General features: G+C 36.3%; 5 protein-coding genes across 9 annotated transcripts; 1 reads left to right on the top strand and 4 right to left on the bottom strand.

Moving 5' to 3' along the window:
* Positions 1-2,874: 2,874 nt before the first annotated feature.
* Positions 2,875-6,147, top strand: LOC116176061. The gene is made up of 5 exons (XM_031494528.1): positions 2,875-3,285; positions 3,340-3,581; positions 3,630-4,139; positions 4,959-5,142; positions 5,193-6,147. The coding sequence occupies exons 1-5, from the start codon at positions 3,015-3,017 to the stop codon at positions 5,429-5,431; spliced, it is 1,446 nt and encodes a 481-aa protein (XP_031350388.1). The 5' UTR covers positions 2,875-3,014; the 3' UTR covers positions 5,432-6,147.
* A 2,645-nt stretch (positions 6,148-8,792) lies between these two features.
* Positions 8,793-25,805, bottom strand: LOC116175394 (vigilin-like). The gene is made up of 13 exons (XM_031493494.1): positions 25,731-25,805; positions 25,593-25,671; positions 25,084-25,303; positions 24,825-25,032; positions 20,029-20,635; positions 18,893-19,207; positions 18,587-18,844; positions 14,896-15,446; positions 14,647-14,844; positions 14,239-14,593; positions 10,732-11,226; positions 10,370-10,680; positions 8,793-9,977 (listed from the first exon to the last, which is right to left on the bottom strand). Exons 3-13 carry the CDS (start codon positions 25,260-25,262, stop codon positions 9,735-9,737), a joined length of 3,720 nt encoding a protein of 1,239 aa, XP_031349354.1. The 5' UTR covers positions 25,263-25,303; positions 25,593-25,671; positions 25,731-25,805; the 3' UTR covers positions 8,793-9,734.
* A 1,424-nt stretch (positions 25,806-27,229) lies between these two features.
* LOC116176803 (succinate dehydrogenase [ubiquinone] iron-sulfur subunit, mitochondrial-like) lies at positions 27,230-28,945 on the bottom strand. 2 transcript variants are annotated; one of them, XM_031495572.1, is made up of 7 exons: positions 28,782-28,944; positions 28,470-28,722; positions 28,116-28,393; positions 27,931-28,065; positions 27,718-27,880; positions 27,491-27,613; positions 27,230-27,442 (listed from the first exon to the last, which is right to left on the bottom strand). In XM_031495572.1, exons 2-7 carry the CDS (start codon positions 28,518-28,520, stop codon positions 27,338-27,340), a joined length of 855 nt encoding a protein of 284 aa, XP_031351432.1. In that variant the 5' UTR covers positions 28,521-28,722; positions 28,782-28,944; the 3' UTR covers positions 27,230-27,337. The 2 variants fall into 2 exon arrangements, with proteins under 2 accessions (XP_031351432.1, XP_031351431.1); XM_031495571.1 differs by having other exon boundaries at positions 28,470-28,945.
* Positions 28,946-33,694: 4,749 nt separating this feature from the next.
* LOC116176802 (ABC transporter G family member 20-like) lies at positions 33,695-38,705 on the bottom strand. 2 transcript variants are annotated; one of them, XM_031495570.1, is made up of 9 exons: positions 38,535-38,705; positions 36,156-36,319; positions 35,751-36,101; positions 35,081-35,590; positions 34,858-35,035; positions 34,692-34,807; positions 34,497-34,567; positions 34,182-34,447; positions 33,695-34,132 (listed from the first exon to the last, which is right to left on the bottom strand). In XM_031495570.1, exons 3-9 carry the CDS (start codon positions 36,087-36,089, stop codon positions 33,828-33,830), a joined length of 1,785 nt encoding a protein of 594 aa, XP_031351430.1. In that variant the 5' UTR covers positions 36,090-36,101; positions 36,156-36,319; positions 38,535-38,705; the 3' UTR covers positions 33,695-33,827. The 2 variants fall into 2 exon arrangements, with proteins under 2 accessions (XP_031351430.1, XP_031351429.1); XM_031495569.1 differs by having other exon boundaries at positions 35,751-36,319.
* Positions 38,706-42,869: 4,164 nt separating this feature from the next.
* On the bottom strand, positions 42,870-59,027 carry LOC116175582 (6-phosphofructo-2-kinase/fructose-2,6-bisphosphatase). Of its 3 annotated transcripts, none has more exons than XM_031493764.1 (7): positions 53,082-53,446; positions 52,903-53,028; positions 48,643-49,196; positions 48,323-48,541; positions 48,036-48,270; positions 45,314-45,441; positions 42,870-43,229 (listed from the first exon to the last, which is right to left on the bottom strand). In XM_031493764.1, exons 1-7 carry the CDS (start codon positions 53,131-53,133, stop codon positions 43,188-43,190), a joined length of 1,356 nt encoding a protein of 451 aa, XP_031349624.1. In that variant the 5' UTR covers positions 53,134-53,446; the 3' UTR covers positions 42,870-43,187. The 3 variants fall into 3 exon arrangements, with proteins under 3 accessions (XP_031349624.1, XP_031349625.1, XP_031349622.1); XM_031493765.1 differs by lacking the exons at positions 42,870-43,229; positions 53,082-53,446 and adding exons at positions 43,236-45,202; positions 58,927-59,027; XM_031493762.1 differs by lacking the exon at positions 42,870-43,229 and adding an exon at positions 43,236-45,202 and having other exon boundaries at positions 53,082-53,455.
* Between the last annotated feature and the right edge of the window lie 4,230 nt (positions 59,028-63,257).

Below are 63,257 nucleotides of genomic sequence, written 5' to 3'. Positions count from 1 at the left end.
TTATCTTTACAATACAAGGGTGAACAACAACAAATATTGTATGTTTTTCATAAAAATGGTAGCTAACATTTAAAATTCTGTTACAAATGATTAAAAGTATAACATTTATACTGATTCTAAATAAATCCTTATCCTTTCAAAAATTAATAACAATTGTACATTTAGCGTATTACTTATTTATATCTATGCACGACCCATGGAGAATTTTTCCGAACATCTTTTGTGCGGTAAGATGACTTCACTTTTTTGCCCTGAATTCAATGGTAAAAATAAAATTTACTTGATCCTCCTATTTTTTGAGGGACAAATATTCCTGTTGATAAAGTTGATATCAGTCTATATTGAAAAAAGAAGTAGGTAGTTGTAAAAAATTTACCGGTTTCTGTCGCTACATAGTATTGGAAATTTGAAAAAAATTCGCCAAGTTGATGTGAAGTTTGTGGGACTCCATCAAAAGGTATTCTCAAACGGAAAGATAAATAGTCGAATTTTTTTAAAAGTGCAAGAATTTTTTTATATCCACCACTTTCACTAACTTGACTTTACATGAGCAAAACAGTGACACTTTGTTTTAAATAAAATTGTCAGTGTCGGCCATTAGTTGTCGTATCCCGCTTAGGAATTTAACTAAAAAGGGGAATTGTATTTATATCGGTAGCGTTTCTTTTATATAACATACCACGACGTTTCCTATGTTTATGTTCCGCTAATTACTCCGCTACTTACCTTATTGTAATTCTAATATTTTGAAGAATTCGCCATTTTATAGAATGTGTAAGTATTGTAACATGTTTTCTAAAAACTATGATATCTTGTATTTGCCAAAGGTTCAATTTTTAGATTTTCATTGTCAATAATTAATATTATTAGAAATGTTAAATATTTTTTGTCTTTGTTATGTAGTGTATTTTTAAATTTATTGTTATTCTACTCATATATTTAAATTTCTCTTTTGTTACTGTACTTGCTTGCGTATTTGTTATATGGATTTTGTCCGTTAATTGGATACTCATCTGTTGGGCAAAATATACATTATTATTATTATTATTATTATTAATAAGTGAAAAAACTTTATGGAAAGCAAAGGGCATGTGCATCTTTTGCTTTTGGTCGCATTTCTCGAAATAGATAATTTTCACGAAGACTAACTCTTAGTCCAGTATGCAGATAATTTTAACCTTCAAAAGGTGGTGTAAAAGATTTTATTATTTTAAATGGTCCATTTGGGTCCAAATAACATGTATTTGAAGAGTACGCACAAATTTTTTCCCGGCACAACTTTTGGCAGCCTAAAAACCTCAACATTTTTGGCATTTTTTTAGTTTTTCGCTTAAAACTCGAAAACGGTCCATATTTTATGAATAACACTTCTTTAGTAAAGTAAAGGAAACAAAATTATGCGTCGATAAAAAAAAACAAAATCGGTCCAATAGAAAAATTTTTACAAGCGATCAAAAAACGCCCATTTTTTCCAACGAATTTCAAAAATTGGTACAATTTTAAATTGTTGGTACTTTTTGAACTCTCTGATTGTTGTTCTACAATCTTTAGGGAAGGGGGGTAGTGGATTTTTTCGTTCCTTTAGGAGCCACAACGCATTAAAAAAAGGTTAACTCAGTTCTTTAGAAAAGTTGGAAAAAATGGGCGTTTTTTGATCGCTTGTAAAAATTTTTCTATTGGACCGATTTTGTTGGTTTTTTTTTATCGACGCAGAATTTTGTTTCCTTTAATTTACTAAAGAAGTGTTATTCATAAAATATGGACCGCTTTTGAGTTTTAAGCGAAAAACTGAAAAAAGTCCGAACGTTTTGAGGTTTTTTGGCTGCCAAAAGTTGTGCCGGGAAAAAATTGGTGTGCACTCTTCAAATACGTGTTATTTGGACCCAAATGGACCATTTAAAACGTTAAAATCGTTTACACCACATTTTGCATGAATCGACCCTCCTGACTGCTCCGCATACTGGACTATCTGAGGAAACTGATAATTTTAGATGGGAAATATAGACAAACGTGTAATTTAGTCATATTTGATTTGATCTAACTAAACAAAGTGCTACGCTTCTGGTAGTTTGAAAGCATTGTTATAAAACAGAGTTCATATTCAGCACTACTTATGATATAATATGTGAAGTACGGTACGTTTTTCTACCCTCATTACAACCGCTACAAAAAACGATTTTTCTATTCATTGATCTTCCTAAAAAACTAGACCGATATTTCAATTTTTTGTAAGTACCGCCGTTCTTTTCATCATTGCAACTACAAAAGCAGCATTTCATAAGAAAGTTTAGCTATTTTTCCAATATGGCGGATTGACTACAGAGGAGTTGTATTTTAATTTTATTTTGCCTTTATTTTTGAGTGGGCGGGGTTTCAGCCAAGACTGCTGTACCAACCCAGCCCTCTATACATTTACAAATATCCATGCCCGAACCCGGATTCGAACCGGACCCTTGGCACCACAGTTCACACGGGCCGGCTAAGTTGTTCTATACTACTCCGGTATATACCTTACAAATTAGGAACTGCAGGAAAACCTAATTCTGAGTAGCCAGCAGAATGCTCGAAACTGATCCAAGGAAATTCCCATCTCTGTCACAGATAAAAAATTCTTACCTCAGCCCAAGTTCGCACACCCGACCTCCAGCTATGTAACTCAACGCTCTACCCCTGAGACACATATACGGTTACAACACTCCCCCCCCCCTTATGCCCCAAATATTGCTTACTCCTTGAAACTAATCCATTTTGTTCCTGTCCTCCACATAAGCAAACCCCTCCAAAATAACTTAACTGCCCAACAGCTTGAGTGTACAATATTGATTTCAATGTATGTGTTTTTTATAGTGTCACCATGCCGTCTCGATAAAGGTTACCGCTTAACACCCGACGGTAAATGCGAGTGTCCACCCGGCACCGCCCTCAACGAGAACGACGAATGCATCTTCTGTCAAATCGAAAAAGGATTTAAGATCAACGAGCAGGGACGTTGCGTCTGCGCTCTCGAGCGCGGTATGATTGTGGACGAGCACGGAAATTGCATCTGTCCTGTGGAATACGGTTATCGTTTAGACCAGCGCGGAAATTGTACGCCCGTACCTGGCGCCGAATGCGAGAATAACCACCACTGTCCCGATCATAAATTCTGCAATCCGCAAACGAAGACCTGCGATAATCCTTGCGTGCCGACAAAGTGCGGAAAGTACGCCTTCTGTAACGCGGTCAATCACCAAGCCGTCTGCCAATGTCAGTCCGGTTACTCAGGAAACCCAGAGGTCGATTGCAGTAAGTACACTCACTTAATGCGTCGAGGAACATGCACTCATTTAATCATTACAGCCCCAAGTATATTACATCATCGAACTGATTTCCCTATACCCGATATGGAAGTCAGCTGCCTGTCAGATGGCGTCCAAATACAAATCGATATAACTGACCAAGGCTTTAACGGAGTTCTGTACGTAAAAGGACACAGCAAAGATGAACAGTGTCGTCGAGTTATTACTGTACCATCAAATGAACGTTCACGAACTGAAATATTCAAGGTACAATTTGGCAACTGCGGATTAATCCATGTTAATGTAAGTATAACTGTTGCTGGTAACATTATTTGACATGTTTTTAAACAGGGTCAAGCCAGCTTTGTGCTTGTGATACAGAAACATCCGAAACTTGTGACTTACAAGGCGCAAGCTTATCACATTAGATGTATATACCAAACTGGAGAACAAAATGTCACCCTGGGTTTTAACGTATCCATGCTGACCACGGCTGGAACCATAGCTAACACAGGTCCTCCTCCAACCTGCGTCATGAAGATCGTAACGCAAACTGGCCAAGAAGTGAACTCGGCGGAAATTGGCGATAACTTAATGCTCCAAGTTGAAGTACAACCAGGCTCGATATATGGAGGATTTGCCAGAAGTTGTATTGCAAAGACGATGGGCGATAACGTCGAAAACGAGTATATAGTAACTGACGAGAATGGTTGCGCGACCGACCCCACCATTTTCGGCGAGTGGGAATATAACCATGATACTCAAAGCTTACTGGCCAGTTTTAACGCTTTTAAATTCCCGAGCAGTGATAATATAAGATTCCAGTGCAACATTCGTGTCTGCTTTGGAAGATGTCAACCGGTAAGTACAAAACCCTTCAATCATGGCTAGCAAACGTGACGGTTCTAAATTATGCATAGCACAAACTTCATCTGGGGAAGAAAATAGACAAGTATCTTTTATGTTTCGTTATATTGGATTATTTCTAAAAATTTCACATCAAATTAACATTAAGGTCGCGCTCCAATATTTCAAAATGATACGGCTTTCAGGATTGTAAGATCCTAAGATCACTATTTCTTTCCTGAGTGGCCTTCTTGAGTCTTTCTCCAATGTGGTAGATTTTCGTTTTTTAAAATCTTTCTAATTTGCATATGTCAAACATGGCGGTTCATGGGATGGGGATCTACACAAGATCTTGTTGGCTTATTGTAGTCTATCTATAGGTTTAAAATATTCTGCAAGTAGCATCTTGTAGCAATTCCTGGTTTTTCTGTCCCTCAAGGAACCTGTGCCTTGACCTATTATAGGCTTCACAGTGACACAGTATATGCACCTATTGCAACAGATGGGTTGACTGTATAGTTCCGTTTTATAACATGTTGGAAATCCACTTGCAGACTGCCACATGGATTCATGTTTCGTACACTTCTTATGTCTTAGGCTTTGCCATACGCGCATGCGCTATTCGTGCACATACTATTTGCTTCCATATGTGTCCTCAAATCGTATTCACATACAATTTGCGTAATGCTTTAATATCAGTCTTGACAGAACGTCTTTGCACTTTGACCATTATAGAATGTATTTAAATGTATTCAAACTCAATTAAAGGTACAGCTGTACTGACTCCAAAGAAATGATTCCACCCAATACCATTTTTATATCTGTTGTTACTAGGTCAATTGTCGTGGATATAACGCATTTGGAAGACGAAAACGTGCCATAGATTCCGAAAACAATACAGATGTGTTAATACCCGGCGATTTGATGAGCGGACAAGTACGAGAAGAAATTACTCTACAGTCTAACGCCATTTTAACTTTCGAAAGACGCGAACAACGTTTCGTAGATCCGACTGAAGGTATGTCTCTAGATGTTTGGGAGAATTTGTGATAACTTCAACGTTTTCAGCTCCCAACGCTCAACGGGCGGAGGATATCTGCGTGTCGATGATTGGTTTTATAATAGCCTTGGTGATAACGGCACTCTTAGCCTTGGTGGCCGTCGCGGTTGCAGTTTCGTGCTGGTTAATGGCGTATCGGCGCAGACCAAAGGCGACGGGACCTCTTCCGCATCCACCTGAGTTCCCGAATCCTCTCTTTACGACGCCCGAACCAATGGCAGAGCCCAGTCCGGACTACCTCACATAATCAATCGTAAAACAATGTAGATATTAAATTTAGGTTTTTATATAGACAATGAAGAAGAGTGTAATATGTATATTAAGTCGACCAAGACCATCTTCCTCTACTCACTGTGCCTTCGACTTAATGTAAATATTGCGAAGATGAAGCAAAGAAAAGTAATGTTCCACGCCATTGAAACGGAAAAATGGTTGTCACATTTCTATTTGGCTTCCTTTTCCATTGGCTTACTCCTTTAAGTTTCAAAGTCAAGGGGATGTACCATTAGATGGGTGGCGGTCTTAACACTAAATTTCACTAAATTATTTTGATCTAATGCCCTTGTCTGTATTTCTTAACAGTTGTAGTTTTAGTGCCTGACATAAATTGTTGTTTTAAAGCCATTGGAAGACGTAAGCGTATACATAAGACTATATAAATTGTATAAAAAGTGTGCGTGAAGAAGTGTGAATGTTAATTATGCTCAACTTTAATTGGTGCTGACTGATTTTTATTAGTAATTTTTGAGCAGTCATATTTAGTCATTCTTGTAGTATAAACTATTAAAATTAAATAAAAATTACGATGATAAAGTCTCTAGGAGGCAATGAATAGTATAAATCAAATAAAATTTGTCTTACTATTTCAAAAAGAAATTGGCTTCCTATAAATGTATAGTATACTTAACTTTATTCCTTTATTTATGTATCAATTTTTATTTAATGTCATTGTTTAACATGATTCCTTTTAACTGTTACATTTGTGATAATTGCTTTTTTTAAATAAAGTTTGTTTAATAATAATAAAAAAATGTGCCAAATTCTTGACAGAACAGCTTCCTAGCTCAAACCAAAAATCGCACAGAGTGTCTTCTAAAAAGGGTAAGTGTATGGTAGTGACAACTAACTCACTAAAACTATTACTGCTACACCCACGGTTACACGCCAATTCGTCTCGCTAATGCAAGTGCAGTCAAACCCCAATAAATCATCCACATCTTTTTTAGGCAAAAATGCTTGTTTCAAAAGTGTCAACTGGGTTAGCACCCGCACAATCGGTATGAATTGAAGATTATTAGCAGAATAATTATTGGAATTTAATTTAAATAAAAAATATGCAAATTATACAGGGTGTAGCATCTAAAACCCCTCGGATCATAATTGCTGTACCGTAAAAGATAATAATAATAATGGTATATATTTTGTTAGTATAGCACCTACAATTGTCAAAATTAATGGTAAAACCATTTTCCAATTTAGTAACATGTCATGTAAATAAATATTTATGTGTCTATAAATAACAAATCTTTAAAATATAACAAACAGAAAAAACATATAGGTAAAACAATTAAACATTAAAAAAAATAGTTTAGCCCACCAACAGCAATTCACAAGACCAGATAGCTGCGTCTGTTAAAAACGATTTGATTGTATTCCTGAAATTCTTCGGGAGTAATGCTCTGATTGTCGTTGGAAGTTTATATCGATTTAAATGCAAGTTTGATAAAATAAAAAAATATTAGAAATATGACGACGGTTATTTGCGGTATCTTTTATGGTAAAGGAAATATGACTTGCGGCAAGAAACGCCAGGAACGGACGGACTCGGACGCCACCAAGCGAAAATCTCGCGCCTGGTGCGGGGTCGACGATAGCCACGGACTGGCGGGTCGGTCACGGAAGCGTCGGGTAAACGCAACTGGAGAAACGGTAGCCAGGAATGGGACGGGTCCAGTCACGGCGGTCACTCGGAAAAAAAAACAGAATTACGACAGACTCCCACGCCTATCACAAGTGAAAGCAACAAAACACAAATCGATGAAAACGGCGGAAAATCAATTGCAGGAAAATGAACAATAATCCCCATTCATTGTGCGTTTCCTATTTATCGAAACGTCTGTTTCGAGTAGGGAGTACTGGGACTCCCATTTCGTACGCGTAGGTATACCTTCGAGCTTCGACAAGTTAAACCAAATTTGAACTGTTTTTAATTAAGTACTCGGCCTGCAGTTATCAGAAAAATATGGGGCAACTTGCAAACATCTGAAAAATTTAGAGCGCATCCAATCCAATCGAATGCCTTAACAACATTGTTAGCTTGACAACATGCTTTATAATACCGGCCGTTAGTCTATATACATATTATTGTTACTTTTTACGTTCACTTTGAGCAAAAGTAACAAAATTGCCTTAGATAAGCACACGGTAAGCTCAGGCAAAGTAGAGGTGGGTTGTCGGGGGGAATATTGGGGTTCTTATAGCTACAAGCAAAAATAAAGCAGAAGGGAAGAATAGTAATAGTAGAGGTACCTACCTAATCTGAACTACTTAGTATTCAGTAAATGTGGAGAGAGGAGGAAATACTTGCCAAAAAGGGGAAACAAGGTAGACTAAAAGATCCTTGTTCTGGTCTGGGGTGTTAAAAGGGAATAAAACACTTGATAGGGATAGAACGTAAACAATATAGTTGACGTACCCAATCAATGGTGAATTAATCCAATGATCTTAATAATATTACAAATAAGATACTGTAATTTAAAGATCTGCTCCGTCAATCTTTGAATTTCAATTAACTTTGGAAGAAAAAAAGGGGGCCAACACGTGGTCGAAGAAAATATATTGATCCAAATACGCTTCCGCAAAAACAACGCTATAATCGTTAAGTGAATACTTATTACAATTTGATGGTATCGAAGACCAAAATGTAATCAAATGGTATATATTAGTAGGGGAAATCGACGAAAATAACAAAATTATTGGAATTTTCTAATCTCTAAATGGCGGTGGACCTTTACAAATTAATTTTTCTTGCGCAATATGAGAAAATCCAAATGAACGTTTTCACTTTAAAATATCGATGTCGAAAGCACAATCCTGTAGGAAATAATGAAGTAAATCGTAAATCAAAAGTAAGAAAAAAAAACGGCACGACCTTAAAACTTGTAAGATAAGTCCGTAAATAGCGTCAGCGAAACTTGGAAATAGAAAGAGAGAAAACTTCACTCAATTTAACACAGCGCCAGTATGTCCCAAAAATGGTCAACAAATTGTTAAGTAAGTAATGGCGTGAATCATCTTGCAAGTAATAATCGAGAATGCGTCTTGCACAATGATGGTGCGGAAGAAATTAAAGAAAGTTCTGTGCACCCTCGAACAACAACAGAATGAACGATTCAAAGAAATCAATCACAAGAGAATAAAGAAAAACTAAATCTAACTAATGAATTACAAAGAAGTTACCTAGGTGGCGTAAGGATTTAATAAAGGGTTGCATTCAAATGAAAGCACCGAGCAAGGGTAAACGAGCGAAATCCAGATTATCGTATTATTGTAATCTGCACGAGAGTTTTCTACCAGCGACACAAAGGGATTAAAAATAAAAAAATAAATGTCCTTTAAAATCTTATATTTCTCTCCCTCAGGTAGTCCTGGGCTAACAAAATCGACCACAAGGACTCATATGTATATATTATATACAAAAAATGATTCAAGTACTATATAAATCAACTCAAGATAATTGTACCGATTCAACAGTATGTTCAGTCATAATACAATAATTATCATTCATAATACAATATTTATACTTTGATAAGAATTAACTGCAAATTGTAAACGGAAGTGAATAAAAAATATATCCTACACCCCACTAACGGTATATTGTACAAGCTTCATTAGAGTACGGTCATATAAAAGAGGAAGGCACCGTGCACCGCCTCACAAAAACAGAGAGGTTATGACAAGTTTGCTTGACCATTTTACAACAAAACAGAATTATCTATATATATTAAATCTTCAAGAATGTAAATAAAAAACCAACAAAAATATGCTTATTTTCTAAAAATTTATGCACATATTAGTAACAAACATAATCAATTATATAAATACTCTTTAAATTAAAAATTAAACAATCATAACTTCTCCATCCGGATGATTAGAGCCATTATTAGGCCTTTAGGCAGCCAAGCATTCGTTGTCGACAAACTTGGCGGGAAGACCTAAAAGTAATAAAATCGTACGCGTCAATGTTGATTCAGTTCCATGTCAGAGTCCAGTGTCGTAGCCAGGCCTATTGTAATGCAGCAAACAGTGAGGGAAGAGGTCGCATAAATTGGCTAAATGATCTTATTCTAAATGTTAGTAAATATGTCGCATTATGCCCTCCATAAACGAAAAAGTAATCATTACGAATCAGTCCATTAACTATTACAATTTATTTAAATATTGGCAGTGATTTTGTATGTTCAGCAAAAATGGTACATTGGTACAGACAATTAAGTATTACACATGGTATGGACTGACCGCAAATTATTCGATGGTCTTTTGCAATGTTTTTAACGTCTGGATCCCCAGACACCCAGTACTTGACGAGATTGATGCGACGATTGGTCGACTTTGTGACCGCCAAACGATGGAAACTCGGTCACGCTGGCCGTGTTCGGTGCCGCGTTTGGCGACCTTTGCTCCCACGGTCCTCCCTGTACGACAAAACCGTTTCCTTCACCTCTGCGATCGCCAGAGTTATCCAATTTGGCAAACGGAGATGCATGTTCATGGCGTTCAATGACATCTTGCAACTGTTGACAAAGAAATGCTATTAAAGTAAACGATGAGCATCGTCTTGTAATTCTTAAATTCTCTTTTAAAAAAATATACAGTGGCATATGCGAAAGTTGAAGACGGTCTTTCCTTGGGATCGGTAATTCTGGAGTCCACGGTCGAGGGTGAGGATAAAAATTCATACAAATCTGAACTTCTCTCGATCGTGATTAATAAAACAGACAAAAAAAATCCGGCGCCACCAGAAGGTGTGGCCGTTGTATGGGGGCGGCAAAAAAACGTTTTCACACATTTCTGCGCAATTTGCGAATTAAACAATTTCGAAATTGTTATTAAACTTTTAGTTCTTGCGATAGCCACTAATTTCTATTGAAATCTAAAACAACAACTGTAATGTTTAGATACTTACGAATTCTTCTTCAAGCATGAGCAAGTGGTCCTTTGCTTCGAAAACGTTATCCTCCATTCCAGTTATGATGACGAGATTCGGATCAGGATCTTCGCTTCTTGGAAATTTAATGTCTACCTTGAAGTCATCCATGATTTTGCGAATATTCCTGCCTCGAGCGCCAATCAAACGCGAATGAACTTTTGAATCAATCGTAAGCTCTTCCTTAACAAACTCGTTCAATTCATTCACAATTTTCATTATGTCTTCTTTTGCTCTGTACACATTCTCCTCATAACCGGTAATGATGATCTTTTGCTCATCGGGATCACCTACAAAATGGCGGTTAAATATTTCGGAACTAAACTGAAAAAGTAACCTACCTCTTTTGGGAAACATGATTTGTACATCGTGATTTAGACGAATTTTCGAGATTACAGTTCCTTTTCTGCCAATAATTTTCGGATGATATTCGGGGTTGACATCGATATCAATTGAATACGATCTCAACTCGCGATCCTTGCGCTCCTTTTCCAATTCGAGAACGCGCTCTTCGACCGCTGCTTTTGCATCCTCCACGTTGGCAGGCGTTCCCGTAATTTTGATAATGTCTTGCTTATCTTCAGGCGGCGACAGAACGATATGGACGTCATACCTGTCCATGAGCTTCTTAACGTCTTGACCTTTCTGCCCAATAATGGACCGGTGCAGGTCGAATGGCACATTAACGTCAATGGTGATCGGAACAATATCGAGTAGGGCTTGTTTCGCTTTCTGGCAATTCTCATTTTTGCCTGTAATGCGGATGACGTCGCACGATCGGATGGGTTCGGCGTTTATGTCTCCGTTAATTTGACCCTCTTCGTTGTAATAGGGTTCTGCAAAAAGTTCCACTTTAACAAATACTGATTCAACAAAAATATGATGGTTGAACTAGTGCTGTGCAAAAAAACGATTAATCGATAACTTATCGATAATTATCGATTAATCGACAACCGATAAATTAAAAAAATGTATCGATTAATCCACAATTATCGATTAATCGATAAATTAGTCAATTAAAAGTAGTGCTTTCCACAATAACCGATAATTATCGATTTTAATAGATAGTGGATTAATTTTTAAAAAATGGTCGGCTAATCGATAATTTATTGAAAATTATGGAAAAATGTATCGATTGTGATTTTAAGGGATTGGTCGATAAATCGATAATCTACCAATTAATCTTACATCGATTTATCGCGAAAGCAATCACGTAAGAGCATTCCGGAATTGGCATGACACTTACAAAATATGATCACAATTCACAACTTACTTTAGGCTGGTTGAATTAGAAACTATTATGCTTAATTACAGTTTCTGTTAAAAAGTAATAATTTTGAGGTTATTGAAGGACGTACCAAAATTTTGAGGATTATTGTCTAGTTCTAGTTGATCACCTTTGATTTCAGAAAACTACAGAATTTAGTATTTTTAATATATTTAATATTTTTCAGAGCATCCTGTTTTTATTTAAATTATTAATATCAATACCAAATAACCAAAATTGTGAACGAGTGCATGCATTGAGAATATAGTTATATCGATAGGATTTACGAAAAGGTATCCACACTTTTCTCTCGATAAATATCGCTATTCGATTAATCAATGACAATCAGAGATCGACAATTTTCGACAGATGTCAATAATAATCTATTATTATCGACAATTAACGATTTTATTATCAGTTATCGATCATTATCGGACTAAACAGACTTATAACAATTTCATTTATCGCCCAGCACTAGGTTGAACAACATTATTGAAATATTATTTGGTGCTGATCTAGAAAATGCAGTTGGCGCCACTATCGTGGTTTAAATAAATCGTGAAGATTTACAATGAAAGATGCTGTAGCAGTACAGACATTTTAATAAATTACATTCATCAAGTTGGTTATGTCTAGATTGAAGGGTAGAGGATATGCATCCTTTTCAGTGAATGCACCTATTGTACGGTACGTGAAGGCAAGGTTAGTAAAGAGAGTAGGTTGCCTCGTAACTTTCAGTCAATAAACATTCAGTATTGAAATACGCGAGTGACGTCACCCAGAATCCCATTTTTTTCCAAAGTCCCTGTTTAGCATAGAAAGAAGCGAAATATTAAACGCACTTATTCAAAATAGCTTACATTTCATCTTCATAGGTACCCATGGGTAATGTGACGTTAATAAGCGCCCCCAGGTATGATCATGAAATTGATAGAAATGGATAGAGGGCACCTTAAACACGTTTAGAATAAAAAAAAATTTGCGGAAGAAGACCTAAATTTTCCACAATCTTAATTAAAAGTTCACTTCATTTTCTGGAAATTGATGTTATTTTACGTATATTTTGTCATTCTTAAGTTGGCGAAACTGAAAAATTTTATGTGACAGCTTTATTAATTTATATACAAAGGTGACAGTAAATTTTTGTAGGAGGTTATGTTAACTTCTTCTACTAAAATGAAATATGCTGGGTTTAACGTGTATATTAACAGATAATGTAATAAAAGTAGTATAACAGGTATAATATACAATACAATTTTAGGTTTTGTTCAACTTATACACCAAATAAGCAACACTTCCATGTTACTTGTGGATACACTTTAATAACACCACTTCTTGAAGCGTATATAGTCTAACCCCTTGAATGCATTACGGAAGAAGAATGTCGTAAAGAAGGTTATATATTGCATGTGGAAAAATCGATTTCTCTGTATCGATCACAGAAAGGGGAAACCCTGGCACTTCCTGCATGTTTCATATACCAATCGGTTCGTATTGACTACTGATCGAGTTGGAACGCCTTTTCGTATGAATCGCTGCTTAGCATCCACCGCCTAATACGGTCGAGAGGGCAAGGAATATCTCATGTAGAGAACTCCTCATTGCTATTATGGTATAATTAATGTATAATAGTTGTATATCATTGTTTAACATTTATTAAATAGTGAAGAAATAACATAACCTATTAAGAAATTAAAGTTGGCACTCACGAATGTTAAACACTACCAACTGAAAAACAATCTTGAAATTTGAAGTAATATAACCTCACTTTCGACGAAATGAACGGAACTTTTAATTAAGATTGTGAAAAATTTAGGCCTTCTTCCGCAAATTTTTTAATTGGAAACGTGTTATTAAGGTGCCCTCTATCCAATGCTATCAATTTCATAATCGTACCTGGGGGACTTATTAGCGTCACGTAAACCCCATTCTTTTTGTAATACAGTACTTACCTTTTGGAAAAGCGAAAAACTGAATCTGCGATCCATTTTCTTTCGATTTAACCGTTGGAGTTGCTATTACATATAGCAACGTTACAAAGAGTTCCATCCGGCATCTAATACTTTTAATTGATACTTAAGTATCCAACAGTAAGTAGGTATTCAATCAAATTATAATAAGTACACGTAATAGAGTCTTCAGCACTACCTGACAATTAAGTACTTACACAGTTCAAATAACTGTCAAAGTCAACGAAAATTAAACACCAATCAAATGGGACTTCCAGATCCTCGTTGACGCGTCTCTCTCTAAAGTTACGAGGCTACCTACTCTTTCTACTAACCATGACGCGAAGATACCCTCTCTTAATAGTAAGTAAATCAAAGTGAACAATGGTTTGTTACGAAAAACAAACAAGGAAGGAGCTGTCACCATTACTGAAGAAAAATACAAAACATGTTTCAAGCAGTGAAAACCCCTGAGGGAACAATGTATCAAGTGTGATGGAGAGTACTTTGAAGGAGATATATAATAAAACAGCTGAAATACAGTTGGTAGAATCTTTAGCACTTGTCACGCCTAAAGGGCAAATCAATGGGGTGAATGTCAAAATAACAGTGGGATGGAATTTACAACTTACCCATATTGTCACGATCGGGGAATTTAATTTGAACATCGAACTCGCTCGTAATCCCTTGCACCTTATGACCTTTAGCACCCATCACGGTACGATGATGTCTTTGCGGAATAATACATTCAATGGTCACCATCGACTCTAAATCGCTGATAATCTCCGTGATACGATTTTTAGCTGCATCGATGCAATCTTTAGCGCCCTTCAGAATGACCTTATCACTTTGAACACCAGAACGAGGAAATGATATCATGACACCACCGCAATCTTCACTGATACGATGCAGAACTTCTCCACGTCTGGCGACAAAATGTTTGTGATGTCGAGGATTTACAGTCATTTCACTTTCAATAATGTTATCCTGTAAACAACCACCGATTAAATTTATCAAGTGGGATGGGGAACAATACATACAATATCTTTAATGGCGTCTTCCAAGATTGCCTTCGCTTGTTCTACAGCATTTTTCTTTCCTATGATTGTAATCAGTTCGCGATCTTCATCAGAACTGTTGGGAAAGACGATTCTAGCCCCTGTGGAATCGCGAATTTTCTTAATGTTCGCCCCGTTTTTACCGATCAAAAACTTATGCTGTTGCGCTTTGGCACGTACCTATAAAAAACAGGTTAACAAAACAATGCAAAGCATGATAAGAAAACATACTTCCAAAGTGTAACTAGACAATTGTCGTTCATTTGTCAGTTCAGACAGCTGTTGTTTGGCACGCTCGACGTCCTCCTTCGGCCCGCGGATGGTAACCTTATCGCTCTTACTTTCCGCGCTGGGAAACTTAATAGCGACACCGCCGCAATCCTCCATAATGGAACGTATCAACTTCCCACCGGCACCAATAATGGAATTATAAAACTGCGGCGGTATGGTGATTTCGTCCGTAACGATGTTCTCAAGTTCGTCCTCGATTTTGCGGATTTTCTCCCTTGCCTCTTCGACGTTCTCCTTCTTGCCGGTTATGGTGATGACGTCGTTCTTGTCGCCCTCGGCGGGCAAATCGATTTTCGTCTGCGTCTCCTCTCTGATCTTGCGAATGTTGGCGCCGCCCTTACCGATTATAAACTTATGGAACTTCTTAAATATTGGCACATCGACTTGATACGAATTGTCGCATAGTTCTTTTACAAGCTTAACTAAATACTTATGACACTTATCTACGTCTTCTTTTGGACCACGAATTTTAACAACATCACGTTTATCACCTACAACATTTTTTCAGTTAGTGACATTTAAAAAAAAACAATTTATAATCCCAATGGCTGCAAAAATGCGCTCAATGTTTACCAACAAATGAATGTCGCAATTCGACCTTAAGTGTGACGTTTTGATAACTAATACTCCTCGATACGTTCAATATTTCGAGCTAAGGTTGTCTGTGCTTTAGAGATAGAAGATTTGATGACAATTATGTCACTGTACTTTTTTAGATAAAGTTGTAATTCAAGGGATAAATACATTCTTTGCACTATTATTATATCATGCAGTAATATTTATTAAGAAGTAAACAGAGTTTTACGTGTATTGCTTTTCCTCTGTCTAATTTTAAATGACAAAATCTCTTCCGAAGGGCGCCTAATTTTATGCAACTTCTTGAAACCGATAAATATCTGGCTGTCACATTACTCAATTTTTACGGATGTGATAAGATTTGTTCAATCTATGTCAACTGCGTCAAGTTTCTCACATTAAACTTACAAAATTGTTGCATGTTATCAATACAAATATTTAAAATTACAATAAAAAACTATATTCGCGTTTCCAAAGAAGGACGAGACATCTAGCGGCAATAAAAAAACTTAAAAGGCTGATTAAATTTCTGAAATAAGTATAGTAAGGGGTACGTTTACTGTTTCCTGGAATTTATTTTTAAATGCATCCAGTGCGATTATTAAACCAACATTAAAGAGGTCATCTTAATTTGTACTTTTTGTCACACAAGATTTCCAAGGATTTAAAATGTGTCCAGTGCAATATGTTGCAACAATAATTATAATTATAAATAGAGTTTCAAGAAGCTTTTCTTAATGCACAAAAGTTCCAAGGACTTAAAGTGTGCCCAATGTGACTATGCAACTAATAAATACAGTTTAAAAAAGCATATGTTAATGCACACAAGACTTCCACGGATTTAAAATGCGCCCAGTGTAATTACGCAAAATACTTCTCGCTTTAAATGCAGTTGCTAACTCACAATTCACTTAGCTGTGGTCTGTGTGAATACGCAATCACTATTATATCTAATTTTAACATGACTATGAAAATGTAGCCCATGTAATTTTGTAACCAATATTAAAAAACACTTTAGAGCACATCTATTACACATGACACTTCCAAGGATTGCCATCAAAGTTATTTATCCATCATTATTACACACTAATTGAGTAATTGCAATGGCACTTCTAATTCAAGTATGAAGCATGTGCCATTTTCAAACTTGACGGTGATTCTTGTGACGTCATTGGGATAAAAACGTCATCTGCGCAAACTTGACGAATTTGCGTTCAGTTATAGGCATACCTTGTCTTATTGTACCATGAGTATTTGCTATGTAAATCGGGGGGGTTTTAGCCCTATAGGCTGAAATAATGCTGACAATAAGGATATGCCTTGCTGGGTTGACGCGTAATTTTCGGTTAAAATTATGGAAATAGCAAGCGGGACACCCCGTATTTAACATTATTCAAAGTTTGATTAACAAATTGGTAGAATAGAAGAAGGATATCCCCCCCCCCCCCCCAGAGGAATTGATATCATCATAGCTAATTATGTATTTAGTAAATACTCCACTATCGCTCCGCCCATTTAAAATAAAGGACAATAATATATAGGTATATTATAGAGAGCAATTTTGGTTTTGGTTAAAGTCTAAAGTCACTAAAATCTAAATATTCTGTAGTATTCAGTATTCACTATTCAGTGAGTGATCAGTGTTGGTAGTCAACGATTTGGCTATTCGGCATCGATCGGCAATTCGCTACATTGATGCCCAAAATAACAAATAGGTGTCAGGTACGTAGTACTGCTACTGAAGTGAGGTACCTGCGTCCTGCCTTTCACGAAATGACGAAAATAGGAATTTTAAATTTTAAAAACAGGAATTTTTTTGCCCATAACTTTTGATTGAGACGTCTAATCGAAAAAGTACAAATCGTTTTGGATTCTACGCACCCAAATTAAAAGAAGAAAAAGTTTTTTCCCGAGAAATTTTGGTGCAGTCGATTTTTGGTAAAAAAGGAAGCCTGCCTTTTTTTTGCCCAGAAAAAAAAATTGTCTCAGATCGACCGGAAAAAAATATTTTCTTATAGAATGTGGCCTGTAGAATTCATAATTTCAAACAGTTCCAAGATCGGACTACTAGATCAAAAGTTACAGCCCTTTGAATTTTTTGTCGAAATTGGTTTTTTGCCCATAAATATACCTATTATTCAAAGTTTTCGTTGACTAATTAAAGCAAAAGCAAAAAGGGGCCTGTCAGCAGTAAGAAATAAAATACCGTTCTAATCTAATCTTTTTCGCCTGTACAATAATAAATAGATAAATGACTACCAGCATCAGCAACCTGCAACCCAATTTCTATTTCTTACCCCCCCCCCTCCCCTTCTAGTACGCACTGGGTGACTGTATGTGCCACGAACTTGTTTAATCCCCTCCCCCAGAATAAATTTCTACGTACGCCACTGTTGATGGCTACTTCCAGCATTTGCGGTCTGAGGAACTTCACCGGTAAGTTTGTTTGATCGTCAGAATGCGCAACAATGTTAAAAGCTGTTATTAGTAAAGTTGTGGACACTAACAATAGTTGAGGTATCCTTGTGGTCTGGTGAAATTGATGATAAAGAAAATTAAATTTAATACCACATTCATTTCCTTAGTGACACACCACAAAACAGTGAAGATAACAATTTTGCAAACCTGGTTTAAAACTAACATTAACAAAAATCTTATTTGGTTAACTGTGCGCCTTTTTAGATCCTCAAATATAAATTTATGTTATTCAAAATTTCTTTTTTGATATTTTGTGAAGTTCGTAATATCTAAATCTGCAGAACTGCATCTCAACTTTTACTTTTCATCTTTTTTTAGCTAATCCGATGTGCATATTGGTTTCTTTGTTAGGGTTAACATGAGAGTACGTAAAAAAGTTGGATGGTGGAAGGGGTCCAAATAAACCTTTTCAGAATTAAATAAATGGAGGGTTCAAAATGATTCCCTGGAAAACTATATACCAAAAAGTACCAAAATGCGGCTCAGTAACCAATGATACATGCAACCAAATATTTGCAACCAAAAGGAATTAAAAGTTTTGGCAATAACCTGGAAGTAACTGAAAAAAAAATATTACCTGCACCCGGAAAATTGATCTGTACTTGGTTGAACTGCTCGCGAATTTCTCGAATTTTGTCACCCTTTGTACCGATTATATTCTTATAATGGCGCTGATCGATGATTATTTCCTTTTCTTTCTCATTTTCCAACTTAAAAACCATCTCTTCCAATTCCTGCCTGACCTTTTGCACCTCCGGCTGATTGCCCTCCAAACGAATTAATCCGCTCTCATCGATGTTAATTTGCACGCCGGTTTCGTCCTTGAGACGGTTTACTAAAATGACGAATCAGAAACATCGGTCCAAGTTAGTACAACACCTACCGTTAGCACCACTTTTTCCAATGATGTGTTTGTAAAAACGAGGATCGACATTGATCTCTTCGAACACCAATTTCGATATCAACTCGCGAGCCTTCATTTCGATTTGCTCCTTCGCCTTTTCGACTTCCTCGGGTGGACCTTCGATTTTTATTTTGTTTTCCTTTTCAGTGAATTCGATGTGAACTTTGGGCAGATGTTGCGTTATTTCCTTTATGTTAGCACCCTTGCGACCGATTATGTACTTGTGAATCCAGGAAGGTGCTTCCACGTCGGTGGTACATACGGAATTGGCCTTCTCGCATACCTTACTTAAAGCTGAAAATAATAGTTAGATTTCGGTGTAATGAGGGCAGTTTTAATTTTTCTTATTTTGTATCAAGTGTCCCATGATTAATGACAATTTCAAAATTCAAATTTGTTAAAAATTTAGAAGGATATTTTTGAAAATTTCATTGATTATTGAAGACCGTTTTTCCAAAAATTTAAAAAAGGTATATGGTGCTATTTTTCCCACTGCACCAGAAATTTTTTGTGGGGTCCTTTATTTCAGAAACTTTACGAAATCTTATCATTATATTTAAAAAAATAAACAGTATTTAGAAGCTTTAAATCCTTCCAATTTTTTTAAGATTTCAAAAATGTCCACATTTTATTTTTTAATATTGTTGGAATTTTAAAAAACTTCTTTTCATAAAATTTTACTCCAATTTTGCAATGCTACAACTATAAAAAATTTCTAATTCTGAAAATTTTCAAAATTGTACCAATATCATCAACTAAACGGATAACAATCTTCCAATAGTCTTTAAGACATACATTTTTTTAATGTTCCAAAAATCAACATCAATTTTCGGATTCTGTCATTTCCATTTCTTGAACATTTTCTAAAGTTACCACTGCATTTTTCTAAATGAAGCTTTTAAAAATGTGCGAAAACATGCTGCATAATCTCTTTGCAAAACTTCCAACATTTATAAGAATTTTTGAAAACTCGCATTTTTTTAAAAATTGACAAATACCTATCTAAAAAGAGGCATTTCTTTAATAAAAAAATATTTGTGTTCAGATTTAAAAAATTTTAAATGACATCCTAGAAATCATGAGGTGCACTTGATAAAGACCAAATTGAAACTCACCGATTCCTAATTTATCATGGGGACCTCGAAGAGTAATCGTTCCTGTCGCCGAATCCGACGGAGGCATTTCCACACTGATACCGGTCTGTTGTAAAATTTCGGCGATATGTGATCCTCTTGGTCCGATAACGTATTTGTGTTGAGATTTCGGTACCTCAACCGAGACGGTCGTGCAGCGTTTCTCCATTTCCTTGTGAATGGCATCAATTTTCGCCTTAGCTGCTAGGACGCCGTCCTTCTCGCCTGCGATCGTAATTTCGTCTTGCATCACGGACGGAGGTGGAACGTTAATTCTTGCACCCGTTTCGTTAATCATGGCCGTTAGATTTTCATTGTAAGCACCGACGATAAAGGGATGGTAGATTTTGGGAACCGTTATGCGTTCGAACGCTTTTTTCGATTGCTCATCTGAAGTAATACGTATTTGGTGTTCGGCTTTTTCAATGCCTTCTTTTGTGCCCATTATGGTTATGATTTCGGAATTGTCATTCATGGAAGGTACGCTAATTTTCGTCGCAGTTACCTTTTCAAGTTCTTTCAATCGTTCTCCCTTCTTTCCCAAGATCCATCGGTGATGTTCTTTTGGTATCGATATTTGCTTGTTAGCCTAGGAGTTACATTTAAAAATAAATAAACGTTTAATCAAAAATGTAAGTATATTACAGATAGCTCATACCACATACTATCAATTGGCAAACTAAAGCAGGATGGATTAACCATCTGCTAAGTTAACACAAGGTTGATGTTAAGAGAACTGATTTCCTTTTTGAAACCCGCTATACAGTGTGTTCAAGATAAGAGGGTCACCTCAGAATATTTTAATTGGCGAGGTACAGCAAATTTGTCAAATATAATTTTATTATTTTATTCAAACTTCCGATATCACTTACGGTTTCACGCAAAATCGGTGCAACTTTTGTTTTTAAAATGCAATGCCTGTGTATTTTTTAAAGATATTTGAAAAGAGCATTGAATTTGCTGTATAACAACATAAAATATGCATATGATTGATATACAAAAAAATGGAGAAATTCAATATTTAAAATTTATGAAATCTAGCATGCTGTGTGCTGTCAGGATGCGTGGTGCGTGTTGCATTGTACGGGGAGATTCTGCTGTGCAAAAGTAAATCTTCAAAACGAAAAATTGAACAAGTTATTATACATGTTTTCTGTGTGATATGGCACATAGCATGCTAGATTTCATAAATTTTCCAAATATATTTTATTAGAATGTCACATACAAAATTATATTTGAAAAATTTTTCGTATCTCGCCAAATAAAAGAGATATTGAGGTGCCCCTATTACCTCGAACGCACTGTACATCCGCATACAGAAATATTATGATCTCAGTTACGGATCCTGTACCATAACAACATCTTAATAATAATAATAATTTATTCTGAAAAACAAAGAAAATTTTCACAAATGGAACAGAGGTCCACATGGGCGATTTTCCACTCTTCCAGTAAAATTGTAACATAAGCATAAATCAAAACAAAATCCTTTGACATGCGACGCGTAACTTAATAATCTAATTAAATTATTAAAAATAAAAAATAAACATAAATATACACGCTTGAAAAAGACGTCGTTGCTATATATTTTTTTCGCGCCCCCATTTAGGATAGCCCATTGTAGGTTAGAGATGAAGTATCTTTCAGACGTATGTACCGAATCGACATTGCTTTTATCAGAAGGATAAAATAGAATTTCATAAAAATCGTTCCACAAATAAGAAAGTTGGTTCTACACATGCGTTACTCCATTTCATAGGAGTACTGGATTCACTTTCATCAGAAGTATTTCGATTGCACAACGAGATAGACCGCAGTTTTGTTAGCAAACACCGTTTGTTATTGTTTTGCCATATAGAATTTCTTTTTTTGTTCTTAATTGTTGTGAGAATGTAGCTTGCGTTGTTTATAGGTAACGTTGGGAATTTCTAAAATACGAAAAAAGAGAAAAGATTCGGCTCAAAAAAGCACCAATATATCAATAATCTCTTTTTTAGTCAATCACATCATATAGGTTTGTAAAAATGTTTATTCAACATTCTTTTTAGGGCATTTTCAAACTCATGTTGGAAGGGGCTATTACAGCAACTTTCTCCATCCGTCCGTTCGAAGCCTTAACTACTCCCACAGTTTTCAATATGTTTAGTTCATCCTTTTTGCATTCGGCGGCTTTATAGCTCTGGTACTCGAGCCAAGAAAAACCTTGACGATTAATTTGCGCATGCAATAGCTGGCAATATCAACTTCCTTATTTAGATGTTTTTTTTTTAAATTTTAACCAAGATTCGTCTAGTAAACACAACCATATGGCAGATTGTAAAAATCAGATGTGCGCAATGTCATCTTTCTTATTTATGGAAATATTTTTTTAAAATTTTAACCAATGATTCTTCTAGTAAAGGCAAACATATCGCATATTTTACCACCTACACTGCACTGCACTTTGTACACATAAATAGTCTGTTACATGACCTTTCGGGAAGTAATGATCAATTCATGGAAAATGCGCTAAAGTTTCGTTCCAAAACTAAAAGATGATTGTGCAGGAACTCAAAACTGGTACGAATGCAAATGTACTATCTAAACACTACTATCTTAACATGTAAAATTTCAACCCCCTACGACCACGTATAAGGGTGGAGGATAAACATTTTTTGTTTAGAAAAAAGGGCGACTTCATAATTGTTAATGTCATTTTGCACGCGTGTACAAAATATCACAATTATGACGCCGCCCTTTTTTATAAATAAAAATTTCTAACCTCCACACTCTTATAAAAGTACCCTTATACGTGGTCGTAAGGAGTTGAGCCCATGTGGCACAGTTAAGTTGTCGCTTGACTGCGGTACTAAGAGTGCCTGGTTCGAATCCGGGTTCAGGCTTCGATATTTGCAAATGTACAGTGGGTTGCGTTGGCTGAAACCCCGCCCACTCAAAAATAAAAGCCAAAAATATAATACTAATAAAGTAAAAAATAAAAGTTTTACATATGATTTGTTAAAGGCCCGTAAGTATGTAAAATTTGAGACATATCTGATTATATCTACCATTGTAGACCCAAAATCCTCCAACGTTTCACCCATTACAGAGTTCAAATTTAGGGGTCTCATTAAAAATTTTGGAGTTGAAATTGGCTTGGAGGTCAATGTCAAGGTCATCTTCAAGCTCCCTTACAATTGTACAACTTTTGTATGAAACTTTTTTCCAAAAAATATCATCCCAACAAGTTATTAAATCATTTCAAGGTAAATAAATCACCTAATACATATATAAATAAGAAATACCTACAAGGCAATTAGATGTTCCGTTAATTATATAGTACCTTTTAGCATTGTAAATAAAGTACTGATCATTGCAACATTCTGATGCCATTAATAAAAAAATTTTGATAATATCGAATTCGTTTCGGGGGCCATGGCAGTACGCAAACAGTCTGGTAGTATCTAGCAGCACACATGCAGGACCGGGTAGCATCACAGTACATCGGCAGGACGTAGCAGTACCCGCCAGTATGTAGACAAAATTACTGGGAGTACGTGTACAAAAGTTTTACCAGTGAGATCCCCTCGGTTGTTCCTAATCAGAAGTAATTTTTTAGTTTAGCAACAAATTAGCACATTATTAGCACTAATTTTCTGAATATGTCAGATTTTTTTCCTGTTGGTGGAGGGATCATCCACGATTATCTCAAAATACTTTGATTTGCATATTCAAGACATCAGAAAAAATACTGTAAATATAGAATACAGAAATTACATAAAATACAAAAAAATTCTCATCTACATCACTGTTATTGCTGGTGGAATTGCAAACAAAGTTTCATTTGCATTAACACCTTCTATTGCACAAGCTTAGAATCCTTTTCTTTGCATAAGTATTCCAAATTTTGAATTATCCAATTCAATTTAAACTTAAGGCCCATTAAGGCTACTGCAATGCTTTCATTTATATTTGCATTTAACTTAAACTGCTTTATTACACTTTTATAATGGAGATTCTGGGTTTCAAATCTTCCAGTTTACTTGAATGAGAACGGAGTGCCAGTAAGTAAAGTAAAATCATATTTTGATTACATATTATATGTTAAATACTGTAAAGAACCTGCATTCAGTGGATGGGAAATTGTTTCACTTTCAGCTGCAATTGTAGGGCTGCCAACTCTAGGATTGAACAGCAATAACTGTAGCAGCAATTACTGCTGTGGCATAACTTATTTTTCCGTCTCCGAACACTTAATAACCACTGCATGGAAATAAAAGAGAGGAAAGTTATGAAAAGCATCGATCTAACCTATATTTTTTTTAGGTTGGTATTAGTGAAGAAACAGAGCTAGGAACTAATTGAAGTTTTTACTTTTAAGTATTTAAATACTTTTAAAAAGTATTTTGCCCAAGCCTGTAGTCTCCACCACAAGTCCATATAAAACCCAAAAGTGAGGTTAAGTTCTCCTTTAGTAGAAGTGACTTCTTTCACCATTTTGGTTTATTTCTCTAGAACAGGATTTATGCGAGGTTGTAAATTTTAATTGTACACCCTGTATAGCTAGATGCCTTGTTCGTTCTTTTATATTCTGTTTAATGGCGCTCGAATATTATGCGTCTTCTTTACTTTCATGATGTAGATCGCATCTTTTAAAATAAGCCAGCCACAAACCTAAACCGTGTAATGAAAGATAATTATGATCAATTCAATGTAAGATGGGTTAGATACAAATTTCCTGATTTCTCTGTCATGAGCTATCTGTAGTGGATTTATCTCTGTGGCTTAATTTATCGTACCTGTGTTTGGAAGTGGATTAGGATCTTTCGACGAGCTTCTAACACCTCATTCTGCTTTCCGGTTACAAGAAAAGTAAGCGATTGATCTTTGCTGGATGATATTTCAATATGTGCGCCCGTATCTTTCATGATGTTAAGACAGGCAGACATGGATTCGCCCTCTCCGAATTTCTCACTGTGATCAAGCTTGCGTTCTTCAAAAGGTACTCTAAGATTTAAGGTTAGAACGTTGCTTTTCACTCAGAATCTCGACAATTACCTAAAAACTTGCGTGACGACAGTCGAAGATACTCGCATTTTGACGTTATTCCACTGGCCCATAGCGTTGTTAACATTTTGCACTGCGGGGGCCGATTCTGGTAGTGCCGGAAAAAGATCATCATACCTGCAGTTGGAAGGCTCGTAGGCCGCACCCTCTTCGATCACTGGTTGCTGCATTTTTGAATTGTCCTTTGTCGCGCCAAGTCGTTACAGCAACACTAAAAAAGTTTCGAGAATGTGGAGTTGCACAAATCTTGATAACAGTGGCAAAGTGCAAACAGGAACTTTGAACATATGGACTCAAAAGACATTTTCATTTATAACCAAAAAATTTATTGCAAAAGTGAAAATGAAAATCAGTGATAGGTAGTCATTGCATTAATTAGGAATAAATTTACAAATAAATGGAGATGATAAATTTGCCCACAAGGCAGTCGACGTGTCACATATACATATATAATCCAGCATGCACATGCAATTTAATTTACCCTTTCAAATAATACTTACTGTACTGTAAATACAGATAATCCGTCCTAGAAAAATGTGGATATCCTTAATGCCTCCAGTTTCTTTTCTGGATGTCTCACTAAAACAAAGCAACTTTAAAAAAAAATTCATTCACACTCACCAGGCATCTTCACATACCGACTTCCAATAAGAAAATGTGTGAATGTGAATGTGAAACGAAATTTGCCTGCGTATTATCACGGAAATAATAAATTAATACAGTCTACTGTTTTAAAGGTGCATCCGTACGATGTGTTGCATTTCATTTATCCTAGAGGTCGCCAATTTACAGGCGAAAAATGTACTCTTTAGCTAGTAGGTGAATAATAATTGATATACCGGGTGATCATAAATGTTCGTGGATGATGTCCGAGTTGGCAATTACAACTTACGATGTGATAGTATTAAGAAACTGGTACCTGAGGGGTTAACCAGGTGGCAAATGATCTATGGGACGATAAGCCAACGTCAAATAGCGTTGCTCGTGGCTCATAAAACAACCAATGGAAGCAAGCAATAAATAAGGCTTCGTAGACCAGTTCACCAGATCACTACTATGGCGCCGGCACCTCGCAAGTTGAGGATGTGCATTCATCAAAACACGAATGTTATGCTTCCCGAGAAGGCGCATTAAGACTTGGATTCTCATCGGAATGATGAACTCTTAAGAGGGAGTAGTTTCACACCGCCTTGCTGATTCCGGAGACAGGGGAGCGGCCTTGCATACCATTTCCACCGAGCAAGCTACAGCAGAACCGCGAAAGGGGCGTGGATTCGGTTCCACGAAGCTTAAAACCTGTAAGGACAATGGTTTGGATTCCAGACCCGTAGAGATACCGTTGGTGAGAAGGGTTTTGGAGGTTGTTATGATCCTTATGAACGTTGTTGGTTGGTATGTAGTGCGGCAAAGAATTGGAGTAACTCGCTGCGCATGCGCGGACTCGACATGGTCAACTTCTTAGATTTCACATCAATATATATCTATGTTCTAAGCAAAGAAGTATTCTTTGGTTCTAAGTCTAAAACTAATTCATTCAAGGAAACTTAGCCCCCATGTTGAAATGCAGGGTTACCTTTCCCATTTATGACGATTTCCTAAGATATCTACCCACAGAGGCGTCCCTCAGGTGCTTCTAATAAAAACAAACTGGGCAACCATTCAAAAGTTAGTAGCGATCAAAACTCACAACCTCCCCATACACTTTATTACATTATTAACACATTAGTTTATAAGTAACGTTTTGATCACTTCCTTGCTGACTTTTGCATTATAACATCCCATTTTGAGATTTTCTACCATTTGCAATGAACTTGAGTGTCCATTGTTGAAACTCAAATTCAGGAGCACACAGATAATGCGCATAATAATAAATAAAAATACTTGTTTAATTTACATATTTTCGCTTACACATTCTTATTCCTAGAGCCTTTTTGGGAAGTACTGAAATACATTACAGCGGAAAATAACCTGTAGCATTGAATTTAGTTATAAATTCAATGCCTGTAGTAACGTAGGATTCAAAATTACCATAATCGACCCACAAGAGCCTCTCTAGTTTAGGGGGGGTTATATTACAATCAAATGCATTTCAACAATTTTGTTGTTTTTTTATTCAACATGAAATAAAACTCAAAAAGTGTGTACACTCAATGCCTTTCAAATAATATTCATAATTTAATTAAGACACCATATAATCTCCTCCAGTATTCACTATAAAAAATGAAAACAAAATGTTACAATTTATTTACTTATTATGAAGAGCAACCGGGTCCATTTCTGGATTAGGCTTTTTCTCCAGTCCAACGACTAGTCGCTTAAGGTGTGCAATTGCCAGACCAGGGTTTAATCCCTAAAGATTTAATAATTAATATCCAGCTGATATTGTTGAATGATATACCTTGGGACAGACACTAGTGCAATTCATAATAGTGTGACAGCGAAATACTGCATAACTATCTTTCAAACGTTCCAATCTTTCGGTGGTTGAAGTATCTCTCGAGTCAATAATCCATCTGTACGCCTTAAACACAAAAGAATTGTTTAACTACACTTCCCATTTTTGCTGATTAATTTAAACTGGTTGTAGTTCGTGCGAACCACCCAATGGCAGGTAGGTATACATACCTGCATTAAAACAGCAGGTCCTAAATACTTTTGACCATTCCACCAATAACTTGGACAGGAGGTAGAACAACAAGCACACAAAATGCACTCGTACAAACCATCTAACTTATCACGATCCTTCGTGCTTTGTAAATACTGATGCTTACCAACTTCTACCTCGTCACTGAAATGTGTCTAATTTGAATCAATTCGAACAACTACAAGTGCACTTACTGACGTTGTAGCCATGGCTGAATCGATTTATACTGATTATAAAAGTGTGTCATATCAGGCACTAAATCTTTCACTACATACATATGAGGTAGAGGATATATTTTCATGGGTTTACTTAAATTGGAGTCAATTTTCCTAAAAAGTTGCACTATCATAATAACCAAGGAAACTGCAACATGTATTACGTAATACATGCGAGGCCATTAAGCCCATCCATGTTCATCGCACACGATCCACAAATCCCTTCGCGACAGGACCGGCGGAAGGTTAAAGTTGGATCCATTTCATTCTTGACCTTAATGAGGGCATCCAACACCATGGGACCACACTTATTTAAATCGACGACATACTCTTTTTGGTAGGGTTTCTGACCGCTATGTTCCGGATCCCAGCGGTAAATTGAAAATTTCTTATTTTTAGGTTTATCGGCGAAAATTGGAGCGGTGCGATGAAAGTTGCGTATCTAAAAGGCATTGCAATATGTTATCGGAAATTCAAATACCTTTAAGTACATTGTTATGTAAGAATTCTAACCATACCTGAGCAAATCCGTTTTTACAAACTTTTAACAGTTTTAACTCGTTCGCCATTATTATTTGAATATTTGTAGCAATTAAATTTGGATCATTTATGAAGTAAAAGTGACAGAACGAGAAATCCCGTCCTATTATTATTTTTTTTTGGTAATTTTGTGATCCTTTATTCTTATTGGGCGCCCTGGTGGATCCACCGAATATCACTGCACTTTTGGCGCGAAATTTGAGTTGCAGAGGGTGGTTGCAACCAGTGTTTCTGATTGGTAGAAAAATGTTTCTTACTCCCAAAGCTCTGACAAATTTATTATAGCATACAAAACAAATGCCTTCAATTCCTTTTTTGAAGCCTTCTACATCTCCCCTAAACGATTATGGTCACCATAAAAAGTGGACGCATTACAGCATCCCGAATGGACATCAACAGATTGGATACCACAAAACAGTAATATTACTGTTCTGTGTTGGATACTACACTACCTTACTCCTGCGCAATCACATTATATTATATTATCCAACATTTACAACCGTTACATACAACTCCCATACCTCTGAACGCTGTGGAAATTCTTTACAGTAACTTTGATCGCAAAACCAACGCCGCAATCTCATTAGACTATTTTCCTACCGACCTATTTCTCTCCTAAGCTGCGTCGCATCCTTTCCGCGAAATAGGATTTGTTTATTCGAGAAAGTTCTATACTGCATTCATTATAAGAAGGTAGTAGATGGCGCTGTGTTTAAAGATAGACCATAGATATATAAATACATAGATACAGCCATACCCCAACATAGTTCAAAAGGACGTACCATCTATTACCATCACTTTCGGCACAATAATTACGTATAGCGCTATCCTTTATAGAGGTACCCTGAGTGTGGAAGACAAGATTCGCATTATTTATTATAACTGTCAATCAAATTGTTAGCACAAATCACACAGAAAATTATCAGATTTGAGACTTTACAACATAAATAAACCGCCTTTTTATTTATTGAAATCGCATAGCAGCAAGAAATGTTACCTTTAAAATGGAAGATGTTACTTAGAAAGCTGGCAAATGAAGAATTTGAAAAAATTACAGCTGACAACTGGAAGAAAGTGTGTGAACATGTGGAAAGTGATTAATTTAAAAGAGAAGTTATATTTGGTTGATGTGGCTGAACTTTATAATAAGTGTTAATAATGACAGTGATGATTCGAATTTGTCAATTTCATCTGACGATGATTCGGATTGTGAGCTTTTACAAACGTAATGAATGTTCACTAAATGAGTATTATCGCCAATTGGATATCATTGTTAAGGTGTTGTATTTATTTTTAATAAATGTACATGTGTAGCTTACTTACTACAATCAAAGAGTAACCATAATTTACTCTTTGCTACAATTAGCACTATAATTTCAAAAAGAAACCCCACCGAATGGACATATGCCGAAAGGTAGGCAAGACGCGTAGCGACCAAAATTTGATATTGCACGCACACACAGTCTAAAAACTCGTTTTCCTAAGAATATTGCACGGATCCTTCTTTGTGATCATGATACAAACGCACTGCATCAACATCATATAGGCCAAAATGATAATTGGAAACGAATTCACTTCCTGTCGCAACTTAATCTCCTTTACCATTACGCCTAAAACCATGCAATTAAAATTAAAATGTTGAACATAAACTTTACTTACTTACGGTTTTTTTGATATTCTGCAAGCCAGCAATGAATTCACTGCAGCACATCATGTCAAACAAGGTAAACATAATCACAAATTTGAATGGCGTAGCTCTATGTAATAAAACTATTTCAGGAATAACAATTATGGACGCGTCTATCATTATGGCAAGCACTAATGTTATTCGTATTCAATTGATAACGCAATAATTACATAATATTTAGTGAAAAAACCGCCCATCATGTTTAGGGCGAATATTTTTAGTTAGATTTGATTTCGCGCGATCGTGAAATGTGTCAACTGTCACATGACTTATGGGACGCGCTTAGTTTTAAGCGTCCGATTCACGTACGACATAGTGGTTAATGCAATAAAAAGAGATAGAACATGTTTAATCTTGATTAGAAAGTAATGGAGAGATGTACAAATTTCTTTGATATGTTTTTTAAAAACCGAGGTACGTTTGTTAAGGATGGCTGTATCTAGGTATTTATATATCTATGAGATAGACGCACACAGGATAAATATAAAACCGCACCAAATTTGAAAAATATGAATATAAATCAAAAGATTTCACGTTTGGATCATTGAAATTGTCATCTAATGTCAGTTCGACAGTTTAGTTCGTAACCGAAACTACTAACATAACAAGATTGGTCACACATTTTATTTTTCGGCGTAATACAGACTCGTGGTTTAACCAATCACAGTGAAGGTCAAAGCTTCCCTATGATTTCTACCACTACCTTCTTAAAATGAATAGAGTATAGAAGTGTTTGTTTGCTATTACAGCAAATTGAATCGTGTTTAAGTTAGTTCCAACATCGATGCCGAAGTGGTAAGTACTGACATTGGCGCTCGTGCGTTTTAAATCTACATGTCATAAATTTTAGTAACAAATAATATTTAACTGCTATAAATCAATCTATTTAAGGACTGTTATAAATGCAAATGCACATAAGTAAATAAATCACGTAATAAATTTAAATTACAATACTATCAATCTCTTACCTCCCTACCATATTGATTTTACATCCCTCAGGTGCACCAAAGTTAAGAGAAAAAGAAAATTACCAGATCAACGGCAACTGCACTCTCGCGGCCTTTCTCCAAATCAGACAAGCATTCGATTCAGTCTGGCACTCTTCCGGACTTAAAAGTTCTGGTCAACATTCCGATCCCTTCACACCTCCCTAATGTTCACTTCTCACACCCTACTCTACATCCTCCACAACCAGAAAAAAACGCCAAAATGAGTTGTACACTCTTCGGTCTCCGCAGAAAACACATATACACGATATAACCGTTTGGGAAAATCACTGGATAATCTTGCCAAGTTCCGAGAAACCACACGCGATACCTACTCTCCAGACACCCTTGGCCTTAAAGTCCACTCAAAACGACGCGGGAATGCGGGAACGGGAGTGGGACTGACGCGGGATATATTTGTACAGCGGCATATGCACGTATGCATACCGATGCAGCAGTTCGCATACGTTATACTTGCATAATCTCGCTGTACAAATGTATCCCGCGTCCGTCCCGCTGCCGTTCCCGTGTCAGGTTTGATCTTTACTACGGTAAAAACCTACGACAACCACCTGATCACGTTCACCTACACTTGAACAACACACCAGGGTTTACAACTTAGCAAACTATAACATTCAATTCTGACACCCAGGTCCGTTGATGACGTCACATTAGGGTGGGGATATAACTTAACGCGGGCAGCGTTACTAGATCCTTGAGTCATACTCAAGAATACGTGATTCATAGTATTGTGATAGTATACCGAGATTCAAAGGTGCCGCGAAACGTCCGTGGTTTCGAGTTGAAAGTTTAGTGTTGCCAACTGTAAGGAAGTATAGGGTAAGTCAAGCAATGCCGCCAAAGGTCATTACAAAAGTCAGTTCACGACTGCTCTATTTACAGGAAAAGAACTGACAAGGAACCTGTAATGATCTCCTTGAGATCGGCTCGCCAGTCAACTTCTCCTATCGCCAGTAAAAACTCACTTACCTGGCTAATAATATTGTATTTGTATTTATTTAGCATAATATAATTATTTATTGATATAATGAAAAAATTGGCAACAATCACATAAGCCAAGGCTCGTGCGTGATGGGTAATCGAGTATATTACATGTAAGTACACTAATACAAAAAAAAAGAACAAAACAAAAATATAGATCACGTTAGCTTGGAGTAAAAATCCAATTCTACACCTAATAGCCTAAGGGCTAGCGCATACATACAACTTTTAGTTGAACAACTGTTTTGTTGTGTATCATATGTATAAAAGAATATATTTAAGCGCACATACTGTCAACTCGATAGTTGCTCGACAAAAAAGTCAAAAAGCTTTATCGATTTGCTTTTGATTTAAAAGTTGGACAACTATCGATCAAGATCAAGCGCACAATTTGTAATGCATTGTATTGATGTGTACACAAACCATCGACTAAACAGTCGATCCGCGACTGAACTGCAATCACAGAACTGTAAACTGTTCTGTGACTGCAACTGCAATTGCCAGTCTCGTATAAGCATTGGAAGCGGCGTCATGTCTCTTGTCACCATGGCGGGAACTATTTCATTATTTATTTTTTCAATCGATCTCAAGAGTAATCTACCTCAAATAGACTAGATCCTGCATATCTACACTATAGCAGAAATCTTTAGTAAAAATAAGTTTTCTTCGCTCATTCTATAATTTTGAAAAACTTGTCTAGGTGCTCTTTTAGCTTAGAATGTAACGTATGAAATATTCCACTAGCTAGATAATCTATCAATGAGTATGGTATAACAAGTCTCTGCTGAGTATAGGATGTACACAGTATCTGGTCGATTTGAGGACATAAAAAAATCGATTGTATGCGCACCTCCATCAACTAAACTGTTTAGTTGAGTAGAAACATTGAATAATAAATCTTTATTATTCAATGGTAGAAATCACGAAAAGTACAAAACTCGACAAAACAGTTTAGTCGATGCAACAGTTGTATGTATGCGCTCGGCCTAATAGTAAAATACTATTACCTGAAACCGTCAAGAAAATTTAAATTTCAGGGCTATTTTGACATTAGAAAGTTGATCTTTACCTGACTAAGTAGGTACCAAAGAGATGGTTACTCTTTGCTAGTACTGTAATATTTTTGCCTGACTCCCATTTACAGTGCTAGTACATGCAAAATAACAATTAGATCATTCATTGAATAAGTTATTCAATGACTGTATAGTTGAAAAGTACAAAGCATAAACTGCAAACTGCATTAAAAATGACACTGATTGTTTTAATTATTTTGAAGTCTCTATGGAAACAATTAAATAAAGTGATTTTACCATGCGTGATTAGGTATCAAAATTTCACACATATGAATAATTTAATTTGGAAAAGTTTTCTATATACATGTTGCGGTTTCAGGTAAATAACTATTATTTTACTAGTGGCGTAGAGGTAAAATGCAAAATCTTTTGAAATAGTAAATATACCGTCACACTAGATGTATCCGAATGATTTTTAGGGATAAATACGGAATAAATACACTTTATTGGGTGAAACAACTTCTATAATGTTTAGGTACCTCTAAGTTTAACACTGTGTTATTTGCGATAATTCAGGAACTGTTATGGCATTTTTGCACCTAGACTTTGCGTCAACACATTTACTACTAAGCTAAACCCTCTGACACTTTAAGCCCGATTGCGAACCCTCATCAAAATCATTGAAGTTATCAATAATAATGTAATCCAAATCACTAGTGATATAAATCCTTTATAAACAGCTGGACGATTCAGTCCCCATCCTTTAATCATTATACACCGTAGGCTTTCAATTGCGCTAGTTAATGGTATAATTGAAGAAACCCCTTGTAATACGGGACTTATACACTGAGTTGGCCAAATCGTTCCACTAATAAATAGACAAGGCACTATCGATCCCAGCGCCATTGTCGTCGCTGAAAATTCCTTTATGCAGACCGAGGCAATGGTTAATCCTATACAAATAAATCGTATGCAAAGTAACACAAACGTCACATGTATTACCGTAAGCCATTCCGCATAAGCCCACCAAAATTCCTAAGTTGATTATAAGAAGAGAAGATCCATTTTGTGTGATCCCAAATGCGATATATGGAATTCCAAAAACAATAAATACTTCGATGAGCATGCATGTCAATTGCGTAATTAGGTATGATACTGTGAGTTCGGTTAAAGTAGCTCCAGAAAGTAACACTCGGTCCATATCTCCGCCCTTGCGGTCAATTATTAGATATAAAGAGGTCAACGTTATGGACATAAAAAATAATACGCTGAAATTAGTCGTTCAGAACGTTTTTTTTTAAATTTATAAGTACGTACGTGATTGTAACTCCGGGTATATAAAACTCTGTAAAATTTAATTGGGCTGAACCATGCACTGGTTGTTCTACCTGCAAAATTTCTGAATGAATAAGCGTTTTTATTCACAGTTCATGCGAGAGAATAAATAAATATGAGTGATTTCCAACTCAAATATACCCGAGAATATACCTATAACATGCCCGAAAAACATACCCGCACAGGTAGAGTCAGAACCTTTTTCTTTATACCACATTTTTCCAAAAAATTTTGAACAAACAATTGATACCAGTTGTATAAATACATTTTAATGAAGTTGGAAATGGCTGCATCTACAATAGTTTTTGTTAAAATATGGTACGGTGCAACTTGTGGTTATTACTTGTGGTGTCCCATACGACTACAATTTCGCCCTGCTCAAAATCCCACGAGCTTGCAAAATTCCACTGCTTAATTCGGTGTCTTAATCCTGTCGAATAATTCGCTTTTATTATTATTGCAGCATACAGTTTGCCTTTATTAACCGATGTAGTAATCGCCTCTTCGGAGAAATAATCAATCTACAAATGCACTTATTTCACAAATTGAAGCATCCGGAAGATTACCAATGTTAGTCCGTTTTCTTTGAGGTATTGCAAATAGATGCAGCTTAAATGTGTAGCGTTGCAGGTTAAAGTGTAATTGCAATCCGATTGCTTGACTTCGTAATTCAAAAGACCCACGGGTATATCTTTGGGATTATGTCCAATCGCCAAACAAAATGTAGCAATTTGCACAATAGTTACCGAAAAGAATATGAAAACAGTGTCCCAGTTTCGTCTCATCCATGTGAAATGTTTCCATAAAAGTGCATTCACGCGCTGTTTGCTTAAATTTTTTTTAGTGCCTACTGTGTAAACAAGGTTCCCCGTAGTACTACTATCGTGCACTTTATTCAAAGCAGGCTGAACATCATTTACAATAAAATCATCTTCTTCAGGGTCATGTGTATCGTCTGTATTCTGTTTTAGACTCACTTTAAGAAACACTTGTTCAAGAGAATCAACATTAAAACGTAACATCAAATCACGTGGGGAATCTTCACCAAGCAAACATCCCTTTCGAAGGAATCCTACCTGTGAAGGAGACAGAAGATATCAAAATGTATAGACTTGGAATAACGTGCGTAAAGGATAATGACTCGGGAGGGAGCGTAAGTAGTTTCTTCAAAAAATGTAAGAAAAGTCGTGATCTTGAAAAACATTACCATATTAGAGTCCTTTCACATTAACTTACTACATCTGCCTGAGAAGTTTCTTCTATATAATGGGTTGTGATTATAATTGTCGATTTCCTACGTATTTTTAATAAATGATCCCAAATCTCTTTACGTAAAATGGAATCCAAACCAACTGTAGGTTCATCGAGGACTAACAGTTCTGGTTCATGTACCAAGGCACACGCCAATGAGACTCTCCGCTGCTGACCACCGCTAAGATTGTTTATCACCATTTTGTAATCAGGTAAAGCCAATAGGGTACTTAGAAACTGGATTCTCGATACTATCCTGTCCTGTTCTAATCCATTTAACCAACCAAAATACCTTATTGCTTCTTCGATTGTAAAAAACGGCATTAATCCAAGTTCCTATAATTACACAGTGCTATAGGTTTGTTTTCTCAATAGGTAGGCGCAAAAGACTTGCTTGTGGCATGTAACCAACTCTGGGTCCCGGTATTCCAGTTTCCTTCGAACCGGATATGGCGCCGAAGACTAGTATTGTCCCAGAATCAACTTTTTTGAGGCCTAAAATGCAATTCAGAAGTGTTGTTTTGCCGCAGCCACTCGAACCTAATAGTCCATATCTGTAACAATAAAGATGGTTGTTGGTTTGTGCAGTACCGTACCACAGTAACCGTACCACGTAATAACAATGGGAATATTCGGCCGACAGAGATCAGTTAGGTGACAACGTTTTGTGTCTCTTGAGACCACTGAATCAAGTTTTGCAGTTCACCCCGCTGTTGCAGCATTGGAATACCATTATTAGGCTAGAAATACCTCCCGCACCGAACCAAGTACCTATTGGAGTACCGATACTTATAATCCGAAAACAAAGGCCACTTTTGATGTTGTAGCCACCAGACGCGAGATGTTCGCACAGTAATGCTACAAAAGGTAGCGGCTTTATCAACACTCGACAAAAATCTCTCTCCCCGTCTGCAAGAAGGAGGTAGGGAACGTTTTCCGTTATCCGCGATTCTTGACGAAAAGTGTCGTGCGAAAGTATTTATGTTGGTTTTAGGAGTCGAAGAGATAACGTAAACGTAATTGATTTAATGTCTAGAGTTGTGCTTCAGCCGCCGTTATCGTAAACAAAAGCTGTAATTAATTCGTCGTTTGCAACCGTTCACGTCAACATATTTCAATTATCTTTGTTGCGGCCTAAAGCTCTTGTCATTTAGAAGACGAGAGCAAATTCATATTTTAGAATTTCAGTTAAATAATATTATTAGATGATTTAGTTTCCCTATGCTAATTTAAAAACGCGCATTAAAACTGCAAGGCCATGCAGTTTTATGCACGCATCAGTTGATAAAGGGTCTTTTGGGCTGACCTGGGAAATTCCAAGAGACAATAGGTGTTCATATTAGAATGATGAATTTAGAAATATTATCCGGCAAGTTAAGTGTAATTTATTATCGGTAGCTAATTAAATGAGATGCAGTAAACAGCATCCGATTAGGTCGTGATGGATCTTAAAAGAAGCGCTTTTAATTAATTTAAATCGGACGTAAGCAGGCTCCACAATGAATTAAGGAAGTTTTAATTTTTAGATGTAGATAACCGAATACGCTGTGTGTCGGCTGGTGAACTGTCGATCCCTTCATGAAATAGCCGAATTTTTTAAAAGGTAAAGTGTTGTTTAGAAAGGATCTTTTGCATCCTCGTAAGCTACGCTTCCTTCTATTATTATAAAGGGGGATATCGTTTCACTTTCCTGCATTTGATTTCTCGTAGACACTGTTAATTGTTAATTAATTCGTGCTTGCATTCCCGTTAGTCGCTGCTGTATCCGTGTACCGTAATTCTGCTTTCAGTTCCTTCGCATCCCTTGGTGGCGTTCGAGTCCAACAGTTCTTCCCGTTCCGTCAGCTTCCGTTTGAGTTGAAAGTGATTTATACTTAATTTAATTGTAAATGTAAGCAAATACCTTAATATATTAATACAGGAAACTCGCTACTATTTGCATTTGCGTACGTGTGACACGTGAATGAGCGCCATCTTTACGGCGCGGTGTGCAATGACGAAAAAATAAGAAGAGAATTATTTATATTCCCAAGAGTATTTAACATCATAGGGGTATGATATTATCAAATACCATCATATTATCAGTTTATCCATAAAGAATTTTGCAAAATAATCTGTAAAAATAATAAATACCCTAAAAAAGCGAGTTAATATTCATCTGCTCATTTCTGTACCTTGGTAGATAATTTCTTTTGCCTTTTCAGGTTTCTAATAAGGTAAGGTGGGGTAAGTTTATTTGGAGGAAGTGGAATAATGAAGAAATAATACGAAAACCATTGCGAATACTAGAGGTTTCATATAATAAACTACTAAAGGAAGTCTCTCAGCTAACTGTTAGTGTAGCAGTACCTACAGTTAAATCTTTATTTTGCCTTAAGAGCTTATATATTTTGTAAACAACCTGTTTATGTTTTTAAAAGTCTTTCCTTTGTGTTCTTAAAAAGTTTGTATTTTTTTTATTTAACAGGTAATTAAAAAATTCGAAAAACTGCTCTGAATCCTCAAATTTTGTAGATTTCCACACATCACTACATGCATTTATATGGAAAATCCAGCACGATTGTAATATCGACACCAAAAAAGAAAACACAGACATAAAGGTAAAGATGCATTGGTAAAAATTGGTAACTGTGGCCACTGACCACCCACTGCTTGCACCTAAAATGAAAACAATAGTATAAGCTAGGCCCTACATAACATAAAACTTCATAGAAATTTGTGGAAAAATATAAAACTTACAATTTGGGTATATACAATAAAGTTACTTACACTTCTGTATTTAAAGGAAATCGAAAGAATGCTTTTGAACAATTTTTCACAGTGGCATTGCAACAACCATACACAGCACAGACCCCACCAGACATGCTGTTTTACGACTTTTTCTCTTCAAAAATCCAAATCAAAAGTTGCAAAAATTTCAAATCAAATATGACATTTGATTGTGAACACACCCTACCGCACGGTGGCGCTGCAGTCACTTGCGACAGGTTGTCAACGTGAGTTTCCTGTATTATTATATTATGTAAGTGCCTCTACACTATATTAAATTTAATTTAACTAATTACAGCGGATAATTTTAAAAGCTCACCGATTGTCGTAAGGTCGCGCACCCCAATCCCAATTCAATTTTCCTATCGCTCTTTCGCTTAGTTCTCCTCCGCTCAGGTTTACTCTCAAAAACGGAACGAACGCAGCTGAAGACCGCACCTGCACTTAACGCCCTAACTAATGCGGCCCAACAGCTTTTCAGGGTCCTACTCTGCCAACTCTCCATAGAAATTATTCGATTTATTAAACCCGTGGCACTATTTTTCAACTTACGTGCGTATTCTCACCGAAATATCATTAGCTCGTCTAAATGCCACCTTCCCACCACGGTTCCATAGGTAATGAGTGCCTCCCCATTAACATATCCCGGTTATGGGCCTTTTATCGGGCAAGAGTTAAGACTCAAAAGGCATATGTCGGACTAATCATTGAATAAAAAATCTATTTTCAACGACTAGGCGCTGGAGGTTTCGTCATCTGCGCTCGCGTCTAAGCTTGTTGGCAGTGCAAGATGGTGGTCTAGTTATATAACTAAGAATCAATATACCTAGGTACCTTTATATTTTAACAAAATCGGAGATAGCGTTAGATTGCCAAAACGGCAACGTATACTCTTAAAAAATGACAAATTATTCATTTCAATTTGGCCAATGAAGAAAAGAAGATTCTTACGCGAGATTCATGTTTGGTTAAAATCGGGTCTTCCCTTGGTGAAGTAAAGTGGATTTTTGTCTTGAACTTGTTTTGCGGTGCGGGGGTGTGACTGAGATTAAAAAGTTAAAAAAAACTCTTCTTCAGCTATAGAGCACACAGGGCAGTTTAAATGGGTAGTATCTGTTCATACTTACATGCAACCTTTAGGAATGGTCATATTTAAGCCATTTAAAACAGTAAGTGGTTTTGCTTTGGTACCATATTGTTTATAAGCTCGCCGAACAGACACCGCTGCAACACCTTGCTGAGAGTGCTGTGCCATATTCAAAAGTGAGCAATTATATTAACTCCTACAACTCACACAATGGAATAGCTACTGGGAATTTAGCTTGAAATCGTTTATTGATTTACTGAGAGTTTACCTTTCTGATAATGTTCTGTGCTTATTAAAAATTAATCCACTTACTGCATTAATATAGATTATTTCAGATACCTCTACTTTTAACCAATGTTTAATGTACCTACATCGACAGTCAAACAGTCATTAAAACAAGAGAAACGTCGAGTGATTGAAAACAAATGATCTAAATCATAATTTTGTATTATACTATGCCTAAATAAATAAATAAATGTTGTTTCGAAAAATGATCAATTTCACTTTTCTTTTAGAATGTATCGTAATTACACACAGTGGCCTGTAAATGAATTTCGGAAATCGTCTGTCCGGCATCTGGATTAGATTCGGTTATCTTAATTAGTGATTTAAAATTGCGAATTAAGCATGAGGTCATCTTTGGATTGTGTAAAATGAAACGTACGTGGGATTAATTTATTACAGTAGTTTTCATTTAATTCGTAGGGCAGGAACGAACGAGATGAATCTGTGATTAAAGATGCCCGTTGTTATTAATAAGGCGCTATTTTTGTAGGCATTTTCGTGGGACGAGAGTTCGCGAAATTTACCTTGAGGAGAACTAATCCGGGGGAGAAGAATTCGGTCTTTAGGTCGCGAGAGCATGAATTTCGCAGATCCAATTTACCAGTTACATAAAGTAATATCTAGAATTGATAGTTAACTGAATGTGTCATTTATCACACCACAATAAATAATGCTTGTTCAAACGGGCGAAATAAAGACTATAGTAAAATACGCGCCGAAATTAGAATAGGGAAGTCAAAGCGATAATATTTAAATTAATTAATATAACAGGCAGATCCTCGTTTGTTGTAGGTAGTTACTTTGGTTGCATAAAATTAGGCGTCTTTCATGAGACTTTTTATCATGTAAAAGCAGACATAGAGGAAATTCCTATAGGAAATCCCTATGTCTACTTCTACATGAATATCACTGTATGATCTAAGCCTACCACCCTTAGACTATGGAACAAAGGGGACTGATTATACGAGGGCTATTTTTTTTTCAACCTCCGGTGGGCTATAAATAAAAGACAAGTAAAGAGAAAAAAATTGTTTTATTACCAAAATGTACGTAAACTTATGCTTATTGCTCAACATAATCACCATGAAGATTATATATATTTCCAATACCCTCTTCATAAAATGTTACCGCCAGTGAATTGAAATGAGTCTTTTTGTAGCCTAAATGTTCGGTAACAATAGAGTGCAGAGAAGCTCTTGACACTTCTGGAAATTCCACAGACAAAGGACTTATTGTGAATCTACGGTTTTCTTTGACCACCTTGTCAACTCATTCAACAAGGTCGTCTGTAAGACAGACTTGCGTCCTTGACCTCCTTCATCATGCACGTCAGTTCGGCCATCTAAACTTAGGGCATCATTCCCGTACAACACCATCACTCATAATGTTTTCTGCGTAAACGCGGCATATTCTCCGATGGATTTCTGCTGCACTATTTCCTTCTGCTTGCAAGAAACGAATAACACTTCTCAACTTGGCGGGAGAATCAATAGACGCGGCAATGTTTATGCGACTGCAGCTCAGCACAAGCTGGCTACTTGAACTCGGCAGTGACATATGTTGTGGTGCGGAAGATCCGCGATCGACTACTGCGCACACCGCGGGCCTGCGACTTGTCTACCCGTCACCGCATGAGATCGGAGGTTGAAAAAAAAACGGCCCTCGTATCAAGAACAATATTGCGCGTTGAAGCAAATTTTCGTTCAGCGACCATATTCTCGGTGCACAAAACTGGATAATTATGTATTATAATTAATAGAATGGATATGCATAAATTTCTAACGCATCACTTACTTCATTTGTGGTGTCGTACAGAAGAGTTGTGCACAATGACTACTTGTCACTACGTTTGTATTTAAATTTTGTTCCTACAGTTGTTGCTTTAACCATTGTTTAAAAGTATTTAAACAACGTTTAACCTGACGCCATGTAGGGGGCCATGTTTTGGACGTGTAAAGAAATTACATTTGCCTCACTTTAGGAACATTATCATTCCTCTCTCTTCCCTTTCCTAAGGTACCACTAATAGCATAGTGTTCTATTCTTTACACTAAGCTAATAGTAATTACAATGTGCTGCCACCAGAGGGCTCACGTGTCACAGTTAATCTGAATCGCGAATACAATATTGAAACAAAACTGAAGAAAGGAGATGTGGACTGCTGCGCGTCCATGATTTTCTGCGCACAGAAATTTTGTCTACAAAACAGACCGATGACGGAGTTCACATATTATTTCCAACATTTAAAAACATTAACTGCTTCCCTCAATCAAAGGAAATGGTAACCAGCAAAATGTAGAGGGGTTAGTTGAGCAATTTTTTTTCAAATTTTCGACAAACCCGTAAATTCTGAGTATTTTTTGGAAATTCAGACTTCAATTATAAAGTCGCAAATGTTCGAATTTAAGTATGAAATTACAAGTGTTAAGTACAAATGTCCAAGTGAGACTATGAAATATAAAAAGTAACTTAATTGTGACCTTTCTATGGCTATCTGTATTCTATATAAAGTTTTATACATGAGTAAGTGTTAGGGGCACTTATGTATCAGGAACAAGTTCCAGGAAGCCTATTATTATCCCAGTGATAACCTCCAAGTATTCATTTTATAGACGCTCTAAATAGATACCGCGGATTAAAAATTACCAAAAGATGGTTTGGCAGTACTGTGAATCAAACCAGCCTCTTTCTGATTCTAATCTAATACCCGCTTGTGAACCAACTTTCCCATAATAAAATGTTTACAAAGGTTATAGATAACAATTTCCTACCTTTCTCATTCAGCAAATTGTTTACATAGTTTAATTATTACTCCATTGGTCGGTAATTCTGACTTTTGTGTGTACACTTACCGCATTATTGAAAAATACTCACAAATAAAAAGAATCAAAATATGTTTATTTTGAAAAATTCCATTAGAATGTTACAGCTGTATTTACAAATACATAAATAATTACGTAAAGTTCAATAGTGAACATTAATTTACTTATATTTACATCATATACAACATAATATCTCAAATATAAACTACCCCATAAATAAATGATCCTCCTTTAATAAGTAGGTAGATTTTAAAATGATCTCAAAAAATGTATGAGAACCCACTACAACTAGAAATGTATTTGGTTCCGTTTTAAACGGTGTTCTAAACGTAATATTTTTTCTTGTTACACCCACTTTTATATACTTGGTAATACATCACAAGAACAGGAAGAAAGTAATATATTAGTAAATAGGCACCCTGTATTCAGTCGAATCAAAATTCGTTACGGCATGCATCATCATTTTTTTTTTCTGAATCTTTCCTCGAGTTCACCGGGAACCTTAAATCAAAATAACTAACATGTAAAATTGTGCAAATACAATTCGAACTTATAGTCAAGCATGCTAAATATCTTAATCTAGCCATTATCTGAAATATTAACAAATACATAAAACAGGGCTAAAGTAATATTAATACACGTATTATTAACAGTTAAAAACTAGTAAGAATAGGTACAACAAGCGGTGGTAACCATAAATTAGTGAACGTTAGATACAATTTAAAAATCAGTTTTCAATGAATACTATGTTATTCATACAAAAATAAGAACTGTGTGAAGTAGCAACACAAAATCAAGCTCGATTGCACAAGTTAATTACCATGGTATTGCATTAATACTGTGTACAATCGGCCCTTAGACAAAGAATAACTATTGTATCTGACTAAGAAGTGAAAACCACAACCGAATTACGTTATTCTAGTACACTAATTATTCTTTGCCTTAGACTTACAGAACAAGCTGTTAAGTACTATCTACTACATACTTTTTTAATAATCTGAAAAAATCAGCTGTACTTCGTACTGCGAAGTATTAATTTGAATGCAAGAGAGCACTACTAGAAGTACAGCCAATCACAGCCATGTTACATTTTAAATGGGCTCAAATTTGAAACAGGCTCAGTCCAATTTGCCCAATTTTGATTAGACACGATTAGGAAGCAATTCTTCACATACAGTGCGTTTGCGCAGAATGTAAATAAATTAATGAAAAGATTGAGAAACATAGTCATTTTGTTTTAGATAAAAACTGAAACGTTCTAAATTTGAAATAATAACCGCGTCGACTAAATAAAACATTGGAAACTTTCTACACTGTATAACGATCTAAAGTTTTGAACCCAACATGATTGTAGATTATGAAACTTGGTTGTCTTAAGGACCACTTGTGATCTTTGGAATATACATACTCATAGCAATGGATGAGCTTGTTGCAATTGATCTTTTTTTGATTTGTCCTCAAAATTTGATACTTTTACCGAAGTAATGGGGTATGGATTTCATATGTGTTCATGGGATTCGTACCTTCTTTTTTTCTCACTAGTCTTGAAATTTTGAAAAATCTGAATGTGTTGGTAACAATAAGTACAGACCACTTGTCAAATTTTATTGTACAGTTACGAAACAAAAAGATTAGCTAAGCAGTTACTGAATAAGAGCTGCCCAAAATAAATTATATGAGATTTTATACCATGAAACTGCAAATATAAAGAAGGTACATTTAAAAATAGAGTAATTACCACCCTCTGAATTAGTAGAATTCCAAAGCTTTGATCAAAAAATTTTTACCCTGTGTTTCCTATGCGAGATTGTAAAATTAAATAATTTGATCGTCAGTCAAAACAGCACACAAGAGATTTTTAAGATCACATTTGCTGCAACTTTAGAAATAATAATTTTAAAGAACTCAGTTCGTGTCTCTGTACGCTTACTTATATTTAATATAAGATTTATAAAAGTGTTGAACACAGACAATACTTACGGAATTTCCATCATTAATTAACTATAGGTACATTAAGCTTTTGTACTTTCAACTGAATTCTTAAATCTTACATAACACCAACAAAATTCAGAATTATGAAGAAAAATGAGAAAGTGCATTAAGAACTATGCACGTTCTCATTAAAGAATAACATCTTGGAATTAAGAATCTCTAGTATATTACAAATAAAATATTACTAAAGACATATCACAGATCAAAAACAAATACCATCCCAATTTGCTGCTTAATACAAACAAAAACTGTTTAATGCTCACAGCAAATTTGAGTAATATGTATTGCTAAAAATTATAATGATATTGCCATAAGTGATAAATTTGTGCTTGACGACTGGTCCCTACCACTTGAGCATAGACTATATTTGAGGTATTACTAAATTAGTGCAGCAAAAACGATTAAGACATTGTTATTAAGTTAACATTAGTAATTTAGTCAGTAGTAACGTCAGAGATCACATCGCATACTTTCCCGGGTTCCTGAAACAGTAATTAGCGTGCAAAAGGAAGTACAAAAATGGCAATATGACAGATAATGGCGGTTAGTTCAAACTAATGCCTTAAGTATAGTTAATAGTCAATCATATTTACCTTAGGTTTGGGACGGTGCGTATCGACGGCCTCGATGTTCAGCTTGATCTTTTCCATTCTACAACCGTAGGCGACTGGCGTCAGTTTTATGATGGTGTGCAGCGGAACTTTCAAATAGGGCAGCTCATCTGGAATAAGACACAGGAATGTCAATTTTGTTAACAGAAATCAATGGGACATGTTTCCAAGATTTACTATAGTCTCCTGGAACTGGAATGTTAGAAGTGCAAAATTTTAGTCTTGTTTAAAAACTTAATGGTTTTTTTAGAAAGACTTAGTCAAGCCTCAGATGGTTTCGTCCTTGATTAGAATAATGTAGACTCAAATCGACGCCCAAGATTAATTATTTAATTTGATAAGACATTTAAATGGTATGAAATTTGCAGTTGTGTTCTTTTGTTAAATTTTATTACCTATCTTTTAAGATTTTGTATGAAGTTGGATTTGTGCAATAAATATGGCTTTAGATAATAATTGATACGAACGCGTTCGCCAATGTCAAATTTCGTTTTCATTTCCCTAGCTCAAACTTCTATGGGCACTTTTTTCAGAGGATCTCAATTGGTTATCAGAATTTTCATAGCATGCTAGATGTAGAAGCTACAGGCTATTACTTCCTTATTTCTTATAGACGCCATATTGGATTTTTACGAAGTGAGATAGAGAAGACAAAAGACGAAAAACAACGACGGATCACAGTTTATACCTACATAAATTTACAAGAAAAATTTTAAAATCAAAAGTTTTACATTCATTTGTCAACAAAACATCCAAAGGGAACTAGATCTTGTTGAATCAACATCGCTATGGCGATGCAATTAGAGCTGTTGTCTTGCGATGCAGGAGTTTACGCTAGAGGCAAATTGAGACATGCACGTGGGATACGACACAGCACAGCGCGTGTTTTTGTAACCTATAGGATTCAATCAGACAACGCACATTGATGACGCGAGGTGGCGTGACCTGACAGTTCCATCGAACGTGCGGCACAGTGGTCGAGGACGAGACTCAGTTTTGTATGTCAAACGTTCCACCTGTTTCTACATTCTTCATTATAATTCTTCTATTTTTTTAACGAAAAATTATATTTTCCAATATGACGTTTGTGAGTAGTTAACTTAAAAATGCGTGTCAATATACGGATCCCCGCGCAGCACGTGTAGCGCGTACGGCTCGTCTCGAGTGTCATGTCACCTCACACGTGCTACACGTGACTCAATTTGCGCCTAGCCTAAAGCGGTTTATCTTTAGCGACGGCGACTTTTGCATTTCGTTCAAATTGCATTTTGTATTGCATCGAGAGAAGCCGTATCATTTTGAATCCGATTTTAAGGTCGCGTTGCGCGTTCAGTGCTAGATTTTAACGCAAGGAGTAATATGAATCTACCAATAGTATTGACAGCCGAGCACTTTCAAGTTCTTTTAAGGCTAATTGGTAGGTTGTACAACGCAACCTGTTGAAAATGAACACAAGACATGGTTTATATATGGATATTGGTTACGCAGGGAGAAGATACCTAGGACAGATTTGAGTTTTGACCCCATTACCGGTATTTTTACAGAAGATACGTGATGACGAACTGTTACTGCTGTAAAAGAAGAACCTTTCGATCGAACAAGAACAGCCTCGGGTAGTAGTCGCAAAATTGTGTGCTACGGATGTGGTGCACCAAGCGTAATCCGGTGCAAATGCCCAAAATGACAACCCAGATCATCAGGCACAGCCGAACGGAATTCCCTCCAGTTTTTTTCTACTGATCGTACTGTTGGTGTGGCTGCCGCCGCACATTTTAACCAAATGGAGTAGGATTTTAGACACGACGAAGGTGAGGACCTTACCCTTGATCAGAATGAAAAGGTCAACGAACACTTGTTACTATGTGAAGTCTTCAGGATGCAGGAGCGAGAGCCCCAACCGAATTCGCGGAGCACCACATCGAGACTGCCACCAAAGAACCGATTGCTGTTCTATAGTAGATTTTCGTCGTTAAATCAGGATACCGCGAAAGTGATCGCGAGAAAACCTGTTTTGTAATGCCATTTGAAACTTACTGTTTTACTAGGATGCCGTTTGGGTAGAAAAATGCGCCCGCGACGTTCGTACGACTGATTGACCTGCCGGGTTGGGCGATTGTGGCGTCTACGGTATCTAGACGATAATTTAGTGGTATTAGAGACTTTCGAGCCTGGATGATCTACGCGCGGTGTTACGATATTGGACTTGTTTTGGTGTGTGATTTTATTTTTTGACGATGACAGTGGTGCTTGTATAATTTTACTTTTGTATTTCGTTTCAAATAAAGAATGCTTAACAGTCTTCTGTAACGGAACAAAACTGAAATCCCCGAAATATGCACTTCCAACTACTGAAATAGCCGAAATATAAACAAGCGCTGACTAACCGCAAATAACATTTGGTTAATCACAATTAGTCGATTCATCGCGATTAGCCGGTTAACATGAATTAGTCGATCAATCGCTGATATGGATAACCGTCGATAATAGTAACTATCAATTAATAACTATTGCAGTGTGAAATCAACATTTGACACACAAAACAGTATTTATTTTGAGACCTTGCACCTAATGTTTGATAAAAATTACCTGATTAACCAGATGTCTGTGATTAACTGATCATTTGTGATTTTCAACATACCAAATTAATCAGACATTGATTATCCTTAGCCAGCACTAACACTGAATATCAAAATATATGACTTACCTGCCGATTTATCTAAAAAGTATGCAAGAAGACATCTTAAGACAGCCTGATGCGAAACGACTAGCACATTTTCTTGTCTTTCCAACTCCATTATCACAGGTTCAAGCCTGGCTACCAAGTCTTCGTAGCTTTCTCCTCTCGGATAACGGTAAGCAAACTTATTGCAATCCCTAGCTGCAAAATCGTCGGGGTATTGATCTTTGATTTCTTCGTACGTCATTTCCTCGCAGATGCCCTACCCAATAAGTACAGTTACAAGATAAAGAATAAGTTATGTTTTAACTTACGGCATCGATTTCGTTTAACGCCTTCCACCGTTCTTGTGGCGCTTGAACATCGCTAACAGTCTGAATTGTTCGTTTCAACCATGACGTCCACACTCGCAACCCCTCAATTTGTTGTTCTTTAATAAACTTGGAAAGCGCAGTTGAGTATTGTTTGCCCCTGGCACTTAAGTTTGAATCCCCACCTATCCTGCCCTCAAGATTCTGTTCACTTTCTCCATGCTAAAAATTTGCTGTTAAGAGGCTTGTTTAGGGACAAAATTGATATCAGAAATGAAATGCGATGTTTCTGATATCCTACTGGAGGTTTAGATGAAACTTACTCTGGTCAGATAAATTGTCCTAGGCGTGATATGAATGTTCATTAGGTAATATACAATTCGAGATTGAATGTGTCCCTCATGTTTATGAACGAGCACCTTTTCTCCCGTATTGTATATTTTCATAAACGACAAGTCCCCCTCATAAATTTCGTCCATGGGTTCGTACTTCTCCTGGTAATGCTCGATACGTTTCAAAAAGTCGATAAGTACCGCGTCCTTATTCATGTTCGCATAATCCGGACTACTTATTTTTACTTCTTTGATATTCTGCTCGATAATTCTGGGATCGTCGCAAAATGACTCGACGAAAAAAAGCTTATATCCCATACGGTCAACGACGGTTTCCTGTATCATCCGTCTTCTCTCCAACGTCGAGTTGGTGGCATCAAATACGGCCACCTCGCCGCCGTTTTCGAGCCACTGACAGACGTCTTCGAGCGCCTCCACCGCGCACCTATTACGAATTGCCATCGCTTCGGCATTGTCTTGACGGAAGAATTCGTGACTTTGGTAGGCTGTAGTTGCGTGACGACGGTATTCTCCCAAGTTGAATACTAAAAATAAAAATGAAGATTCAAGTTAAGAATCATCTGGATCATACTAAGAGCGCCTGACAATTTGTTAAACTATAATTATACGGTGACGTAAATGAGGTGCGAATTTGAGTTAATGGAATGCAAAGCAGTGAAGGCAATATTCTATTGCGGGTGAGCAATCTTGAAGTAGGATTTTACAAAAATGTTTACATCACAGGGGGAAAGGTTACAATCCCTGGGGGAGATTATGTTGTTTGATCTGTGACAATTAAGAGCCTGTTCAGGAATTAAAATACGATTTCAAGATATGTTAAAACGTTGAAGGAAAATTACAGGGCGTGGCGTCAAGGTGCCTACCTTGAATAAGTTTGAATTTCTCATGGGAATTGCGCTGCCGGCGTCTTGTATAACAAGTAGCATTGAGGTAACGATGAATGAAAGAAACATGTCCATCATCGACAAAAGTAATGATAATCAGAAGCTTACGGCCACTTAGGCAAGCAAACAACCACACACTCTCTAAAATGGCAACGTTTAGGTATATATTCTCCGGCGAGGATCCGTGTGGCATACGAGTGTATGCGCACATCGTGCATAGGCCTAAGACCATTTTTCTCTAATTCATGAAATATTAATGTGTTCTTGACACTGGAATAATTTGAAACCTTCTATATGCATTTTTCATTAAATTGTTCTCAACGGCAGGAAAGAAGGAAAAAAAACCGCCTCACCTGCGATTTTGAGTATGGTCTTTGGAAGAGGTATACAAAAACGAATTGGACGATTTTTTGCCACTTACGTAAAAGGTTGGTAATAACGATTCGTTACAAATACCGAACAACAACGAATCGCCGCCGTATCAACGGGAGTTATGCGGATTTTATGGTCGGAAACCTCTGAAAGAGGTCGTGCATGAGCATGTCGAATGCAAGCTTATCGCATTTTTTACTACCCGCATGTTAGTAAGCGAGGTATTGCAGTGTGGTAAAAAATGACCCCCTCCCCACTTTTTTTACGCAAATACACGTATTGAAGCACCAGGAATGCGAATCAAACAAAATCTCCAAGATGTCGGTCTGTTTGTCGGTCCGTCTAAACTCTTATTTCCGGTCTAAAAGGCTGAATTCATTGGAACCAAATGTGGTACGCATATTCCTAAGACATAAAAGGACAGAATCGCGCATGCGCAGCTATGCGGGAGGTATCTATGCTAGCCACAGCAAATTTTTTTAAAAGCTGTATTAAGTACGTTTCTCTGGAAGTTTATGGACTGGAATCATTTTCTTATTAGCGGTGTCCCACGCCTCGGATAACTTGAAATCTTGCATCTATAATCTTGGAAATTTTGGACGGAGTTAAAGTAGTTTACACTACATTAGAAGGGCATTTAAAATACTGTGGGGGGGGGGGCTGTACTACAAGCATCTGTAGCATGGAGACTGCAACACGTTCCACAAAATTTCAGTTTTAAACCGTCACTTATAACATCAGTTTGGTTAAATGGGGAAAAAAAAAACTTGATGCTGAAATGCGCTGTTTGTGAATCGTTTATGACTCAGTTTATGATCTCTGTTATAACTTGTTACATTTTTTTCCCCGAGACCCATAAAATGTATCAAGAATAAAGAATTACTGGCGATAATATGATGCGCATTGTACATTTCTCAAGAATGTAAATTTTGTATCGGTTTAGTCTCAGTCTTAACATCGTCATCGATATTGAAGTGATAAATAATGCAACTTGGTTCGTGTTATAAATGGAAGTAAGTGTAATAATTGAAGTAAATTGAGTTTATCGTTAATAGCATGACAGTATTAAAAGGGGACACAGTCCTAGCTAGGACTAGGTAGCTATTGCGGCCCCTATTTTTTGAACATGCTAAAATTTCATCAAATGTCGATGTCTTAGACAATTTTAATAAACTTTTAAATAATAAAATTGTTCGTCTGTATGTACGTACGTGCGTTGGCAAAACCTGAGAAAAATTTAAAAAACACAATATTTTTTGTTTGCAAAATGGCTACTATGATTTCGTTAACATTTTGCATTAAGCATGAAGGATGTAAGCCCGTTAGAACCGTTTTTTTGTACCTATCTGAGTTTTTAGCGCCGTGACGTCATACAACTTTTTTTTCAAATAACGCAACATTTTCAGTAAACTATTAGAAAGACTTTCTGTTTCTGTGTAGAATCTACAAAAATTATGCTAGTATTTTTTTTGGCAAAACGGTTATTAGGATTTCGGTAAAATTTTTGGCAGTGTATATTTTACATAAAGTATGTAAAACTGTCAAAAACTTTTTTAAATATAAGTTTTTAACGACGTGACGTCATACTACTGTTTTTTCAAAAAGTAATCCATCTTTTTTTTGTTAATGAGCGAAGTTTTCATATCATTTCAAACACGACTACTACCGGAAGCAACGTTGCTTGACTGTAGATAATAAATGAAGTATGAGTAATAAACACAAAAAAGTTAAAAAAGTCGCAATAACGTGAGGCCCGACCATCAGAGTATCATTCCGTAATCTTATATTTGAATGTCACAGTGTGTCCCATTTATCTTAAAACAGTCAATTATTGCAGGAACTTGCGGAATCTCAAAAAAGATTTAGGTATATAAAATACTCTTGGTATGGAGGGGCTCATTTTCACTTAACTATCCAACTAATTTTTTTGAAATAGAAAGCTATACTTTTTATTGAATATTTTTGTTATACAATGGAAAATATCGTAGGAAACGTTTTTTCCCTACACTTACCGTTTTTTGGACACTTTTCTAAAAGCGCGAATTCTTAAACGCCAACCTGCGTAGCTCAGATGAGTTTTACGTTAGCTCTAGCTCTGGCTACAAGGGTCCTGGGTTCGAATCCCAGGTAAGGCATGGCTGTTTGTGATTGTATAGTGGGTTGAGTGGGGAGAATAGCTAATTAGCTAACACTCCGCCCACTATAAAATAAAGGCAATAAAAAAAAAATCGATATCGAAATGATAAATAATGAGATTCGCGCTTGTATTATAAATGTGAGTGATAATGATAAATAATAATTATCTGATTCATCCTATTACAGGACATTTATTAAAGCTACGTTATTAAAAGAAAGCTGATAAGGATAGCTTTTATAGGTATAATTTAAAGAAAAATGTGGAAATCCGCACCCCAAAAAGTTGTAAATGATAAGAGCTTGATATGGTTAAAAATTAAGATTGTGTTATAATCTTCTTTGGTGGTATTATTAATTGAAAATTAATTTTCAGATCTTCGTGGATTAGGGGTTTGTAGCCCTCCTGCATTTATACTGTACGACAGACTTCGACCTAAAAATTGAATTTGATGTCACAACCTTGAAATACATTTCTAATTTTAAACTTTTTTATTACTACAGAGACAGCTGTAAATGTCGCCTATACATATGTACAGAAATTTTAATCGATTTCCAGTTTTTCTTGTACATTAAAAATCCCGTCGAGCAAATCGGAAAACCTAAGCAATGTAGGTACAATGTTAAAACACTTGACAACTATTTATAATGGTCATATTCATTATAGGTATTTATTTAAAAGTTTATGCGAATCAAATACGTAAATCATCATTTAAAATACACTCATTTTCACTCACATGTAAATTAAAGGAGCGGATGATTTTAATTAGTGCAAAGTTAATGATAAGGACAATAAAGAAAACTCAAAGGGCACACTCTATTTAAAAACTATCTTACCTACCTCTTGTGTTGATGCCAATCCAATTGAGATAGCGCGATAACTTTTTGGAAATGTACGTTTTACCCCTCGCTGGCAATCCGACCATGGCAATGACATGCGGACTGTTGACATAATTCGCCCTTTCACCTGAAACAAAACGATACCTAATTAATTCTTTTTCGTTTAACTCGAATATTTACCAATTCGGATCGATACGCAACGTTGAAATTGCGACCTGCGCCGTTTTAACATTTTCGGGGCGAATTTTTAACTTATTCCTTTTTTAGTGAATACATTTTCTACATAATTTGTGCTCGCGACAAGGATGAATGGGGCCTTCGAACGCGTGCACCTACGTACTACACGAAAGTTACCTAACGCTAACCAACGCGACTAACAATGAAAACTAAAAATAAATTTTTAACAGCGGCGTTCGGAATCGGTTAGTTTATGTGCCACAACTACGTTAGTCACATGGAACTTGTAATTAAAACAAATTTTTAGCGTTTCTTCATTATCTTATCTTAATTGTCGAATTGTGGTTGCGCCATAAGGTACAACAGGAATTTTTCGAAGGTGTCGCGAACGGTAAAGTGAGGCTCTTGCGACACAGCTCAATAATTTTACGCAATGTACTTATTTGCTTAAAGAATTTCTAATTAGCACACTTGCAAATTACGTTACGCTCTTTTTATTTTTTTGAAATGCGCGTAGAAACTATTTGCAGGCAACCCGCACACCGCTGCACTTAATATGGTTGCTTGTCGCATATAGGGATATTTCAGTGCGAACTTTTGCCACCTCCATTTTAAAAATGAAAACTTGATGCTGACATTTTCAAAATAATAGACGAGATCGTTGATAATCCCAAAGGATATAGCAGACGACGGACTTTTATCTACGTCGTTGACACGCAAATGAATCTTTATCGTCAGCGTCTGGTGGAATTTTCCTAAAAGATTTCCAGGCAGCCCCAACAAAGTAACTTAAGACAATCCGAAAAGGGTGGAGGTGGAAATCAAAAGGCGATCAATTTATTAGGATTTGCAAAAATAAAAATCTCGACACACTGCTTCGAAAGGAATAAAGTAGCATTTGAATTTATACTAAATTCAATGAAAGTAACTGGACCACATAATGAGTAGTACTCTATATTCTGGAACTGGGCTACGAAAAGTCATTGCCTCAAGTTCTACATACGCACATATTCAGGCTTGGACTGAGCCAAATTGCCCTATCTACCATTTATTTATTTTTTGAGAAAAAACAAAAAGCCATTCTTTATCAAAAGTCCTGCTTGTTCCAAAACTCTAAATACACCTCGAAATGCAGCATTTTGTTTTCCTTTAAAATGCAGAGTTTTCAAGTACATTGAAATAAACCTCTATTGACAGATAAAATCAAGTAATCACAATCCAATAGCACGTAACGAGATCAATTATCTGCTTAAAGGTGAGTTGACACGATGCAAGTACGCTGACGCCCATGATACCTACTACAGTCCTGTAGTATCTCTATTTATGGCTTGACGCCAGTAAAGTGAATGTAAACCGAGTTGTACTGCCCGCGCATTCAGGTCAGTTTACTGGCGCCAGCGTACTTCATGTAAACGCGCCTTTAAGCTTAACATTCTATGCACAGATATAGTCGGGGACACATTTCAAAAAAAGGCATCCCTATGAATTCAAGAAGTAAATCGGGTAACAATTGAGCAAACGGCTGATATCCCCTATTTCGATCCCGCTGAATCCGAATCTGCCATTTGCCAAACCGTATTTTGCACCGGAAGCCGTGTATTCAAGATGGCGTCTGAAACCGAATACGCATGGTTTTTTCGCCTCTGTGGACCAATTAACGCACTTTAAACGTCGGGATGAGCGTTTTCGATGATGAGGAGGTCGGCCAAACACTTAAAATAGAATAGAACAGTTTAATGAAGCAAAAATGTTGAAAATACTTTATTTATAAATTTTAGTAGAAATTATGAAAATTTTGAAGAAGAAATGACATAGCGTATTGAAATACTTCTCAAGTCACACCACCACGACAATTCATAAAATAGACTCTCCCCCCTCCCCCAGCGCCTGTCTCCCAAGGCTCACACCCCTCGCCTGGGTGGCTTTTGAGCACGACAAATCCTCCTCTGGAACGCCTAAAGGAGATCGCCTCTTTAATACCACATCAACACAGGCGTGCCATGCAACTCTACCACTTCAATTTAATCATGTCAGTTTGGCATCATTACTGTGAAGAACAAGGATAGCGTTATCGAAGAATGACGCACATTAATAAGAGAGGCATTATTTAGTCCATAAGACCCCATGATACTACAACTTAACAAAGACCCCATACAGCATACTGCATCTGGAGGTTTTTTGCGATGCCTGTCCGTTAGCACAATGGCCCGTATGAATAAAAGTAAGCAAATGCTTATACTTGCAAAATTCAAAGTAAATACTCGTAACTGCCCCTTCATACTGGTCTGTTTAGCATGGTTTAGCAGCGCTGCACTGCGTCCTGCCCTTCTGCTTAGAAGCGCTGCTAAGTCGCCCAGTGCGAAGGAGCACTTACGAGTATTTACTTTGAATTTTGCAAGTATAAGCATTTGCTTACTTTTATTCATACGGGCCTATAATCTCGAAAACGAATGAACCGATTACGATGAAATTTTGCAGGTGGATTCTTTATCAAATTTGTAGATCGGAGTTCGTAATTTGGCAATGTAGGCCAAAAGATAAAGAAGGGTCGATAAAGTTAAACAAATGATGCGTATAAATAACGATTTTGGCAACTTTTGATCTTTTTTAGGGAATAGATAAAATAAATAAATTTACATATTTGCAAACTCATTAATATTGTAACGGACAAAACTTTGGCAATGACTCTACAAATTTGAAATGTAAAAACATTGGAAATATTCAACCATATTCTGCTTTAAACATGAGTTCACATTTGATTTTAAAAATAACTTGGTGCCTGTTTGCAAACCTAATTAATTTTTTTATCGTTACATAATAATTAACATACATCAAAATATTTACACTACGAGCTCTTATAGATAAATAAATAAATCAGTTAGATAGAAAGTAAAAATTAGAAAAAGGCCATACGTGCATATTGTGAAATAGGCAACACATCATACATGTACATAAATTTAGTTGCAAAGGATGAATCGATCTATGCCCGCCTTCCTACTTTTAGCACCGGATTAGCGATAAGCAGTGAATGATACCGAAATTAACTACGAAGAAGCATTATCAGGATGACGTAATGAACTGTAGATAGATACAAAGTAAAAATTCCACGTACCAGTCTGTTCTTCAAAAGTCATTGCAAAGCGATATAAATCAATTGGTGTCACTTGAAAAAAACAAAGCAGTAATGATAATGAAATTTATCTTGCAAATGATTCGCCACCACGTGACTAAATAGTCGGTTGCCGTTGGCTGCGCTTAATTTGGTAGTAAAATTACAGATTATCAAGCGAGGTTGCTTAATTATTTTTTTTCTAGTACATTTAATCACTATTTAATTATCCGACCTAACGAGGGAATGATTTTCGAAAATACAGTTTTTTTTAGTATTTTTTGTAAATATCAAAATGGCGCCGATTTAGGAAATTTGTCCGATAGGTATTCTCGCACCATCAGAAAAAAATAAAAACGGGCTTTTCTATCATATCTTCGGAAGCTATCGGAATTTTCCGGTTTCCTTAAACTTAAAGAATGATAATAAAATTACTCTTTAATTGCGCATCTTTTCTCTAATGTGATCAGCGTCATTATCTTCTATGGTTTCAGAGATCTCCATGATGGACATGCTTATCTTGGAGAGGGAAAAAATCGTTTTGTTTTGAGAATAAAAATTCGAACATGTAACCTCCATATTGAATTTTAGTTTGATATTATTTTTTTAGCTTATCCTACCGTAAGTAATTTGATATAGGTGACCATACCATACCACTCACCCTGTACCAAAGAAAAAATGTTTAAGCTGAAGCGGGGCCAATGAACAACCTACATGTCCAACTCTTCAGAAATGTATTCCCATTCATATCCCATATAGCAATTGACTGAGCTCATTGTTAAACAACATGTGTATTATTATTATTATATAGGACATTATAGAATATTAAGAGCAACATTTAGATAGATTCTACATCTACAAATATGAAAAAAAAATACAGATCACGAGTGCTTCCGTTTTCATGATACGGGGTGTTTTAATTTCTGCCGTCTTTAATAGTTTATCTTAATTATTCTACTGATTAATAAATTAATTTTTATCCCGGAAACTGTGAGGAAGTCCAAGGCCAGAGGCACTTCTTAACCAAAATTGAAAATATATCCAGTACTAAGACGCTAATTTTTGCAAAAACCAGTAGCGTACGCATTTCCCTTACGAAACACCACTTATGTAAGTACTAACCAATGTTGTACAGGGTGTCTCATTTTCAGCACTTTGATAGGGAACGCCGTAATTGTTAGTGGGCAAACTTAAAATGGTAAAATCAATATTGGAAAATATTCATCGACTTGTGATACGGGGGAAAATTAAACAATTGTCATCCTTAGAATGACCTTATATGTTCTTAGTTAAAAGGGAAAGTTATAGAAAAATGTTTCTTTATATTAATTGTCGCTTTCAAAAAAGTATAGTAGGCCATGTAAAAAGTCGGACCTAACCTCATTTTTTTAAATAGAGCACCCTGCACATTTTAATAACAAAAGATTCTCTTTTCAAAAATTAACATTGAAAAAATTCAATATTGGTTCAAAGATTTTTAAAAATTCAAAAATCTGTTTGAAATTTTTAAAATCTTTTTTAAATTTTTTGAATCACCTGAATCTTTTTGAATATCATCCCACCTTTAAATTTTTGAAATGAGAATTTAATATACATACTATTATTTTCGATTAAAACATACATGGTTGTCAGTTTAAAGAAATGAGGTTAAGTCCGATAACTTTTTTACCTAACCCCGTACACTTATTTTGAACTGCAAATTGTTCAACATTCTTTATAAAGAAACTTTTGTATAAAACAATTTTCTGTATCTCTTTGAACAAAGAAAATATATAGTAATTCTGTGACAATATTTTCATATGTCGATTTTACCATTTTATCACTACTTTTTTGATAGTTCTAACAATTACGGATATATCCTATAAAAGTATCGAAAATAAAACACCCTGTAAATGTTAATGCGACCAAAATACGATATTTATAAAACGTAAATTTTAGAATATTACGCTTCTTTTCATAAAAACACAAACTTAAAATAACAAATTATTGTTTAGGATTAGTTATCTAAATGTGGCATGGTACATCAAACGACGAGGTACGGTTTGATTAGTCAGTGTATGATGTGTTGCCTACTTTTTAGGGTTGATGTTTGTATTAAAATTCGAGTCAAAATTGCGTGTGAACGTTGCAAAAATAGTTACGCACATTTTCAATTTTCAAGTATCCACCCCCTAAATTTAAATGTATTACGAATGAAGTTGGTGTACATTTGGCTGCCTACCTTCCCATCTTGGTTTGCATTCAAAGGAAGCAAATATTCAGTTTTCCGCGTATATCGTTTGTCTCAAAACGGCATAGGTACAAGAAAACTAGTTTTTGATACCTCTTAAGGTGAAATCGCAAAAACCGCAGGAGGATCATTTAGGGAGTCTATAAAAATTGTAATAAAGTAAAGAGAGGTCAAAAAACTACCATGAGTAAGTGTGCATCTCACGATGTCGTGCAAATCACGACACAATGAGGCAAACGTATTAAGCACATGTCACTCGACGCGCTCAGAAGATAAAGATAACACTAATCTCTATTTTTAAATATAATCTACCTAATTTAGAAATACCGAAATTTCGCAATCCGGAAATTCTTATCGGCGCGGGCGCCTTTTAGCAAGTTGAATGGACTGGTAAAAGAACCATGCACCATGCATTAGAAGATAACAAGAAGAACTAGTTTAGTAAAGAGAGTGATGCCTATAACGAGAAGATGGGCGAAAACGCGTGTTAATAGTAAAAACGCAATTACCTTTGGTGTCCTGTTCCGGCGGAAAATCTAAAAGCTTCATTGTACAATAATAGCACACCCACTTGTGGTGGTAATCCGCAAACAACTAATATTCGATTTGTAATCTAAAACTCATTTTGAAACCGAGACCTATATAGCAATAGCTTGCTGGTGTTGCCAAATTCTCCTGTTACCACTTCGATTGCAATGGAAAAAGGATTTTTAACACTTTCGTATTGTGTGCCGGTCGGCCAGTGGCACGATTCCAAAATTTTAAAAAAAGCGAAAGGTATTTTTACTATGTCAGTCATTTGATGGGTGTGAGCGAAAACGGTGCAAAAATAGATGACGAGATTCGCGCTTATTTACGATTCAAGGCAAACAGAGACACGGTCAAGGTTTTGTGTCATTCATCCTCTAGTGGACTTCAAAGCGGCTTATTCGTGCTCAAACGCAATAGGCATGCGAAAAGGCAACTGGCAAATTATCACTTCAGAATATCTTGGTTCTGTAAAGCCGGCTACTCACTACGCGGTACTTGTCAAGTGACTTGACTCTGCATTTACATTAGGAAGTTACATTTCACGTGGTTGAGGGTTCCCTCAAGATCAAAATTGAGACAGATACAGAATAATATTTGACTGGTCTCCATTGCCACTGATAATTTGAAATTGTTGTACAAGATTACTTATAATAATGGCTCTACTTTGCCACAAAATCTGTTCATGTATACAGGGTGTCTTAAATTGAGTAGGATAACATGGCTATCTTTGTGTTATTATTATACTTACAGATTCGGCCAAATTGGCAAAGTTGTGTAGTTTTGGATGCTAATGGATATTCCGATGCCATATTTTGAAAAAATAAATCGTTTCCCTGATAATTGGAAAAAAGTGAAAATCGCCATTTTCAAAAAGTTCAGATATTTTAGTACAAAGAGAGTTATCGAAAAAAGCATTCATATCCCGCTGTACAAATATATCCCTCGTCCGTCCCGCTCCCGCATTCCCGCCTTGGTTTGAGTGGACCTTAAAATCTTATCTTAATCTATATCTTATCTTAATTTCACGCGCTTTCTTGAACATTTTCATATAGTACAGTAAAATTAGACCAACTTTGCTCCAAACCCAGACATTTACAATTACTAAGCGCCAAACGGGACCTTTTGGAATATGTTCAGACCTCGGTTCAGACCCCTTCCACGACTTCCCAGAGCTGGGAGATCCTGTAAACAGTGGAATTTCACGAAAATGTCTGGAGCGGGCCGATAATCGTTCCTCCTCGGAAATTAAAGTACTCGGTCCCAAAGAGGCCTCCCACTTCAATCTTTCCTCGTCTTGTCTCAGATTTTGCATGTACATGCCTCTAGTGATGCCATGTTAAACTTTTACCAATCCTTGACTCCTTATCGTGATCGATTATAATTACTTATATCTCAAGAGCGGATTGTCGCGAAAGGTACTCCAAAAGGCGATTACGACGTCTGGGAGGAATATATTCATTGGTGATGGCATAACTTTAAGAGCAAATATCCCGAAAACGGTTAGTCGGAGGAGAGTACTCACAAGGGCAAAATAAACCATCTGAACGAGACGAGCAGCTATCAGGCTGCGTCCTTTTCTTACACACAGAACAATACACATGTTTCTGTCTCGCGCGCAACTTAGAATTGCGACAACCTCGGCGACAACCGTACTGTTCCGTATGATAGAAGCAGACAGAAATATTAATTACAGTAATTGCATTAAGGGTAAGTACTCTTGACTAAATTTTTTTACCCAAAATTGTCCTGAAACCTTCATTTTCATGCCTACTTTCTGTCAGGAAATTTGAGTTAGGTACCGTGACAGAGGCAGAGTTTCCTGCCGCTTATCACTTTACTGTCCGCACCTGTCACTTTATCGGCCGCATCGTTACTTTACCGGCCACGTCTGTGACCTTTGCTAAATGTCTATATTGACTCCTGTCACCACTGACAGATTGCCATTAATCAAAAGTTTTAAATACAAATTGAAATTTTATATTAAAATACGACTTCAGGTAAAATTTAGTAGGTACAAAACTCTGCCCCAAAATGGCCTCGTACTTCAATATTACCTCGCCAGTAATGTATCACACTGTAAGTGTAGTTAAGGCCCAGAACGGACGGACGGAGAAAGCGGGCACCATAGTGCTTTCTCAAACGAGTTTGAAAATGTGCTAAAAAGAGTGAACTCGATATCTTAAAAACTAGTAATTAATGCATCAAACAGACGGACGGCCAGAGAAAGTCTTTAGACAATGCATTAAAAAGAATATATGCAACTGAAAACACAAAGCTCCTCACCTAGTGTGACATAAATAACTTATCAGAAAAATAAAACATTAAAAACGGCTTACAAATACGGCAGATGGGGCGAATACATGCTTCCGACGGGTTTCGAGATGTCAGAAGTGGTGCTCTTACCTGAAAGAAGAAATAACGTTAACACAATGTGCATAGGGAAGTTATTGAAATTTTCACTTTATTATAATATTAATTTAAGTTTAACCCACTATATATTTACAAATACCTCTGCCCCAACCTGGATTCGAACCAAGGGCCCTAGGTATCGCAGTCGAGCTAATCAGCGTGTAATTTCCAAACGAAAAATATTGAACCCTAGGATTATTTGAATGAAATGTTTCTACCACCTTTTTTTTGCAATTTTTGCACCTACCCGAATCGAACAGAATTCCAAATACTTCGAACAAAACTGAAATTCGCTAATCTCTTTTAATCAGTCGAGTCGGATATCAGCCGAGCCAGCCGTCAGTGTTGCGAGTTTTTGTCTTTGTTTACCGTCATGCATAACAATTCATATGTTTTATTGCATAGTTTAATCAACTAACGGCCGGTTGCAGGAAAGCGAATTATTATATTATATCAAAATCCTAGATAATTTGCCAAAACTGAAATTAAACAAGAATTTTCACATTTGGTTGGCTGCATACTGCAGTATAAAGCCAATCAAATGTCTTAATACCGGATTAAACAATAATCCTGGATTATTTTTTTTTGTGCAACTGGCCGTAAATCTAGTTTTTATCAAATTCATAATAGTGTCTACAGTTCCGCTTCTGCTCCGTTTTAACTTCCGCTTCTGCTCCGTGTCAACTTCCGCTTCCGCAGAAAACTCGATATAATTATTACCCGGAAGACCGTCGGCCACGGGCCAATAATAAAACTTCGCCACGCCTCTTTGTATCACAGGAAGCTCTGTACACGACAGTTCTACACTAGTTACAGTCGTGAAGCATTCACCGGGGAAAGGACCAAAAGGTACTCTGCCGTTTATAGTCTTAGTACAGTAGTTACTATCATTTCTATTCACTAACTTATATTTTTCTCCCAGAGCAGCTATTGAAAGAACAAGAACCGTTTCGATAATAAATAAATAAATAAAAAATATTATTATGTTTTCCTTTCTTTATTTCTGGAGGTGAATAAATTCAGCAAGCGCTAGCCGAAGTAACTCATTACAAAAAATAAATCCCACTCCCAGATATAAAAAGCAACATCACAATTTACTCAAATCATCTGTAAAAATATTTAGTGCATATTAATTACGTGTTACAGATTATTAATCTATTTTCCGCCACTGGCCGCCATTTACATAACTCATTTTCTGCAATACTCTAATGTCAACACTTCCATTCATGATACATTATTTTGTATATGCATGCAATTGGTTATAAATCATCACAATAGCTATTGATTCAGGTGGAAACTGCGCAATTTCGATATGCCCATAAAATTTATGTTTACGACCAAAAGATAATATGTTCAGGATTTAAAATAACATTACAAACATCCAAGAGCTTTTCCTCTACGAGTTTTACATGTAACTTACATCAATAGACTGAACATCACTAAATTTTTGAAAGATGACTCTTGTCCCTAGTTCAACAATTTTCATTAATCGCGCGCTTTAGTGATTCGTTTCAGTTCCAACAGTGTTTGATTAAATGTGCTCCAATGATTCCTAATTTTTATGGTTACGGTTTGGAAACCGAATCAATTAAACCAAAATTTCGTGGCTGGTGTAATTTCGCTACCAATTATTTCATAACGCAAACGTGTTTTTGAACAGAATAACAGATGGAACAGTGAAAGAGGTCCTCAACTAGACCCTTGGGTTACTCCTTTGACAATAGGAAGCTTCGAACAGTGTAAGTTATTAAAATTTTCCGAGTTTTTTTACGGAAAAAAGTTCTCTGTCTACTAATTCAATTAAAAATCTAATCCGTGTAAACAATTTCCCAGTGGAAAAAAGATAATTGCTACACGATTCTAATTAATGCGCCATTGTGTGTCCTCTTAATTCACACGA

The sequence above is a fragment of the Photinus pyralis genome, unplaced genomic scaffold, assembly GCF_008802855.1.
Source record: "Photinus pyralis isolate 1611_PpyrPB1 unplaced genomic scaffold, Ppyr1.3 Ppyr1.4_LG7, whole genome shotgun sequence".
NCBI lineage: Eukaryota > Metazoa > Arthropoda > Insecta > Coleoptera > Lampyridae > Photinus > Photinus pyralis.
Note: the sequence above shows the minus strand (reverse complement) of the source record. Positions and strands in the feature narration are given on the sequence as shown.

Coding starts and splice junctions, on each gene's coding strand:
- LOC116176061 (XM_031494528.1), top strand. CDS start 3,015: ATGATTGTGGACGAGCACGGAAATTGCATCTGTCCTGTGGAATACGGT. Junction 3,582..3,629: donor GCGGATTAATCCATGTTAAT/GTAAGTATAACT, acceptor GTTTTTAAACAG/GGTCAAGCCAGCTTTGTGCT. Junction 5,143..5,192: donor TTTCGTAGATCCGACTGAAG/GTATGTCTCTAG, acceptor CAACGTTTTCAG/CTCCCAACGCTCAACGGGCG.
- LOC116175394 (XM_031493494.1), bottom strand. CDS start 25,262: ATGCAGCAACCAGTGATCGAAGAGGGTGCGGCCTACGAGCCTTCCAAC. Junction 25,033..25,083: donor GTCGTCACGCAAGTTTTTAG/GTAATTGTCGAG, acceptor CTTAAATCTTAG/AGTACCTTTTGAAGAACGCA. Junction 20,636..24,824: donor TAATCCACTTCCAAACACAG/GTACGATAAATT, acceptor TGTAACTCCTAG/GCTAACAAGCAAATATCGAT.
- LOC116176803 (XM_031495571.1), bottom strand. CDS start 28,520: ATGGCGAACGAGTTAAAACTGTTAAAAGTTTGTAAAAACGGATTTGCT. Junction 28,394..28,469: donor GTAAAAACGGATTTGCTCAG/GTATGGTTAGAA, acceptor AATGCCTTTTAG/ATACGCAACTTTCATCGCAC. Junction 27,881..27,930: donor CAGCCATGGCTACAACGTCA/GTAAGTGCACTT, acceptor GACACATTTCAG/TGACGAGGTAGAAGTTGGTA.
- LOC116176802 (XM_031495569.1), bottom strand. CDS start 36,089: ATGCCGTTTTTTACAATCGAAGAAGCAATAAGGTATTTTGGTTGGTTA. Junction 34,808..34,857: donor AGTCGTATGGGACACCACAA/GTAATAACCACA, acceptor AAACTATTGTAG/ATGCAGCCATTTCCAACTTC. Junction 34,133..34,181: donor CTTATGCGGAATGGCTTACG/GTAATACATGTG, acceptor TTATTTGTATAG/GATTAACCATTGCCTCGGTC.
- LOC116175582 (XM_031493762.1), bottom strand. CDS start 53,133: ATGTTAAAACGGCGCAGGTCGCAATTTCAACGTTGCGTATCGATCCGA. Junction 48,542..48,642: donor GGACAATTTATCTGACCAGA/GTAAGTTTCATC, acceptor GCAAATTTTTAG/CATGGAGAAAGTGAACAGAA. Junction 48,271..48,322: donor CGTTAAACGAAATCGATGCC/GTAAGTTAAAAC, acceptor CTTATTGGGTAG/GGCATCTGCGAGGAAATGAC.